At 42.5% G+C, this 72089-nt stretch overlaps 2 protein-coding genes and 1 long non-coding RNA gene across 4 annotated transcripts; all 3 read left to right on the top strand.

Moving 5' to 3' along the window:
* The first annotated feature begins 28480 nt into the window (after positions 1 to 28480).
* Positions 28481 to 34708, top strand: LOC114323730 (GPN-loop GTPase QQT1). Of its 2 annotated transcripts, XM_082885919.1 has the most exons (10): positions 28481 to 29019; positions 29403 to 29477; positions 31169 to 31243; positions 31544 to 31647; positions 31745 to 31901; positions 33430 to 33514; positions 33913 to 33937; positions 34023 to 34110; positions 34506 to 34561; positions 34649 to 34708. In XM_082885919.1, the coding sequence occupies exons 3-10, from the start codon at positions 31183 to 31185 to the stop codon at positions 34661 to 34663; spliced, it is 591 nt and encodes a 196-aa protein (XP_082742045.1). In that variant the 5' UTR covers positions 28481 to 29019; positions 29403 to 29477; positions 31169 to 31182; the 3' UTR covers positions 34664 to 34708. The 2 variants fall into 2 exon arrangements, with proteins under 2 accessions (XP_082742045.1, XP_082742049.1); XM_082885923.1 differs by lacking the exons at positions 28481 to 29019; positions 29403 to 29477 and adding an exon at positions 29612 to 29857.
* On the top strand, positions 34659 to 37991 carry LOC145788824 (uncharacterized). Its single transcript, XM_082885926.1, has 4 exons — positions 34659 to 34708; positions 34832 to 34919; positions 35010 to 35294; positions 36813 to 37991. The coding sequence occupies exons 3-4, from the start codon at positions 35226 to 35228 to the stop codon at positions 37170 to 37172; spliced, it is 429 nt and encodes a 142-aa protein (XP_082742052.1). The 5' UTR covers positions 34659 to 34708; positions 34832 to 34919; positions 35010 to 35225; the 3' UTR covers positions 37173 to 37991.
* A 123-nt stretch (positions 37992 to 38114) lies between these two features.
* LOC145798381 (uncharacterized) lies at positions 38115 to 40415 on the top strand. Its single transcript, XR_014339253.1, has 2 exons — positions 38115 to 40069; positions 40168 to 40415. It is a non-coding gene; the product is annotated as an uncharacterized LOC145798381 (long non-coding RNA).
* Positions 40416 to 72089: the final 31674 nt, after the last annotated feature.

The raw sequence follows: 72089 nt of genomic DNA, 5'->3' as shown, positions 1-72089 counted from the left end.
GAAGATTTCCAGTGGAAAGGTTGAGAAAGGTTTGACGGTGTATTCCGACCTGAGTGTGAGATACCGAGACCGTCCGTTTGTGCCGGAGTCTTGCCGAGAGGAGGTACTCCGAGAGTTTCATCATTCACGCCTTGCGGTGCATCCGGGAGGCACTAAGATGTATCGGGATTTGGGTCGTCAGTTCTGGTGGCGGGGTATGAAGAGAGATGTGGCAGCTTTCGTATCTAAGTGTCTTACTTGTCAGCAAGTGAAGGCCGAACATCAGAGGCCAGCGGGTTTGTTGCAACCCTTGCCTATTGCCGAGTGGAAGTGGGAGCATGTCACTATGGACTTTGTTGTAGGTCTTCCGAGGACTCAGCGGGGTAGTGATGCTATTTGGGTGGTTGTAGACCGGTTGACTAAGTCGGCGCACTTTATTTCTATGCGCGTGAGAGATTCGGTAGATCATCTTGCCGACTTGTATATTCGGGACATAGTGAGATTGCACGGGGTCCCAGTGACGATCGTCTCAGATAGAGATCCTCGTTTTACTGCCAGGTTGTGGCAGAGTTTGCAGAGTGCCTTAGGCACTAAGTTGACCTTTAGCACGGCTTATCATCCTCAGACTGACGGACAGTCCGAGCGTACTATTCAGATACTTGAGGATATGCTTCGGGGTTGTGTTCTAGACTTTAGTGGGTCGTGGGAGAGGCACTTGCCGTTGGTGGAGTTTGCCTACAACAACAGTTTCCAGTCTAGTATCGGTATGGCACCATTTGAGGCCTTGTATGGCCGACCGTGTAGATCTCCTGTGTGTTGGGCCGAGGTGGGTGATGCACCTCTGTTGGGTCCAGAGTTGGTGAGGGAAACTACGGAGAAAGTTGAGCTTATCCGTAAGAGGCTTGTTACAGCACAGAGTCGTCAGAAATCGTATGCCGACCGTAGGAGGAGACCTTTGGTGTTTGAGGTGGGTGATCATGTCTTTCTGAAGATATCACCTAGACGGGGTTTGATGAGGTTTGGGAAGAGTGGGAAGTTGTCCCCTCGATTCATTGGTCCGTTTGAGATCCTTGAGAGGATTGGCGAGGTTGCTTATCGTTTAGCTTTGCCGCCGCAGTTGTCTGGAGTACATGACGTGTTTCATGTGAGTATGCTTCGGAAGTATGAGCCGGATCCATCACATGTGTTGGATTGGACCGATTTAGTGGTTGATGTGGATGTCTCATATGAGGAGAGACCGGTTCGGGTATTGGATAGGCGGGATCAAGTTTTGCGAGGCAAGACCATCCCTTTGGTAAAAGTTTTGTGGAAACATCATGGAGTGGAGGAAGCCACTTGGGAGCGTGAATTGGAAGTCCGCGAAAAATACCCGGACATGTTTATTTAGTTGTAATCTTATATTTAGATTTTGTAATATTGTTGAACTTAAGCGCTTTGTATATGTCTTAGGTTGTAAAATGTTGAGTATGTTTTGGAAAAGGGGTGTATCTTGAAACTTGCTTCATTATAGAAGTTTAGTATAGTATTGCATATGTTGATTACATTGCTTAGTGTGATATGTATATCATGTAATTAAATATGATATGGGATTGTTAGCATTGAAAGGAATAATGCATAATAATGATACAGATTGAAATATATGTTGTGTTATATATTTGGTATGAGATGCCTCTTGATAAAGAGATGAAATGACCAGTTTTGGGTCAAGATGTTTACTAATGAATTGTTTAAAAAAAAAATCTGTTATAAAAAAAAAAAAAAAAACTTATGCTTAATTTCGGGGACGAAATTCTTTGAAGGGGGGGAGGTTATAGCGACCCCGGTCTTTTCCCATTTGATTATTGTATCCGGACTTAGGTTCCGTAGATTCTGTCATTGTATAATGGTTGTTGTTGTTGTTCCTTATTTTCTCTTTTGGAATTATAGGATGTGTTAGGCAGGTTTGTTCAGGTTGGTTGGGTTTAGAAACCAAGTGTTGCTGTCCAGGTTTTTGGTTCTTCGCTCGAGCGAGGAGTTGTTCGCTCGAGCGAGAGGTAGTGTTTGATTTGGACCTGTAGCTGTGCATTCTTGGCTCGAGTGAGCTTTTCTTCGCTCGAGCGAGTTAGTTCATCCTTCGCTCGAGCTATAGTTCCTTCGCTCGAGCGTGTGTCTGGGTTCTGACCTGAGGGTTTGAGTTCTTCGCTCGATCGAGCTTTCTTTCGCTCGAGCGAGCTTTTGGGTTGTTGGCTCGAGCAAGGCTTCCTTGGCTCGAGCGTAGTTTCTCTGTGTCTGGTCGCTCGAGCGACCAAGTCTTCGCTCGAGCGAGCCTGTCCAGTTTATATACACAGCAGCGGGATTTGATCAGACTTTTTCATTTTCTTTTGTTTCCAAACCCTAGGTCCGACTTCTCTCTCTCCCTACTCACCTTCTTTCTTAGATTTGATCCACTTCGGGTGTGTGTCTACCCTAGATCCTTCATTAAAAAGATAGAGTGAGGCAAGGGCTACCATTTAATCTGAGCATTTGGCGATTTGGAGCACTTTGGTATTTGGGCACACATCTCTTTCTTCACCTTTTGGGCTGTTTTCTTTGAGGTAGGGATTTCCTACTCCATTTTATAGGTTTTGTTCTAAGTTTTGGTATTTTAACATGTTGGGGATACTTTGGTAAATTTTGGGAAAAACCCTAGTTGTATTATTGAATAAATTTGTATAAGTAATTCATGGAATTGGGAAAAGAGGGTTAAATTCATGGAATTCATTGATTAAATGGCGTAATTGGGTAATTGGTATCATTTGTCTATTGAATTGTTGACATAGTTATTTTCAGTTTAGAAATAACTGTATTGGGCTATCGGTGGAGGATAGTCGTGATTGTTGTAGACATTGCATGTGGATTAGGAATAACTGAAACTAATCACATTGGTTAAGTCATTAATTTTGACTATGGCATTGATACAGAAAATACGTGTATTGATTGAGCATTGCATTTGCATACATTGTTTTGTGTGTGGGAGGAGATAGGGGATGTACTCCACGGTTTAGGGGAAGATAGGGGATGGACCTCTAAACCGGATTTTGTTTGGGAGGAGATAGGGGATGGACTCCATTAGCATCACTTTTATGTGTGCTTATTTATATAGAAGTGTTTTATTGATACAACACTAAAATGTGTATCAATCTGGAAGTATGAAGTGTTTGATTTGAGCTTGAGTCTCATTTGTTGTTAATATTGGAAGGTTGTGAATATGATATATGTGATTTCACTGTTATAAGTTTGGCCAGGTTCTGAGCCATGTTGATAAAACTGGAAAGTAAAACGTATCTTTGGCAATAATGTCATGAGTCTGTAAATTGAAGTAATTGATTATTTTGGTTAACCATCTGTTGAATGCTATTGCTTTATTCATTGCTTATATGTGGTTTAGTATATTTCTACTGGGCTGTGGCTCACCCTTTATGGGAACATCATTTTCAGGTTCAGGTGATAAACTACCTCCAAGGACTTAGCTTGGGAGGGTTTGGCTTCTGGATTGGAGAGGACTACCTTTAGTTAATTGTCTTTAATTATTATTACATGTAAACATTCAAGCCTAGGGCTTTCCTTGTATTGAGTTAGAACTCATATTTTTGTATCCAAGTGTTGGCTTGGAAAGATGTAAGCCTGTAGGGCGTTTGATTCGATATTACATGTAATGCATTATTTAGTATTACTCTGATGAATGAATTCATAAATTGTCTTCTTTAAATAATGCATGTCAATGTTATATAATGGGTTAATTTTGAGGGCGTGACACAAGTAATCTAACCTTCACCCACAGGCATTCAGGCAATTATATCATATAAGCAGTTAGCCTCATGGCAAGCATGCTGTCAGGTTAACACTCACACTCATGCAAGATGCTAAAGCATAAAAGCTTACCTAGTACTCCGAGCCAAAACAATAGCCAGTTAGTAATCAATGCATGATCCTAGTTCATGTTAAGATGGCTAATGCAACACATACAAAATGTAACTAGAAATAGGCCCGGTTATTCTAAAATGGCATATGAGATGCAACAGTCGATACACGTATTCAAATAGGAATTGAAATACGATGCAATTAGTATGATGCGCTGAGCCTGGTGCATGCAAAACGAATGAATGAATGCAAACATGCGAGCGTAAGTATGCTAATTGAAACGTGCCCTAAAACTAGCCATCAAAAGCTTAGTAAATAAAAGGGAGAAAGACGTGGGGCTGGAGGACATACACACACTCACGCACACTTATTACAAAATTGGCCCTTTCGACGGAGGGTCTGAAAGAATAATACAAATCACCTAATTAACTAACTCGCAAGCTAATTAATTACAAAACCACTTAACTAATTAAATGAATCAATTAAGCTACTAAGGCAGTAAAGAGGCCTCGAGAAGAGGGACAAATGCATGCATGCTCGGCTCTACTCGGAAATCTATTGCCATGCATCTATTGCCTTTGTTTGCAGTACTCTGCACCTTTGAAGACTGCACAAGTCTCAAGGATGCTCCTGAACCACTTCGTGAGCACTGTGGGATGTCATCGGCCGAAAGGCAAGGCCACTGGCCAAGTATAGCTGGTCATCGACCATTTGAGAGGATCTCGGCCAACAATTCATAGCCGGCCGGCACTGAAGATGGCTGACCGACCATCTCTTCCTAGCGAATCCTGTTTTTGCTGCAACAGAGGACAGACAGAGCATGACAATGCATTTTCAAGGCAATGTTTGCACCATCACCCTCTTTATCATGTTTAAGACTCAAAGGAGTATGGTTCTCGACCCTCAGACCATCAATCACGCATTTCAATGCATGATGGCCCAAAGAGGCCAAGTGTGCAATTAATATCAAATGAAATGCACAAAAACATACAAGGGCCCTCAACCTCTATCATAGTTGATCAAGAGGCAAGGGATGCACATACAATGCTATGCAACCTAAACATGCAAGCAAGCATACAAGCAAATCAAGCGTGATGCAAATCCAATGCAACATAAGCATGTTAATGACAATGTCACACAAGGCTAATGGTGACAAGCATGCCAAATGCAATGTAACCTAAACAAGTATGCAAGATGCAACATGAACATTCAAGCATGCAAGGCATGCAAAAGTGGACAAGTATGCAACAACATACAAAATGAGACAAGCATGTGACAACATGATAAAGGGATAAGCATGCAACAAGCATGCAACATACTAGCATGCAACAACATGCAAGGTACTAAATATGCAACAAGCATGCGACAACATGCAAGGCAAGCATGCAACAACATGCAAAGGATGGACTTAAACCAAAATGGACAGCTCTCAAATAGGCCCAAATCAGTGGCCAAAGTGATGCAACAAAGGCATGAAATACTCATACAAGCATGCATGCTAATTAGCCTAAAGACTAAGGCATGAAAGGACAACTCTTAAGCACACTTGAAAGAGACAAATATGGACATGTGACAAACATGTTAAGCTCTGAAATCATATTAGGAAAGGTGCTAAACCAACCAAAGTACACAATCAAAGCATGCAAGAAGGCTTAAAGCTTGAAACTAGCCAAAGGGTTCAAACCATGGCTATACAAAGCAAGCCCCAAAGGGCCAAGAGGACCTAAAACAGTCCTAAAGCAGGTCCAAATGAGCCTAAAACATGCAGGGACCAAAGCCAAAATAAGCTAGAACAAAGGGGCAAAGGCATAAGGCATGCAAGGCTACAAAAAAGGTGTTACACTACACCTATAAAAACCAAACATGGCATGACATAAACCAATAAAAACAGAGTTATGGCATGGTAAAACAAGACCAAAAAAACCACTTAGATGGCATCCAAAAGGCCTAAGCATGGAGGCATACACAATGACCCATTCATGAGGCATAAAACATCAACTCTTTAAAATATTAAAGGAGTGACACATGTAAGTATACAAGCATACTATATGGACTGAAATGACATAATAAGTTATGCCAAATCACTGAAAGGAGCCAAGTAAAGCATGCTGGTGACTTGGACACTCAAAGCTAACAAGCTAAAATGCATGGTGGCTATACAAAACATGGCATACATGGTTGAAACAACTCAAATCAGAGCTCTAGCATGGTAAAATAAGATTAGAAGCTTCATGAAGTTAAGCCAAAATCATGCTAAAATGGCATGTTACAACATGATGCATGTTAGGCCAAATCATGGGATTACAAGACAAGTACATGACGCATGCATGGTATGTCTAAACCAAATCAAAATAGTGCTATATCATGGTAAAATAAAGCCTAATATATACTGAAATGAAGCTAAAACAAGCTAAGCACACATGCTACAAACGTAAGCCATTTATGCTAACATTCAAGACGATAAGGAGAGGGGATGACCCTCTCCTATTTAGGACACCAAAACCACCTTTCCACCACTGAAAATCCTCTAGATTTTAGTGGTAGAAAGGTCATGCAAAGCTAAGAACAAAGGCCAAAATGGATGGTCTAAAACAAGGCCTAACAAGGCCTTGGAGAGGGGAAACGACCCCAAACCTTAAAATGACCTTTAAACAAAGTTCTAAAGCAAGAAAAATCAGAACTTTTATCAGTTATAAGTTAAGCTTAAAACAATAAGCAAGAAGGGCTAAAAGCTTAAGCAAGAAAGGGTATCTAAAGCAAGGAACTCACCCTTGTAGAACCTCTTCAAGAAGGAAGCTCCAGCAGGTTTTCTGAGTTCAAACTAACCTAAGAACACTGAAATCAACCTCCTGGCAGCTCAGCAACCAAGGATGGTGTTCTAGTGTGTGTTTGTGTACAATAGTAAGACAATACTACACTTTTGGGCACAAAACAAGGCTAAACAAAGAAGAATAGATACAATCCTATATCTATCCTCCCAAGAACCAATTTTTCTAAACCTCTGAGGAGGGAGGAGGAACTCCCTCTTTATAGAAGTTCAAACTCTAAAGCTTCCAAGAGAAGCTAAGCAAAGGGCAAATCCCTCCATACACGTGTATGGAGGGGGGCAATTGTGGATGCCAGTTGTGCCAGCTAGCACAAAATATCTGCATAAAGCAGATGAACAGGGTTCGGCCAGCAAAAATGGTTGATCGACCAACACAATGGCCGGCCGACCAAAAACAGTGTCGATCGGCCAACACACTTGGCCGATGGAAAGAAAACAGGGCCGGAGGCCTCAAGCCTTGGCCGGTGGGTTGAGGGCATGGCAGAAAGGCCTCCCTCTTTCCTTAGAAGCAAAAAACACAAGTGTTTGGTTCACAGCCAAGCACAAAACAGACAAGTTGAGAGATCTTGAGGCAAGGCGCGTAGCCGAGACCTCCGAAAACTCAAAACGAATACGAGCATGGGTGATCATAAAGTGTTCAAACGATGACGTCCAAGTCTTGAGGACGGTCAAAAATGGAGTGTCTACAGTTGCCCCTCTTTGACAGAACTCAAAAGTCACAAAGTGACGGGAGTGAATGTCAAAGCCCAGAGACGACTCATTTTTGACAAGGCCGAAGACTCAGACAAGCATTCAAGATAACAAAGATATGCGCCCGTAGGCAGGGACAAGATGCAAATGACATGCAAGATGCCGAGCATAACTTATAATCATGCAAAGACAGCTGTAATGAAGCATTTACACAAAATAAATACAACAATCTAAGCAAGTGAATAAGAAATGACAATCCTACACATTCCAACAGAAAGAAAGTAAGAAAATTATGCAATTCTCGCTGCGTTTCACGCGAAGAAGACTAAAAGCGACTACCGAGGACACCCGGAGTCCCAAATACAACATCTCTCAGCGTAGCACACGCAAGAGAGGAAAGGGAGCATCTCTCGGCGCGGCACACGCATGAGAGGAAAGGACTGTGCAAGAAAGCGAGATGCACATAACAGTGCAGGTATGTCCAAACGCGACACGCGAGTGGAGAAAGGATACGTCCAAACGTGGCACACAAGTGGAGAAAGGATACGTCCAAACGCGGCACGCGAGTGGAGAAAAGGATACGTCCAAATACGGCACGCGAGTGGAGAAAGGGGTCACGTCCAAACGCGGCATATGAGTGGAGAAAGGGGTTACGTCCAAACGCGGCACGCAAGTGGTGAAAGGGTACGTCCAAACGTGGTATGCAAGTGGAGAAAGGGATACGTCCAAACGCGACACGCGAGTGAAGAAACGATACATCCAAACGCAGCACGCGAGTAGAGAAAGGATACGTCCAAACGCGGCATGTGAATGGAGAAAGGGATAAGTCCAAACGCGGCACACGAGTGGAGAAAAGGATATGTCCAAACGCGGCATGCGAGTGGAGAAAGGATACGTCCAAACGCGGCACGCGAGTGGAGAAAGGGATACGTCCAAACGCGGCACGCGAGTGGAGAAAGGGATACGTCCAAACACGGCACGCGAGTGGAGAAAGGGATACGTCCAAACACGGCACGCGAGTGGAGAAAGGAGTTACGTCCAAACGCAGCACGCGAGTGGAGAAAGGGGTTACGTCCAAATGCGGCACGCGAGTGGAGAAAGGGGTTACGTTCAAACGCGGCACGCGAGTGGAGAAAGGATACGTCCAAATGCGGCACGCAAGTGGAGAAAGGGGTTACGTCCAAACGCAGCATGCGAGTGGAGAAAGGGGTTACGTCCAAACGCAGCACGCGAGTGGAGAAAGGGGTTACGTCCAAACACGGCACGCGAGTGGAGAAAGGGGTTACGTCCAAACGCAGCATGCGAGTGGAGAAAGGAATACGTCCAAACGCGGCACGCGAGTGGAGAAAGGGGTAACAGTTGAACTGAACCGGGACTAGTTTTGAATGAACCGTACATACAATATCGTCTGGTTTCATCATTTTCAAATGAACCATACATACAATATCGTGCCTGCAAAAGAAAAAAATTCAACAGGTATAACATAGTAGAAACATATGTTCTGCGTTAAATCAAGAAATCATTTCAATAGGAGATAAACACATGCACATATGATGTGGATAGAAACGTGCATAGCAATGCAAGTGAAAGGTGCGTGACAATGCAACTAAATGTGGGTGCAAAACAATGCAAGAGAGAGCATGCGCGACAACGCAAGCAAGAGATGCATAACAATGCAACCTAAGTGTACGCATTAACAATGCGAGCAGGACGTGCGTGACAACGCAAGTAAAAAGGTGCATGATAATGCAACAAGTGTGCGTGACAACACAAGTAAGGGGTGCATAGCAATGCAACTGAAACAAGCATGATAACGCAAGTAAAACATGCATGACAACGCAAGCAAGGGGTGCATAACAATGCAACCTAAGTGTATGCATAACAATGCAAAAGGTTGAAATGCACGACAATGCAAATGAAAGATTCATGACAATACGGGAGATTGAAATGCATGACAATGCAAATGAAAGATGCATGACAATGCGAAAGATTGAAATGTATGACAATGCAAATGAAAGATGCATGACAATGCGTGATGTTGAAATGCATGACAATGCAAATGAAAGATGCATGACAATGCGAAAGATTGAAATGCATGACAATGCGAATGAAAGATGCATGACAATGCGTGAACTAAAATGCATGACAATGCAAATGAAAGATGCATGACAATGTGTGAACTGAAATGCATGACAATGCATGTGAACTGAAATGCATGATAATGCAAATGAAATATGCATGACAATGCTAATTATTGAAGTGCATGATAATGCAAATGAGACGTGCATGTCAATGCATAAACTGAAATGCATGACAATGCAGATGAAATATGCATGACAATGCGACTGAGACGAAATACATGACAATGCATGTACTGAAATGCATGATAATGCATGAACTAAAATGTATGACAATGAATGTACTGAAATGCATGTAATATGATAAGGTGTATGATGGTGCGAATGAGACACGCGAAACAACGCGGATGAAGGGGGTGCAAGACAATGCGACCTAAGGGGTGTGCATGACAATGCGAGCATAGTGTGCGCGACAATGCATATAGCATGTGCATAACAATGCAAACAGGCGCGCGTTACAGTGCTTATAGAGACGTGCATAACAATGCAAGGGGTGCGCACTACAACACTTAAGAGACGTGCATAATAACGCAAACGTGGTGTGCGCTACAACATAAGACAAAACATTGTAATGCAACGCATTTAAAGAAATTTCTGAATCTCATAAGATATAAAAAGGATACGAAAAAAGATACACCATACGCGTACCGAGCATCGCACACGGAAGGTACGATTTAAGGTTGACACGAAGGCCGGTTTGAGCTTCAACAGTGTATTTTCTTGCACTTTCTTGAGGAATGAAAGTCCCAAACATCATATCTGACCCAAACAATGATGTGGGAGGTGCGTCGACCACAAGGAAAGGCCACCGGCCATCCATCGGGCATAAAGTAAGCTCATCGGCCAAATATTTGGCCGATCGGCTAACAATTTGGTCGACCGACCAAAAATGGCAATTTCGGGTTAGTTTTGTCTTTTGGCCATGAGTCTTTAAATATAGGGCCTCAAACCCTATATTTTCACTTCCTCCTAGCTTGAAAATCCCTCATCTCTCTCTCTAGGTGATTTTCCAACCTTCGATCCTCGTTTTTCCTTGGTTTTCGGGCCCTTTTCGTCATTTGATTCGCGAAACCCTTCCCGTTTCGCACACTTTGAACCGAACAAAACTCGGTTTCGGTGAATTTTCCTTGGTTTCCACCACTTGGGGCTTGTTTTTCCCAAGTTTTCCTCGATCTTCGTGCCTTTTCCCACACTCTGACCTTTTCTTTCATTTTTCACCCTCTCGGGGTTGACTTTTCAGTTGACTTTTGGCATTTTTGCTCGTTTTACACATTTTCGGCCATTTTCGCACTCGTTCTGAGATGGCTGACTGTCACGCCCCAAACCCGCCCCTAAAAGTTTGGGCATGACCACCTCAGAAACGGACATAAAACCTGATGTATATAACGTATGGGGCCCGAACGGAAGCATTTAATATTAAAAAAAACAAGCAGATTAATAGCCATTGAGCTATACTAACATGCCAGGATCACATACACATACACAGCCCCTTTTTCTGAGTGTATGACCAAATGTTGGTAAAGAAAAGGGGTCATATACATACATTTAAACTTTAGATAACAATTAAAGTGCAAAAAGTGCAAGCCGAAATCTTAACAAAACTTCACAGAAATACATGGCTTGGTTTGGGTGCCTGGACACACTGAGGTTGATAACTGAAGGGCGAGCATCAAGGGTTAAGACAGACTTCCAAAGTGATTACCTACAGAACAGACATAACACAAAGTGAGCGAAGCTCAGTGAATAATAGTACATAAACAATTTAATGCCCATCTTGAATTATAATATATATCAGTGCATATATACATAGAGAGGCATATGGTTAATTTGATTCTGCATTAATTCCAGAACGGCCTTAGGCCCAATCTTGAAACATAATGGCTTTAAGCCCTTGAACGGAGTGGCATTAAGCCCTTATACAGAACGGCATAAAGCCCTTATCATGCGTGTATGAATTCAAGAGGTGACTCGTACGGATTCTAGAGGTGACTCGCATTGCAGTACTGAGTTCTGTACATCACTTTGTTTCATACTAACAAATCATACACAATGGCGATAGGCCTCATAACTTTCACAGAATGGCCATAGGCCTCATAACTTTCACCAAATGGCCATAGGCCTCATAACTTTCACATAGGTTTTAAGCCTAGTTCACATATGTATGGACTTAAGAGGTGGCTCGTACGGATTCTAGAGGTGACTCGCTTTGCAGCACTTAGTTCCGTACAACACTTTGCTCCACACCAGAAATTATTAGAATGGACTAGTCCCGAAGCTATACAGAGACATACAGGTTCTTTCATTCATTTACATGAGCCAACATAACTAATTTAGGTAATTGAGTGCTATTGTTATTTACCAATAAAGGTAAGAGCGTATTATAGATTAAACGAGTCCAAAGATACGTAGATACCGTAGTCTCGTAATGCACTTACGTTCCATTTGTTTGTCATGAATCCATACAACTGACTTACAGATAACAGTATGTTAGTATCCATTATCAATAATAAACAGAACGTAGTACCCAATAATGGTCTTAGAGTTTCCCCATGTTTTCTCATAAAGTGACATAATTGTCCCACAATAACAAAACAATAATATTAACGATGAACAGAAGGTAAATGCTCCATTACATTAATAAGAGTGGAACCATTCACATCATAATGTGAGTCACATAATCGTGTTATTGACATTCAATTCTTCCTCCGGCTTGAGTCATTCAGAGGTTAATCTGATACTTAACATAATTTCACAACAGTTATTAACATACAAAACAACCCGTAGTCTTATCCAATTATTCGTTTTGATGATCCACTCTAGGTAGATATCTGTATCATATTTGTGTGTGCCAAATTCTTCAATGTTTACATAAGTTCACACCAATTTTCACTCCACATACATGTTAACTTAATTGACCACGGAGAACAGAATGTTAATAATAATAATTATTAACGGAAATAATGTACATTTATAGTACTATTACTCACAGTGTTGTGGCGGAACGCTACTTCTTCCTGGAGTGTGCCCTACACACACATAGAACTCACAAGTTAGTTCAAATTCTTCCTACATTCGCATTTTAGTCGTTAACTTCCAGTAAATTAAAAAGCATTTTAAGCATTTCAAATATTATTTTCAACTGTCCCAAGGGGTCAAACAGGTCAAAAGAAGCAAACCACTTTTTCCACCTTGGGCCGCACGTGCGGCTGTGAGCCCCACACGTGCGGCAAATCCTCCCGCACGTGCGGCAGTGATGCCCCGCACGTGCTTTTTAGACAGTGTTCAAGTCCAAAATTTGCCCCATTTGCCGCACGTGCGGCAGTGACTCCCGCACGTGCGGCGATTCTGCCAAAAACCTGTCCGAAATTCTCCAAAAATCTAATTCTTTGGTAACTTCAACAAGGTCCAAAATAGATCCTTTAATTCATAAAATATGGTTTAAACATCATGTAATTTAGGAGACACAACATGTGGACACATGATTCCATAGTCAAGATACATCTTATACAAAGTATTACGAACATATATTCATTCTTGTCCCTCGCACTTCATGAGCATAACATAAACATGAAGAATTTTATACCATAAGATCATCCAAGTTTATAATTGAGCATGATCATGCATAGATAAGGGATAGGATGAGATTGAATTTCTAAATCAATCTAACATCAACACACCTTCTCAATTAAATCCATACACATCCCATATCAAAGAAAATTCTACTCATACACCAAAAATTCCCATCCAAGACAAGAGATGGGGTAATTAAACTTTTACATACCTTGAGTTTGAGTCTCCCAAATTCTCAACCTCCTTGGAGAATCTTCTTCACCCTACTTCTCAAACCCCTCTCTAACCCAATCTTTTCTCTCAAGAGATAGTTGCCTCCCAAGTCAAAGTGTTTTAAGGGACATATTACATAGTTATATATATATATATATATATATATATATATAATGTGAATAAGGACAAATATCAATCGTTTAATCATCCAAAATTGAAATTTCACAGAGAATCTCATTATAGCTTAAAAATCATGCAGATTCCAAATGTCAAAACAATTCCGGATTATCATGCCTCTAAGGCTCTCAATTTATGTTCTAAACATTTTAATTGTAGCAGATGCTTTTCTTATCCAACAGATATAAACACAAAATTTTCCATTAAGCATTTCCATGCACAAAATAAGAGACTTAAACATGTCAGAAGCACATGCGAGGGTCGGGTTATTAAGCTTCTAAGACCTTCAATTTCTGATCCAAACATTTTACTTGTAACAGATCTTTTTCTTATGAAACAGATATACATTCATAAACATAGGATTCACTTACTTAACTTAATTTAACATGGAATTTCACAATAAGCATTTAAATGCGCAGGATAAGGGACTGAAAATATCTCAGAAAACATGTACGAGGGTCGGGTTATTACACTGACGACATTCCACAGGGTGGGAGTCCTTCAGAGATGGACGTGGACCCCGAGGTTAAGCTCCTACTTCTTCGTGTCCGACCATTTGATCCGGCGACCTACAGGCCGGCGATACATGTGCTCCCTCCTGATAGCCTCCGCCACTTCCGGAACTATGCACGAGGCGCGCCACTAGAGCTTCTACTGCGTGAGCCAGAGTCACATCTGTCTTACGGTGCCGCTGAGGTATATTCTTCCTCTGTTTCATTTTCTACAATGTAGAACACATAACTGCGATAGCCGATTCTATTCTTTAACTGTTTAATTCAGTCACACTGATACATCACATGCCGTAGTTCACTGTGAGCACACCCACACCCGATATCTGTTCAAATCTAAACTCATGCACACACACTACATTCTCAACTGAACAATTAAAACGTACTGATACATCATATGCTGTAGTTCACTGTGAGCACACCCACACCCAATATTTGTTTAAATCTGAACACATGCACACATCCTGCATTCTCAACTAATCAATTCAAACATACTGATACATCATATGCTGTAGTTCACTGTGAGCACACCCACACCCAATATCTATGTAGACTCGGACACATGCACGCACACTGCATTTTCATCAATTATGAGCGCATTCAACATTGTATTTCTAACACTGCTTCGCAACTGTTTGTTTTGAACACAGGGAGATTCCTATGCCTTCTGGGGGTATGGGAACACTGCCGCCCGAGGTTGGTATATGGAGCTACCCGATGCGGTCCGTCATATTGTCGACCGAGCCGGCTTTGGGACTTTCTGTATGGGACTCTCGCGCCTTACTGCGAGTAGGCCCTTCTTGCTGCTCTGGTGGAGAGGTGATGGGACACCACCGACTCATTTCACCTTTCTGCCACCGGGGAGATGACGATGACTCCCTTTGACTTCTCCATGCTCACAGGCATCGGAGTAGAGGGTGATCCGATCCCCTTTGATACAGATATGAACGAGTGGGACGCCGCTCAGCTATACTTGCTCGGCACTCAGCCACCTCTTGCTCAGGTAGGGTTTGTGAGGTACTCGTGGTTCAAGGATCACTTCCGGATCCAGGCGCCTACTACTCGGGAGGAGGAGGAGCAGTATGCCCGTAGTTTCATTATGTTCCTGCTGGGGACCACAATCTTCGCCGACCGGGGGAACACCGTTGCCCTCTACCTGCTGAGCGCATTAGTGGACGTGACACGGATCTGCTGCTACGATTGGGGTGGCACGGGCTTGGCCACTCTTTATGGATATATGAGCTCATCCTCCCGCCTCAGCGAGCAGTTGCTTGGAGGCTACTGGCGAGCCTGGGAGGTACATGTTCCCTTTTCTATCTTTTCAATTCTGTTTTTTCATTGTCTGTATATCACACACACTGCGCGTACGCAATCTGCTTTACACTAGTTGTACACTGCACACACTACGCGATACACTGCACATACTGCACTCTGCTTTATCTATATATTGTTTTATCTGATAAGCATACTCATATCTGTTCTGTCACACTATACAGTTGTGGGTGTACACCTACTTCCCTAGGCTCGCCCCAGTGCCAGATGAGGATATTCCTTTCGGTGTTCCATTTTCTCACCGCTTCGATGTGAGATGCGAACGGAGGCCACGGGAGTCCTTCATATTCTTCCGCCGCTACTTTGACACCATCACCGCAGCTGAGGTATGTCAAACATTTCAGTTTATTTGAGCTTCGCTTTATTTTGTATTCTCAATATCAGTAGATAACAAACTATGTTTTGTTTGCAGATCACCTGGCAGCCTTGGGCTCCGTTGCCTGACGCAGTTCGGGAGCGGTATGCCGGTGCTCGAGAGACTGCCCGTTTCAGAGTTCTGCTAGAGGGCCCAGTCTGCCGCGCTTGGTACTTGGGTGAGCACTTCTTGCAGCAGACCCTCGGCTTACTGGAGCAGGTAGTCCCGAGGCTGCCTCCCACCCATATAAGGCATACTGAGAGGTATACCTTTGAGGAGATGATGGACTATACGATCGGCTGGGACTCGAAGGGCTTTAGAGATGAGGGCGATTACGCGAAGTACATCTAGGCGTATATCATGCGGCCTTTGACTGGTGCTCGTCGAGTTGAGCGAGAGAGGCCAGCGACGCCAGCAGCGGGAGCGGGGGCACCGAGGGCGCCTCTGGCCCGAGACAGGAGTGGGTCCTGGAGGGGGCAGGGAGCTGGATGGCCAGAGCTGCGTACGACGATCACATGTCGAGGACAGGGTGGAGAGACTTATCAGATTCCCTTCGCTCCTCCTCTGGCTGATTATGAGTTTGTCAGAGTCTATGGCTCGACCCCAATATGTACTACCACGCTTTGCATTATGTACAGTCATTTCAATTCATTTGATATCCCCGCAGAATACTAATGACTTCAACCCTTTTGCAGGCTTCCGTCGAGTACACTCGCCAGTCCCTGGAGTTGACAGCCTCAACGGTGGGGATGCTGCAGCAATGCATCGACTTGTTGACTATCTACAATATCCCGGTAAGTTCTTTCAACCGCAGTCTTGAACTCTGCCTGATCTGTTTCATACATAATCTGATGCATCACACTATGAACACGGCACTTGATACATAGCACTCATGGCACTAATACACTGTAACCCACATACTGCTCACAGGGTTGCTCACGGCATTCATACACTGTACTCATACACTGCATTCTGTATTGATATACTGCTCAAAGCATTCATATACTATTTTGCGTAGCATAACTGATGCATTTACCATTTGTCCTTTTCAGGCTCCATTTCAGATTCCGGTTGCGGGAGGTGCTCCAACTGGACCATCTGTTCTTGCTCGAGGAGGAGTGGAAGCCAGGCGAGGGATGACTATCCACAGCCGAGGCAAACAAAGGCATGCCCGTGTTGAGAGCAGTTCGTGAGAGCCCTCTCCCGATGATTCTGATGAGGAGGCAACGTCGTCCCAGGATGAGGCCGGAGAGAGCTCAGACTCTGACTACGGAGATGGCGGTGGTGATCCTGGACCCTCGTCTAGGAAGAGGACCAGGATCAACTCCCGCACTTGAGACCACTGATGTTGATCTAGACTTTCTGCTGCTTTTTTCTTTTCTTTGCTCTGTTATGACATTTTGTTGTTTTTCTCTTCCCTTTTTGCTTTACTTTTCTTTTTACTGGTAGTTTGAGCACCTTGTACTGCCTCAGACAGGTTTTAGTTTCTCAAAACTATGTACTTCTTGAAAAAGACATGATGAAATGAAACAGTTATTTTGTTCAAAAAGTGTTACATTTGTACATTTTATGCATCGCATCGCATCGCATCACATTACATAACAATGTAAATGAGATCTGAACTTTTGTTTGAAAATTAAGCACTTGCATTGTAATAATCAGGTAGCGAACCGAGTAACGACAAAAACAACTCGATAAGCAACAAAAAAACCTTGACAAGTTTACAACTCGATAAGCAAAGAGCAACAACTTGATAAACAAAATCGTGACAACTTGATAAACAAATGAGCAACAACTCGATAAACGAATGAGCAACAACTTGATAAGCAAAGCATATTCTGTGCAAAATATAACCTATGCATGAGACAAGCAAAAACTTATTCCATGCAGAATTGAAAGCAAGCGCATTTTACGCAATAGACAGGTATATTATATGCAACATTGAAAGCATATTCTATGCAGTAGGGGAGGGGTATCAAACATGTACTTTGGTACCTCCGATTTATCCTTTAAAAGGCTTTGCAACACACTCAGCTCAAAAGGGTACACCCTATTTATATTGGCAAGAGATAACATATGCATGTGAAAACCATAGGTGCTGCTTGGACTGCCATTCTAACTTGAAGCAGGCTTACACTTGGGGTCGAGATACACTCATACTCCAGAGAAAGGTGAGGCCTGACAAGATGTACCTGGAACACAGTCTCGGAATTTGCTGGAATTGAAACACACTAAGATGTTCCAGATTTTCCCTCTTCTCTCATGCTTCGCAGTCTAAAACCCATATAGCTTCAGATAGGTTCTTGTTCGGCTATTCTCACATGACCTAGGTTGAACCCTGCGGTTTATGAAGGAAAGAATCTTGTTTTGCACAAACATGGAGAATGACACAGCACTCTGAGCACAAAACGATTTATTTTTGAAATTGAACTGAGAAAGGGGTCCTCAACCGGGTATTGAGCCTACAACTGACCGTAGTCAAAACGACTCAACAAAGAAAAACAAAAGGTAAACAACCTAAACACATCGGTAACACTCGAAACAACTCAAAACAAGAATCGAGATAAACGACACAACAAACACGACACTCAGACGTATTACAAAGGCGAGAGACCTCTCAGTCGCGAGGAGCTAATTTCTCCAGGTATGGTTTTCCACCCTTTCTAATTTGTGAGTCTCACATCACTCGGCCCTCAGGCTCTGTTTTTTTTCTGAAAAAGCCCTTTTCTCACTTTTTCTCTCAGCGCACATCTCTCTATTCTTCAATCTCTCATTTTTAATCCCTCCCCTGGGTGGTTGATGAATATACAAGAAGTTGTGGGCTCTTGCCCCTAGCATTCTGCTAGATTCTTCCTCTTCTGCTCATAACAATGAACTTTCCCACAGAGGGGTTGTGCTACAATTGGGTGTGTAGCAAATCTGCAATTGACATCGGTTGACAATGCTCTGCTGGGGAGTTTGGATGTGATCAAATCTGTCCAGATTAGGGAATGGAATATCTTGATCCATTCCAATTCGTGCTTCGCACTTAGCTTGATACCTCGCTGATTGGAGGATTAGAAAGCTTTTAGCCTTTTGTTGTTAGCTTCAGTTGTGCCCTTTCTGGCGAATACAGTGCCCTTTCTGGCAAGTTGGTTGACGATGGGGAAAAGACAGAACACCTGACTCAACTGTGCCCTTAGTTCATCATTTTGACCATTTTTTGTTTTGGTTTTCTATTAAAACAATTTTGACCAAAATAAGAGTTTGATTAACATGCTTGTCCAATTTTCTAATTTGAAATCATGCAAGTCAGGTTGTGAGCACTGAAAATTTTCCTTTTTAGGTCCAAGATATGGTCCAATTTTGAAAAAATGGAATAATTTTTGAGAAAATTAGTCAACCTCAATAAAAATTCTCAAAAACTGTTTTTGCAAACAGCCACTACTCAATGAGCACGGAATTTACTCTTGAGATGCACAACCTCAGATCCAGGCACTGTATGGCAATGGAAAATTGCCCTTTGTTTAACCGTAGCACATTGCATGGCAACAGAAAGTTGCCCCTTGTTTGGATAGCGCCGCAGCGTACGGTAATCATTCCTCAAAGTGACGATCACAACCGAATTCTCGGATACAGCGAAGACAAAGATGGTCAGAACCATTACATGGACATAATCGATTTGGAAGTGTTTGTAGCTAGACTTCAAAATAAACTTGCCTACATATCCCAAACATGGGAATCAAGCCTTACGTAGTTCTGGTTAAGGTACACTTGGGTATTAACCTCTCCTTTTACGCTCTAACTTTTGCCAAGGCCGCCCTTCTGGGTTTTCAACCTTGTGAGCTTTGTTCTTCTTTTCTTTTCAATCTTTTCAATTCTTTTCATTTCTTCTTTTTGCATTTTTCTTTTCTCTTTTTTTCTTGCTCTAACTTTTACCTGGGTCGCCCTTTTGGGTTTTCGGCCCAGCGAGCCTTTTAAGGATAAAAGTGTAGCTTTGTCCATGTCAAATGGCTTTGAGATCTCGAAGCCATCTGAATCCAAGAGAGTGGCTGTTGTTCGCTGATGATGTACGAGTCCATCCAATGGGGGCTAAATTTGCCTCTAGTGTTATGGATAGGAACTTGGTTGTTCTTCAGCAATACTTTCTTCTTTCCTCCCTTCTGGGGTTTGGCATTCTTGCCGATCTTCATTAGCTTGAGAAATGTCCCAATTCTAGACCCTTCGAGCACATCTGGCATTTTTGTGCCCCTAGTTCGAGGGGCACTTCTGATCTAGCTTTGCAAGCTTCCTTTTGATGATATATGACTTTCTTGCCCCTAGTCCAAGGGTTGCTTTTGATCTGGCCATACAAGCCTCACATCGTGGTTGACCGTTGAACATTCTGAATCCGAGTTCAAGGTTTGAAAGCAAGAGGTTGAGTGTCGAGGCTGAGAGCAATCATAAGCTGCACAATCTCAAGAGCGATTCCACACAGGTCTTCGCAAGATCACGCAAAACATTTTTTTGAATCTTTTAAGGAAGCGACAAATTGCTCGCGCTGAAGACAGTGTAGAACCAATCTGGATCAAGCCAGGATCCTTCTCAGTACTCACATTAACAAACATGATTTCATTCACTAAGGGCTTAGCATGCCTCTATTTCTCTCAATTGATCAATTTTTTACAAATCCTGAGGAATTCCTTCCCCTTCGTTTTCATCACAATTGTTCAAAAAGTTTTGAAAAACTTAGATCAATGCAATGATTTCAAGGCACAGAAGAGCAGGTGAAGAGCACTGCCGTTTCATTCAAGTTTGCTGGCATAACAGGTTCAAGATTGAAACAAACACAAAAGCATGAAAACCATCGCTGTTTCATTCAGATCTTCTGGCGTAACTGGCTCCAAGGCAGAAACAGATACAAAAGAAAGAGTGTAAAAGACAAACACAAAACGAGAAAGGGATGTCTGAGGTAACACCCCCGAAATCATCTGACTCTTAACAAAATAGGACTGACTCGATACAACAAGATAGACCCAACCGACATAGTAAGAAAAGACTAACTATATACAAGACAACAAAACCGACTGAATACCCAAGTCAGAAAACACAAAAACTGGCATTCGCAAATGCTCAAAATAGTGCATGCCATACGCTACATCCGGAGTAAACTGAGTGACGCCCGCAGGTGGTTCAACCCTTGATCACATACTTATATTGTCCTTGAAGTCCACCAACCCGGTGATGACAGACTTTGCCGAGCTTGGTGGGAGGATGACCCTGTCATCAAACAGATCCTGTACTTCGTGGCAGAGCCGGAAGCAGTTGTCGATGGTTTGACCAGTCTGTTGATGGTACGCACAGTACTAGGTAGCATCATATGAGAGAGGGAGATTACTCAGGAGAGGCCGAGGCTCAAGAGGTTTGAGATGACCTTTTTCAGTGAGGATTCGAAGAGCCTTGGACAAAGGCATGTAGAGGGCATGAAAGACCCTGCGACCTCGGGGCAAATACTTTGAAGTCTGTGGACCTTTTCCGGACGCACTAGCAAAAGGATCGCCAGGTGCTGCCTTGGCTTTCTGATCTTTTCTAGGTGTAGGGTTAGGATTGGAAGGAACTGTTCTGGTACGACGGTCCCTATCCTGATTTTCCCTTTGGCTTAAACTGCTCTCGGTCTGAGTAGGGAAAATGTCATCCACAGTCTTAGTCACAACTGCGAGTACTTGTTACTTATTCATCCCCCCGACTTTCAGAGTCTCAACAGCTTGCTGGAGTTGTTCGTAGGGATCAGTGTCTGCCTTCATCTTGTTCTTTCCATTAGCCTCAGCTTGGTGGAAGGTTTGGGTTTCTATTTCAGTGTGAAGCCCCGTTGTCGTTGACATGTCATCGCCGAAGCTTGAGATAACTTCAGGTTGGCTGAGCTCAATTACAATTAGCCCCAGTAGCGGGGGCTCCTGCGGCATGAAATTCCCGGCATATGATATGGTTGGTGGAGGGGCCGACATTCCATAGGCCAGATCAGTCACAGATCTCTGGAGGTCGCCAACCATTCCCATTAACTCAAGTGTGGTTGGCTCACGAGCTTGAAACAACTGGGGTTCCCAGACCGGGTGTGCGGCAAGTGACCTGGGTGGGTGCGGCACTTCAACGTCAATCTCGCCCTGTATTGTGATTCCTCGGTTTAGTGTCGCTGCCATGACCACAATTTCCTCCAAATTCTGTGTCATCGCGGGTCTGTTTAACTGAACAGAGGGGACGTGACTGTGGTTGATGGATCTGATGAACCGGTAGACATCAACTGCCCCTTTTTTGCCTTGCCTTAGTGAAGGAGAACACTGGTTGCTCTGAACCGAATCTCTGAACTCCCCTCCTGAAAGAGAAAACAGGCAGCATCTCAGCCCAATTTCACCAGAACAGACATAAGTACAGCTAAATAACTGTATTCGACCACTGATCACAGTTCGCTAAATTTTTGCCTGAAAACTAAATCTGATACCCGCGGATATAACTGATTCTTAAAACACTGATGCCCGCAGGCCTAATACCCAGTCTTGCAAACTGATACATACATTCCTATAGAGGCCAACTCCCTAAAAGCACATAACAAGCAAGTGAAAGCCAAAACACCCCTATTTTGGGGCAGGATTTCCCTGTCCTACTTTGTCAGGAGCTAGGGTTTCACTACGCATACAGCGGTTTCAAACAACCTGTAATCGGGTAAGCAACCTGTCCTAGTTTGGAATGGTCACTACGGATTCCAAATATGCACTAGGTCAAATGGTTAAAAAAAAGGGTGCCCCGGTAAAAACCGGGGTTTGTGTTCCCATCGTGGCAGAGCACGTAACCGGTCAGCCTTATGGCACGCTTCCCAAAGCGAGCCTCCAACAAACTGTTCAGGAATAGCAGATGGCAAACACGATGTTCTAGGTGCACCAATGCAAATGCAATGCAAAGAAACACATAAGTGTAATCAAAACAAGATATCATGAGTTCGAGTCAAGTTCTCTAACTCTGCAGCAAAGTCGCCAGAAACTGTAGACGCGCCCTCGAGGGCCTTACTTTTGTAGTTCGGACTCAAATGTCACGGTTCTTAATCTGATCTCATAATGTGCGATGTGAGCTTGATAAATCACCAAAGAGTCCAAATCCGGTAAATCGTTTTGAAAAATTGATTTTTAAGAAAGAAGTGCCAAACATGGACTGCTTTGCCAGATACAGAGTCGCCACCTAAATATTTTATTTTGAGGGAATTTAGAAAACCCTGACTCGTGCCTAAGGTCACGTGTCCGTCATCACCAAAGTTGCCTCGGCTCGGGAACTTTGGTACGAGAGGAGAAGGTCATCTATGAGCACCCCCACTCGCCCGATCAAAGATCGGCATGTACTAAGTATGATATCTTGTTTTTGAAAACACATATGTTCTTATTCCGGTTTATTAGCCTAGAATTACTATGTGATGTGCACAACACACAAGTATAGACTGGATCGTCTAAATTGGAACAAAATATTTCATGTTTATTTGTTTGAAAATGGTTTGAAGGTGTTACTCGCAAGTAGGCTAAGACGTGGATTTTGCCACCCTCGAGTGGGCTTAGAAAACATGATTTTGCCACAATCAAGTGGGCTTAAAACTTGCATTTCAATGAATTGTTCCAATTCAAGTAATCTAACCTTCACCTACAGGCATTCAGGCAATTATATCATATAAGCAGTTAGCCTCATGGCAAGCATGCTGTCAGGTTAACACTCACACTCATGCAAGATGCTAAAGCATAAAAGCTTACCTAGTACTCTGAGCCAAAACAATAGCCAATTAGTAATCAATGCATGATCCTAGTTCATGTTAAGATGGCTAATGCAACACATACAAAATGCAACTAGAAATAGGCTCGGCTATTCTAAAATGGCATATGAGATGCAGCAGTCGATACGCGTATTCAAATAGGAATTGAAATACGATGCAATTAGTATGATGCGCTGAGCCCGGTGCATGCAAGACGAATGAATGAATGCAAACATGCGAGCGTAAGTATGCTAATTGAAACATGCCCTAAAACTAGCCATCAAAAGCTTAGTAAATAAAAGGGAAAAAGACGTGGGGTTGGAAGACATACACACACTCACGCACACTTATTACAAAATTGGCCCTCTCGACGGAGGGTCCGAAAGAATAATACAAATCACCTAATTAACTAACTCGCAAGCTAATTAATTACAAAACCACTTAACTAATTAAATGAATCAATCAAGCTACTAAGGCAGTAAAGAGGCCTCGGGAAGAGGGACAAATGCATGCATGCTTGGCTCTGCTCGGAAATCTATCGCCATGCATCTGTTGCCTCTGTTTGCACTACTCTACACGTCTGAAGACTGCACAAGTCTCAAGGATGCTCTTGAACCACTTCCTGAGCACTGTGGGATGTCACCAGCCGAAAGGCAAGGCCACCGACCAAGTGGAACTGGTCATCGACCATTTGTGGGGATCTCGGCCAACAATTCATAGCCGGCCGGCACTGAAGATGGCCGACCGACCATCTCTTCCTGCAGAATCCTGTTTTTGCTGCAACAGAGGACAAATAGAGCATGGCAATGCATTTTCAAGGCAATGTTTACACCATCACCCTCCTTATCATGTTTAAGACGCAAAGGAGTATGGTTCTCGACCCTCGGACCATCAATCACGCATTTCAATGCATGATGGCCCAAAGAGGCCAAGTGTGCAATTAATATCAAATGAAATGCACAAAAACATACAAGGGCCCTCAACCTCTATCATAGTTAATCAAGAGGCAAGGGATGCACATACAATGCTATGCAACCTAAACATGCAAGCAAGCATACAAGCAAATCAAGCGTGATGCAAATCCAATGCAACATAAGCATGTTAATGACAATGCCACACAAGGCTAATGGTGACAAGCATGCCAAATGCAATGTAACCTAAACAAGTATACAAGATGCAACATGAACATTCAAGCATGCAAGGCATGCAAAGGTGGACAAGCATGCAACAACATACAAAATGAGACAAGCATGTGACAACATGATAAAGGGATAAGCATGCAACAAGCATGCAACATACTAGCATGCAACAACATGCAAGGTACTAAATATGCAACAAGCATGCAACAACATGCAAGGCAAGCATGCAACAACATGTAAAGGATAGACTTAAACCAAAATGGACAGCTCTCAAATAGGCCCAAATCAGTGGCCAAAGTGATGCAACAAAGGCATGAAATACTCATACAAACATGCATGCTAATTAGCCTAAAGACTAAGGCATGAAAGGGAAACTCTTAAGCACACTTGAAAGAGACAAATATGGACATGTGACAAACATGTTAAGCTCAGAAATCATGTTAGGAAAGGTACTAAACCAACCAAAGTACACAATCAAAGCATGCAAAAAGGCTTAAAGCTTGAAACTGGCCAAACGGTTCAAACCATGGCTATACAAAGCAAGTCCCAAAGGGCCAAGAGGACCTAAAATAGTCCTAAAGCAGGTCCAAATGAGCCTAAAACATGCAAGGACCAAAGCCAAAATAGGCTAGAACAAATGGGCAAGGGCATGAGGCATGCAAGGCTACAAAAGAGGTGTTACACTACACCTATCAAAACCAAACATGGCATGACATAAACCAATAAAAACAGAGTTATGGCATGGTAAAACAAGACCAAAAAAACCACTTAGATGGCATCCAAAAGGCCTAAGCATGGAGGCATACACAATGACCCATTCATGAGGCATAAAACATCAACTCTTTAAAACATTAAAGGAGTGACACATGTAAGTATACGAGCATACTATATGGACTGAAATGACATAACAAGTGATGCCAAATCACTGAAATGAGCCAAGTAAAGCATGCTAGTGACTTGGACACTCAAACCTAACAAGCCAAAATGCATGGTGGCTATACAAAACATAGCATACATGGTTGAAACAACTCAAATTAGAGCTCTATCATGGTAAAATAAGATTAGAAACTTCATGAAGTTAAGCCAAAATCATGCTAAAATGGCATGTTACAACATGATGCATGTTAGGCCAAATCATGGGATTACAAGACAAGTACATGAAGCATGCTTGGTATGTCTAAACCAAATCAAGACAGTGCTATATTATGGCTAAATAAAGCCTAATATATACTGAAATGAAGCTAAAACAGGCTAAGCACATATGCTACAAACGTAAGCCATTTATGCTAACATTCAAGACGATAAGGAGAGGGGATGACCCTCTGCTATTTAGGACACCAAAACCATCTTTCCACTACTGAAAATCCTCTAGATTTCAGTGGTAGAAAGTTCATGCAAAACTAAGAACAAAGGCCAAAATGGATGGTCTAAAACAAGGCCTAACAAGGCCTTGGAGAGGGGAAACGACCCCAAACCTCAAAATGACCTTAAACAAATTTCTAAAGAAAGAAAAATCAGAACTTTTATCAGTTATAAGTTAAGCTTAAAACAATAAGAAAGAATGGTTAAAAGCTTAAGCAAGAAAGGGGTATCTAAAGCAAAGAACTCACCCTTGTAGAACCCTTTCAAGAAGGAAGCTCCAGCAGGTTTTCTGAGTTCAAACTAACCCAAGAACACTGAAATCAACCTCCTAGCACCTCAGCAACCTAGGATGGTGTTCTAGTGAGTGTTTGTGTACAATAGTAAGACAATACTACACTTTTGGGCACAAAACAAGGCTAAACAAAGAAGAATAGAGACAATCCTATATCTATCCTCCCAAGAACCAATTTTTTTGAACCTCTGAGGAGGGAGGAGAAACTCCCTCTTTATAGAAGTTCAAACTCTAAAGCTTCCAAGAGAAGCTAAGCAAAAGGCAAATCCCTCCATACACTAAGCAAAGGGCAAATCCCTCTATACACGTGTATGGAGGGGGGCAATTGTGGATGCCAACTATGCCAGCTGGCACAAAATATCTGCATAAAGCAGATGAACAAGGTACGGCCAGTAAAAATGGTCGATCGACTAACACAATGGCCGGCCGACCAAAAACAGTGTCGATCGGCCAACACACTTGGCCGATGGAAAGAAAACAGGGTCGGTGGCCTCAAGCCTTGGCCAGTGTGTTGAGGGCATGGCAGAAAGGCCTCCCTCTTTCCTTAGAAGCAAAAAACACAAGTGTTTGGATCACAACCAAGCATAAAATAGACGAGTTGAGAGATCTTGAGGCAAGGCGCGTAGCCGAGACCTCCAAGAACTCAAAACGAACACGAGCATGTGTGATCATCGAGTGTTCAAACGATGACGTCCAAGTCTTGAGGACGGTCAAAAATGTGGTGTCTACAGCTGTTCTTGAAGGGAGCTTCAAGGAACAAAACCCTCTCAATCCTGTAAGTATACATAACACTGAGTCTTAGCTTAAAGCTCAGCTATGGAGGTTGAGGTAGTTTGGTTATTTTACTGAGATTTCTGTGATTTCTCCCTTTCTCTCTCTCTCTCAACCCTTACACACACACATTTCTCCATCGAAGCTCTATCTGCACCGGCGATTTCGAAGATTCAGAGTGATTTCGAAGCGATTTCGAAGATTTAGATAGATTTCAAGATTCAAAGCGATTCCAAAGCTCCATCCCCACCACCATCTGTACCGGCGAGGTAGCGAGCTCCATCGTCTCTCTCTCTCTCTAGATCTCTATCTCTCTTTAGATTTATGAAATCAATGTTTTAAGGCATTCTTACTTGATCCTCATTTGCAGAGATTCAAAGATGTAGTGATTCAGAGATTTAGTGACTTCAGAGCGATTTTGATTTCAAAGCTCCATCCCCACCACCATCTGCACCGGTGATTTCGATTTCACTAAGGTGAGCAAATGTCGTTAAATAACATACTTGTATTGGCATGTCAGCTAGGCCCAAGGTGTTGTCTGATACTTTTATGGTTGGAATTCCAAACTGTTGGATATGTGGGTGAGGGGTGTACCTCAGTGTGAATGCTAGTGGGAACCAGATTCTGGCAGGCTGTGATCACAGTGGTAGTAGTAGGTTTGTCAAAGGTCATGGAAGTTGATGATCAAGGGCATGTTGGATGTAATCAAACTGCATAGTTTCTAGTTTTCACATTGTTATGGAGCAATTCTCCATCAATTGGTATTGGGGAATACATATTGATTGGTCAGATGACTCATGTCTAAGTTTAAAGAATTGGGCAAGTAAGTAAATATTATTGAACAAAATAGAATATTGAATAGGAACAACAAATGAGATTAATGTGTAGTGTGATAAATGTATTGTTGATGGACTTTGGTAGTGTATGTTTCTCTTTCCTTTTTTACTAAGCAACAGATTAATACAATTAAATTTTTTGTTCTATATACTTCTATAGTGGATATCTAATTTAGTTAGTTATCTACTCTTTTACTCTTATGTTGACTCTAAGCAACAAATGAGTTAGCCTTGGTTTATTTAATGTTAAATGCCCTAGAATCCTAGTACCATCATGTTTATTCCTCGTATTTTTTTAATTTATTTTAAAAATTTTTAATTTTTTAATACTAGAAATTAGAGATAGCATGGATAAAGAAAACTAAATTGTTTTTTAAGGTTGCTGGTTGGATTCATACCCCACTTGTTACATTGGACATTTGTAGTGAAGAAAAACAAATCAACCTGGACATTTGTTATGGCTTAACATAAAATTTTTAAATTTTAACAAGTATATATATAAATTACCGAGATTGGTGAGTGAGTTTGAAACTTCCAAATCTGAAGACTTAACATTAGGTGGCTCAGCAATGGCCTAACTCAACTGTTTGACAACACTGTCACACGCTCACACTGAAAACTAGCCGGAAAATACAATAAATACCTCCAAACCTTCAACCCAAGGCTGGCCCCCATAAAAGGAGCCTCACAGTAAATCTGATGCAAAATTTCTCGTTATGCAATGCAGGGTGGCTTCAAGATTTCACCGCAGACTATGGAGTTCCTTTCATGGTCGTGGCTTGGACAACACTGTCTTTTAGTGTGCCAAGTTAGTTCTAATTGTAATGTCCTAAAGTTTTCATGTTATGTCCAGTTAGTCCGATAGATAATAATGTCCTGAAATCAAAGGGGGCAGGATAATCTATTTACTCTTCTCAAAGTGATTGAGTAGTTGGAAACAAAAATGCATAAAATGAAAATTTATTGAGAACATGGAAACAAAAATGCATAAAATGAAAATTTATTGTCTTAGAACTTTTAATTGTTTTTGTTTCTAAGAACATGAAAAACAAAAATGCATAAGATCAAAAATGATACCAAGCAGCCCAATTTCTATTCTCTGCTTTGCTAGGTTTATGACTTTTGAACATTTGGAATCTATCGCCGTCAATCCTCAGGATGAATAATGAACAGAGGGCGGCTATTGCAGATTATTTCCGCATATATAAGGTTGTTTATTTCTGTTCCTGAATTCATATGATTGTTGGAAAATTGTTCGTATCATGAAGTGTAAGTGTAATGAAAATTATCATACTTTTGGTTCAGGGCAATGAGAATAGTCATAAAACTGTTTCTTTGTATCTATCATTTGTGATATAGGAATAACTAGCATATTTGAAAGTTTCACTTGCTATAGTATAAAATTCTTGAGAATAGCAAAAAAGTGAATGTTTGTTGCAAGATAAGAATTTGAATTGCATTTTGTGAGAAAAAACTTCATGAATGCTTGTTCTTTAGTGTCACTTGTACTTGGTATACTTGTTTAGCCATAGGGTTCTTAGTATTAGCATAATGCTTCTTTCTTGTTATTAATTTCCTCAACTATTTTCCAGGTCATATATGTGTTCCAATTGATCCACATCATTTGTGAAGAATTCAATCCTACAACCGTACCAACCCTTTTCGAGGTAATTCACTTTGTATAGTACATTACTTACACTATTGTCCTTTTACACCTTTCTAATGCAATCCTTGTATAATAACTTCTATTTATGTATTTTAAAAAATCTTAGTAAATTTATATATAAACAATTGTTGTAGGTACTCAGTGACTCGATGTTGTCCACTTCCTTCTCCTTTCGTTATCTTTTCACTCCATCATTACATGTACCATCTTTAGAGTTGAAGGGATCTAAGCTGAGGATCTGAATTGCTATTGGATTTTCACTATTAATCAATGTGCAGTCTCCTTAGTATCTTATTTTGAAAAGGGAGTTGAGCAGAGTAATAGTAGTCCTTTTTCGACTATGGGTTTTGTCTTATGCAAAATCGTTTCTATTCATTTGAGGTATAACTTCACCAATAAAGCTTGATAGTCTGGTGTGTATGGCTCTATTTCCCCAAAAAAACTGTTGTCTGAGCCCTCTTATTTCCCAAAAATTATAAATCATTTACCCCTGGTTGAATACTTCCCTTTACATTGTCCCTGTAAAGCAATTTTGCCTAACGTCTTTATTTCCTTTCTTTTTTTTTAATAAGATAATTAGTCCCTTCTTGCTTACTAATTATCTGATGGATTCTTAATTATTTCATGCTAGTGCAGCTTTAGGCTATTCCCATGTCTGTCCATTCTCTTCTGTCCTCATTTCTTGTTGTATCCTTAAATGATGCACTTTAAGTTCACTATCTGCATAATCTAGGTGCAGTATGCTGAAAAGAGTTGTTTTGGCCTACTAATTGTTATTTTGTTTTAAAAGTGCTTTCATTACTTCTAATTCGAACTTTATTGTTAATCCGACATAATCTCGTATTCAATACCACAAACTCATAGTGTAGCTTAGGTCTTCTTCTCCATCTACTTTATGTTATACATCTGTGCTAAGAGCTGCTAAGATCTGAGGTCATCCTATCATTTTGCAGCCTCATAACTAATCCCATTACTGGATGATTTCCAAAATTTGCCTGGTTTATTATTTCAAATATTTTTTTGTTGGAGCACATAATGTTATTGTCGACCTTTTCACTTGTCTCCATGTGAAAAGGTGATGATGGAGGATGAATATCACTGGGTACTGGCGTGGTCTCAAATCAATTCTTTTGTTATTAATCGGTATATGAATTTATCAAATCTGTAGCTTTTGGGTGAACTTAACATGCGAGGTTTGAGAGCAGATGGTGATGACAGTATGTCAACTGAAATTTCAGTAAACTTGGAACATGTTTATTTCCAACATTTTCTCCTTCATAAAATCCATGGTGGTGATGACAAAATATTTGATTTGCACAAAGAATCTTTATGTAGATGCCAGGGCAAGACTTTATGTGGATTCCAAATTACTTAATTTTTTATGTTTAATGTGTTTCATATATTGTGATATCTCTTTTTATTTTAAGGTGTCACTTGAGAATTTTACTTTAATAGTTTAATTCTAGTATCATGTGCATCCTAAAGAAAGAGAAAAAGAATATGATTGGCTGATTTGTGCAACAGTTTGAGATATAGTAATAAATTGAGAAAGGTTATAAACTTGATCATATGTGTTGCCTTTTATTCTCCGAGAAATCTCTGATGTTTGAAAATATTAGTGACTTAAATTCGAACAAAGAATTTCCAGCTAGATGTCCTCACAGCTAATTCTTTTCTACTATGTTCAACTAGGTCTTGTGTATTGTATGGATTACTTAGAGAAAAACGTTGACTGGTTGGAGTCCAAATTAAAGCCTCTTCTCAAAGGTTAGTATTCAAGGCCTACATTGGCATTGACTTGTAACTTTTTGTTTTGTGGAAGTGATTATCAACCATCCTAGATTCTTGGTTCTTGTCATGCTTTCATATTTATCAGGTTCAGAATAAATATTGAATCGTTTTATTATCATTTGCATCTTTCTGTAGGGTGCTGCTCATTATGGTGATGATCTATACTTTGTACCAAATAGGATTTCTATTGTTTCAATCTGATGAATCTATAAATTTTGTGATCATCGAGATTAATTGTTCAGTAGATACTAAATGTGGCAGTATTGTTCCATGCAGATCATTATCTTCTCTTTGACTTCCCTGGCCAAGTAGAATTATTTTTCCTCCATTCAAATGCCAAGAAGGTCATCGACGCACTTATAAAGAATTTGGATCTTAGGGTACGTGATGCTTCTTCGTTTTAACATGCCCAGTTACTCTAACCTAATACCTTGGGCCCATTTTTATTGGAATTCAGATGGGCCTCATTTTATGCAGCTGACGGCTGTGCATTTAGTAGATGCACACCTTTGCAGTGATCCAGGAAAGTATGTGAGTGCATTGATTCTCTCTCTATCAACAATGTTACATCTGGAACTTCCCTACATCAATGTTTTGTCTAAAATTGATCTCATTGAGAGCTATGGAAAACTAGGTACAAATGAGCTACTATTAAATCATATCTAACATAGATACAACTCAATTCGTTATCCTTTTCTGTTTAATATACAATGGTTGAAGTGAGGTCACTTGATCAATGGAATGCAGAACATTAACTATGACATATTTATGAATAATACGCAATGATTTTCCCTTTTATTTTATCAATTTTTTACTAGTTATAAGGTAGTGTTTTTTTTGTTTGTTTGTTTGTTTGTTTTTTTTTCCAGTTTTGTTTTGGCAAATATGTAGTTTTGTTTTGTTTTTGTTTGTGTTTTTTTTTATTAGCATTTGGTTCAATATATTTGTTATTCATTATAGTGTGTTTTGTTTTTTCAACGCGGTTGAACTTCAGAATAGTTCTTCAGCTTTTTTTATTCTTGTTTCAATTACTTCACACTACAGGAAAAAGGAGATATGGTGGCGTTTTTTTAATGACGTTTTTTTAAACGTCACTATTACTAGTATTTAATGGCATTTTATAACGCCGCATATTCTATTAAACAAAACAACACCGTTTTATGATGGGAGGCGTTTAAAAATGCCTCCAAATGCGGTAGCCACACACGCCTCCTTTTGTGAAACCTTATTTTGAATCAGAACCCTCTATAAGCGTATTATACAAAACGATTTCGATCGAAGATTCAGAACTCTCTCTCTCTCTCTCTCTCAACCCTTAATACGCACACATCTCTGTCTCCCTCTCAACCCTCTCTAAGCTCTATAGAAGATTCAGATCGAAGCTCCATCAAAGCGATTTCGAAGCTCCATCAAAGATTTAGATCGAAGCTCCATCGAAGCGATTTCGAAGCTCCATCGAAGATCCATATCTAAGCTCCATCGAAGCGATTTCGAAGCTGCATCGGCGATGTAGCAAGCTCCACCGTCTCATTTGCAAAGATTCAGAGATTCAGTGATTTCCAGAAGCTCAGATCTAAACTCTGACCCCTCGATTACTCGCATTTCAAGCTCCGATGGCGACGAATAGTCTACTTTGCTTCTGAACTTTAATCGGTACTCTCTCTCTCTCTCTCTCTTCTCGGTTTGTTCATGTAGACAAATTGTCCTTTCGTTTGACTGCATTTGTACATGCTATAAGTTGGCTGTAGTTTCTCTCTAGCTCGAAACTGGTGTTTGATTTGGATGTCCTGTGGAGTTGAATATGTACATTTTGAGTTTCTAGGGCTTCTTGAGCTTGTTGAGTTGTGCAGTCTTTTCTCTCTCTGCACTGTTTTGAGAGGGAAAAAGAAAGAGAGAAAAATGGCGGCACCTGAAGCTCCTATTTGTTATGTCGGAATCACGAGAAAGTCCGCCGCTTTTCGTCTCATGAAACAAATGCTTAGTTCTCTCTCTCTCTTTCTTTCTCTCTCTTTCTCTCTCTATATATATAGTCAGTATAAGATTACCAAAAAAAATTTGAAAATTCAGGACACAGTTGCTTCAGCTCAGGTTTGAATCTATATGTATGTGTAATGTGTGTGTTCGATGAATTTTGATGGTGCGGAGATGGAATTGTGTTGTAGGGGTGGGAAGAAGACGAAGGGCTTGGGAAAGAGAAGCAAGGGATCAAAGGATATGTCAGGGTAAAGGACAAACAGGACACTGCAGGTTCTTTTTTTGCTCTGATTTTTGTTTATTTATCAAATTCATCCTCTATTTTGTTGCCTAAAATAGAGAGTTCTTTTATTTTTATTTTTTTTTAATTGTCTTATGAATCAAAGGAGCTAATAAGGTTAAACTTGTTGTGGGATGAGTTTTTTATTTATTAGAAGAGTAAGAACAGTTCAAGACATATAGACCACATTGACAGTTTAAAAATTACAACAGGTATTGGTGTAGATGAACACAAAAATAATTGGGCGTCTGATACATCACAGTTTGACAACATCCTAAAGAGATTGAAAGTGGTAATTCTCACATTTATCTTTGAATTAGATTTAATAAGCTTTAAAAAAAAATTGTTCTTATGATTTTCTGTCTGTAAATCTTTCTTTTTATTTTTGCAGCAAGCAGCAGAAATCAAGGATGAAGGTACATCAAGATGAAAATGAATTTAGATTACACTTAATAATATCATGATAGTTTGATGTGGATCCTTTTTGTATGCATCTTGCAGCTGTTGAAAAGGATGATGTTCAAGATGTTGATACTGATGCCACCACAGAGACTAATACAGTTGTCAAGTCTACTCGGCCCCAAGGAAGGTCAATATGGTTGCCCACATCAATGCTAGATCTTTCTTTTTTTTTTTGAAATTTATTTACTTGTTTATTTTTGTTTCCTTCTTTAATAATCACCAGATAGAAAGAAATTGGCTAAAAAATCTGAATATTTGGTGAAACTGGCAAAAGTTCATATTTGAAATTCAGGAAATGAATGGCTTTCTTATATTGTTTATTCATTCAGGAAATTAATGGTTCTATGTTAAAATTGAGTATTAAATCTCACCAAGTAATGTTCGTTTAAGTTTCTCTACAAGAGTAGATTTAGTTGATGTTTAAAAAAAATTAAAAAAACTAAACTTCATGTAATTTCCAGAAATTAGAATTCGAGGTTGAGAGAAAAATGTTTTCATTGACTCACTTTCTATTTGTTCCAGGTCATGGATTTCACAAATCATGTTTGGACAGAGTGCATGTCACCTGCTCTAGGAAGGTAAATATTTTATTCACGCAGCTGTTGCTATTTGTTATGTTCTATATGTGTATCCACAAATTCTTATGGTGGGTTCAAATTTCATAGATGGATGCATCTTGATCCTTGTGAAGGAATATACGACAATCCTTTGCTATATAAGAAAGGGTACTTTCACCTACACATCATCTATATAGTTTTGGAATTTTTTTTTTCATGCTGATGCTTCATAGTTGAATTAACTTTTTGACTTTCATCTATGTTGTTTGCAAATGTTTTTTTTCTTTGAAGGTGGAAAAAGAATTTGAATTATGTAATTGCTTTTGCAAAAGATGAAGTGTATGACGTCACTAAACGTTACACCAGAAAGTGGCGTGAGGTAGTCTTATAAATATTTAAAGGATCACTTCACATTAAAAAATATGTGATTATGTGAGTTTTACTGTGCAATAATATTTTCATGTTAAAGGTTCTGTCTCGGAGAAACATTACTACGGAGCCCATCCTGTCTATTATTCTCTCGAACATAAAAAGAGAATGTCGACAGAATTTAACATCTCAAGTGATTTCTGCCCTACAGAAACAAGACAGGAATGAAGCTGAAGCACTTAAGAGAGAGTTGCACTCTAAAGATGATGCTTCAATCTCGTTACCTGCAAGACAAAGTGGTGACAAGGAATGGCGCATGTCAAGATCAGAATTTGGTTCTGACGAGATTTGCTCTCCAAGTTCTTCTCGTTACCTGCAAGACAAAGTGAGTATTAAATCTTGTTCTAAATCTAGAGCTATTGAAGTCCTTTTATTTTTTAAACAAATTTTAATCAATCTCAAGAATTCCCATTTTAGAACGAGAACTTCTATAAACCCTGTTTCAATTGTTTGATGCCCTTTCCTTGAAAAGTGGGCTAGATGCCGGTGGGAGGGTTAACATTTATTTGGTTGCTGATCCTGTTAGAACCTCCATAGTATTACCTTCTTAAAAGTGTCCATACTTCTTAGATCTATATATGTGTTTGTTCAAATTGTTTTGTTTGGATTCTGAGAAAGTTTGGAATTTGTTTGGGATGTGCAGGATAGCAAGGGTAAGGAGGTTGATCTCAGCACATACAAAGGAAAGGTTCTTGTTGTCAACGTTGCTTCCAAATGGTCTCTTCCCTTCTATTTATGACATAATAGACACCAATATTTTAGTATCAAAAGCTAAAATTGAATGGTAAAAAGTATATACTAAATTGGTTTTGGTTTGAATATTCAATAGAGAGAATATTCAATAAAGTTTTCTCTTTTGTGATTAGAAAAAAAAAAAAGAAATAGTTTATCTTTGTAATCATTTTGCTTATGTATGTTTTTCTAAGGTCTCTGGGTTATATTTTCAAATTGGAAAAATAATATTAATAATATTGTAGACCTTAGTTTATAAAATATTCATATACATGAGTGTATAAATTTTTTTGATTGCACATACATTAGTATGTGTATATATTTAAATTACATATACATTCATCCATAAATTTAGAGTGAAAATTTCAATTTGCCCCCATGGTTCAACTAAAGCTTCATGAACTTTAATGGCTAACAATAAAACCAATGCACAGAATGCTGCACTAGCATATGGTTAGCTCACAGATTGGTTCACTACAAGAAAAGTTGCCTACGATGGCGCTTGAATCAAAGACGTTTTATAAACGGTGTGGTATATTTCAATAGTCAACACGATTTTCAATGCGTGATGCCTGTTGATGGTCTCAATGTGCCAAGTCTATTTTACTTAACAGACACTTAACCCCATTCCAATTACCAAAAATAACACAATCTCTCATGAGCTGCTTTTCTCTCTCGCGATTAATATCGATCTCTCTCACTATAGCTGTTCTTCATTGGACTCGAATCTGATCTTTCTCACTCTAGTTGTTCTTCATCTCTCTCTCTCTCTCTCAAATCGCAGATCCGAAATCGAACAAGATAGTCGATCTAATCTGATTGAAATCCAAACTCGATCTAATCTGATCTGATCTGATCTAATCTCTCTTGCATTTTGTTAGATCCGTTCTTGCTCTAGCTTTTCTTCATCGAACTTGAACTCGGTCTCTCTCACAGATTGTAGATCCGAAATTGAACAAGAAAGTCAATCTAATCTGATCAAAATCCGAACTTGATCTGATCTGATCTCTCTCGCATTTTGTTAAATCTGTTGATTAACAAGGTTTCAAGTAAGTTGTTTTTATTTTTGTTTTCATTAACAAGTGCTAATCAGTGTTTGATTTCTTTGTAGGTGGCGATGAAGTGTAGAGATTGGTTACATGAACTTGTAAAGGAAGAGATAAAGAAGAAGGATTCGAGTACAGAGGAGTGGAACATCGCGATAGAGAGAAGCTTCAATAGCATGGACAATGGGGTGATTGCATGGAACGATAGATTCATTTTTTGTTATGTCCTGATTTTTTTATTTTCTTCATCTTCTTCTTTGTTCTGTCCAGATTCATCTTCCTCTTTGATTCATTTTTTTTTTTTGCAAATTTTTTTTGAAATATTTTTCTTCTGTTTCTTCGCAACAAATGAAGAAAGAAGACACATCATTTTTCATTTTTTTCCAGATTTCTGTTATGTCCAGATTTTTTTTTGTTCTATCTAGATTTTTGTTTCCACTTTTTTCATTTTTTTTTCCAGATTTTTGTACTCCTCCTTGGCAGCAAACGAAGAACAAATTGATCTTGTCCAGATTTTATTTTTCTTTCCAGATTTCTGTTGTCCAGATTTCTTCTTCCTTTTTCTTGAACTCCATTTTTTTTGTTGATATATATTTTATTTTTTATATTTTATTCCCCACAGCCACTAGAATTTCATGCAACTTGCATCTAAAGCCTTATCTATAATCATCTTAAAAAAAAGAAAAAGGTAATGTAAAATGAACCCTCTATTATTTAACTTTGCACTCTTTCACTGTTGTAGACTGTAGTAGAAACATAAAAATAATATATTTTAAGAAGAAACATAAAATAAAAAAACTGATATATTTTTATATTTCTTGTGTTTAGTGAACATTTGTTAGGTTTTTTCATAAATATTTTCATTGTGTGACTATGGCTGCATGGTTAGCCAAGGCTGCAGCCATGGTACTTGCTCAGCACCCAGTTGTGAATACTACATGTAAAGATGGAAAGAGTTTTACTTATAATAGCAGTATAAATATTGCAGTTGTCGTGGCAATTGATGGTGGGTGATAACCCTTGTTCTTCCAGATGCTGATAGGTCAATGATTTGTGAATTTACTATTTAGTTTGGTGTGTGATTGATTTTCTATTGCTATTTTGTTCATAGTAGTATGAATTTATTATTAATGGGTAATCTCTCTATGCTGGTGTAGTTGGATCTTTATCTGTTGTCTCAAAAATGGAAGGAGTTGGTAGAAAAAGCCCGGGCCAAGCAACTTTAGCCCCATGAGTACAATTCAGGTTTTTAATATTTTGTTTTTGTAAACTTGAATGTGGAGTTCTGGATTTGTAAACTTCTTTCAACAGAAAATGTAATTGAGTTATGTTGTTTGTGCATGTAGGGACTTTCACTCTTTCCAATTTGGGCATGTTTGGAGTAGATAGGTTTGATGCTATTCTTCCTCTAGGCCAGGTTAGTAATGAGGGCGAGGCCTTTCACCTCCAATAACTTATGAAGTTCTTTACGCACAAATATATTTTGCTGTTTGATTTAACATTAATCATGTCCAGGGGGCTATAACGGCTGCTAGAGCATCAAAGCCTACTGCTATGATAGGTGAGGTGAATATAAATTGATTGTGAATTGGCCAGACCCAAGTTTTACATTCATTCTTAGATTCAGTAAATGCTTATATACAGAGAATTCATCATGGTTCAGTAGTTGTCTGCAGCATCTCTGTTTCTGAAGTTTGACTTTCTTCACTCTTCTGCTGCTGTTTGCTATATAGAAGTAGGAAACCCCTTTCTCTACTTGAAATATATTTTTCTGTGTAACCCAGATGAAATATATATATATATATATATATATATATATATATGTGCATTTATGTGATGTTTGTTGTTTGAACCTATTCAGAACGAAGTAACAATTTTTACTAATATTCATTCATATTTATAATGTGTGTCTGAGCTTGGTTTTGGCTGTAGATGATGTTGCTAGATTTGTTTCTTCAAGTTTTATTTTATTTTTTCTAAAAAAACAAACAGTGGAATTTTTGTTTATGTAATAGTAATCTTGATTGTGAAATATTTCATCAAGCTTCTTTGATCTGGCATAAACCCTTTTTCACTTTGATTTTCCTTTTTACCATTCTACATATAGTTTGTTCCTAATCTTTAAAAAATTGCTCCATTTCAAATTTGTCATTGATTTATAGAACTTACGAATCGCTTTTACTAGACATTCAAAACTGGTTATGAACATTTTAATAGGGTTCTTTTCTTCGGCACATGGACTTTGTGTTTTTTTGCTCATTGATGCTTGATCTGTATAAAATGTCATCCAAGTACATTTGGTGCCAATCTATTGGAAATTCATAGCTTTCTTATAAATTAACAGTTAATGATTGTTTTATGGAGTAGTTGTTTATATAGGGTTGTTAGATTGAAAATTATAGCCCTCTAATTGTTTGTTCTAAAGCCTGAATAAAGATAACTTGGTACAAAAGATGTATTGATGTCTTTGGTTCATCAACACATCTTGATGGTCTCTGAATAACGAATTTTCTGGATTCAAACATTAGGATTCAAATTGTTTACAAGCTCTGTCAAATCATATGGTTTGGACCATGAATTGGAAAACACGTGTCCATGTTCCACATATTTTTCTAGCAGATGTGTTTGATAATTGAGGAATACTAGTTTCTTTTCGGTTTTTAGATCCTTTTAGATTTTAGACTATTACAAAGATGTTTCTCATTGTTTCTACCAACAACTAATGAGTAAAGCTAAAGTTTGTTTTGTTTACTAGTCACTTGGTATCTAAGCCATGTCCTTTGGACAAGAGCTTGAACTGTCCTAAACTACTCTCTTTATAAAGCTGTCTTTCTTTTGCAACTTTTCAAATTTGTGTAGCTCATTCAAATCATATAATAACCATTTTAGTGCAAATTCAGTCCAATCAACCGAGTTGGATCTTTTTCAAAGAGGTCCCAAGGGTAGTATCAGCTCTTGCTCAAAGAACTGATACTTACTGATATGGCATTAGCAAGGTTTTGCAAGGACTGGCTTGAGACGGTCTGGAGGTGCCATTGGTAATTATAGATTTTCTTGCCCCGATTGATGAAAGGAATCATGAGTATTTATGCTTTAACCTTCTTGCTCAACTAGAATCAGATTTGTCATTCTTTATTGGAATATGAATTCATTTCAATAGGTGGTTGTCCATTAGTATATATATATATATAGAGAGAGAGAGAGAGAGAAGCATTTATTATAAACTTATTACTATCTAATAGAAGCATGTTAAAATATTTTTTTCTGCCTTTTTCTGCAGTTTCAAAGCCTCAAAAATGACTGATTTATTTAATTCTTCCAGGTACAAAATCTTCTTCAACAGCTGGTGAGTGGTAATAACACTTCTACTGTTATTGATTTATGCATTTTACCTAATTTGGCTTTCATGTTTTGATGTAGGCATCCAGACTAGTGAAAATTACAGAGTCTATGCTATATCAACTAAGTTCAGTGAATTTAGTAATAAGGACAAGACATTAAATTAAGTCAAAATTCATGGGGTTTGTCTTGATGTTTTTCTTATTATTTTTTGGCGAATGTTAAAACATGATTTGTGGATATGTTATTTTGTAGTTAATGGTGATTGTATATTAAATTCAATGGAAAAGTAAATTAATGCTGTATTTGCTTTTCATATAATTAGCTTATCTTTTGACTTTTGACAAATGTTCATTTGAATGGGAATGGGAGTTATTGGTTCATATTAGTACTATTTTTCAATTTTATTATAGGTATTTTTTTTGTTCAACCACCTAAAATTAGCAAATTTCAAAAAAAAAAAAAAAAGAGAGAGAAGATATAATGGCCTTTTTGAAAGCCCCACTATACAGCCAATGGTTATATTTTTAAAATTCAAAAAAAGCTATGACGACGTTTTTGAAACGTCGCTAAAAATTGTCATGACGTCAGTTTAGCGTTATGTATTACATTTAGCCGCGTTTTAAAAAATGCCGCCTATAACCATTTAACGACGTTTTAAAAGCGCCACAATGCTATAACGACGGCCGCATTCTCGGCGCTTAGTGCTAAGCGTCGCAAAAAGAATTAATGACGTTTTTGGAACCTACGCCAAAAGTTGAATTTCCTACAGTGACATTACATCCAACTACAAAAAAATCTAATCATTTTTTCAAACACAAAAATTTTAGCCTACTAAAATAACAAAAAAACTAAAATAGTCAACTAAAATAGCAATTTTCCAAACACCCAAGTTGTCTTAATTTTTAATTTTCCAAAACAACATAACCAAAAAATATTAAATCAATTATAATCTGATATAAGAAATCAATAAAATTAACAAATCCCTTAAATCACTTCTCATAAGATATAACAAATAGATAATTAATAATTTTAAAAAGAAATAATTGAATAGTTTTTAATTCTTAAAGTAATCCATAGCTATCTATCTATCTAGATACACTATCAAATAAAAGATTAAAAAATATTCCCGTAAAAGGGAAATTATAGCGATCCCGGTTGTCCCTTTACTGTTCTGTTATATTCCGGACTCAGTTCCGTGGAGTTGGTAGTTGTATCTATCTTATTGTCGTCCTTTAATTCCATTTGTTTGAGTTTTAGGATGTGTTGGGCATGTTTCGAACAGGTGGGTTGAACCTTGGTCTAAAATCTTGTTGCCAAGTTTTTGGTCGTTCCGCTCGAGCGGGCCTTGTTGCCCTCAAGCGGAGATTGCACACTCCCAGTATTTCGTATCCCTGCAAAACTTCTGCAGGTATGATTTTTGCGTTCGAGCGGGTTTCTTTACGCTCGAGCGGTAGCGCTCAAGCGGGTACTTGTAACAAGCCCGCGGGGGACCTCGCTACAGCTCGGACTCGATTTGTAGTCACGGTTCTAAGTCTGAACTAAAGAGTCCAAATCCGGCAAATCGTTTTTGAGAAAACAGATTTTTGAAAGAAGTGCCAAACATGGACTGCTTTGCCAGATACAGAGTCGCCACCTAAATATTTTATTTTGGGAAATTTAGGAAACCCTGACTCGGTGCCAAAGGCCACGTGTCCGTCATCACCAAAGTTGCCTCGGCTCGAGAACTTGGGTACGATTGGGGAAGGTCACTTCGTGAGCACCCCCGCTCGCCCGGTCATAGACCGGCCTCTACTAACCATGATATCTATTTTTGAAAACATTGTATGTTCTTATTCCGGTTATTAGCCTAGGTTACTATGTGATACGCACAGCATACAAGTATAGACTGAGTCGCCTGAATTGGAACAAAACATTTCATGCTTGTTTATTTGAAAGATGGTTTGCTACTCGCAAGTAGGCTTAAAATGCAGATTTTGCCACCCACAGATGGGCTTAGAAAAGATGGTTTTGCCACTATCTAGTGGGCTTAAAACAAATATTTGATGAATTGTCCCAATCCAAGTAACTCAACCTTCACCCACAGGCATTCAGGCAGTTATATCACATAAGCATTTATCCTCATGGTAAGCATGCTATTCATGGCAGTCACTCACACGCATGCAAGGATGCTAAAGCATAAAACTTACCGAGTACTCCAAGCCAAAAACAGAAACTACATTAGAAATCATGCATGAATCCTAAGTATACAGAAATGCCTAATGCAACACATGTAAAATGCAACTATAGCAGGCTCGGCTATTCTAAACATAGCATATGAGATGCTACAACTATCATGTATTCAATTTAGAATTGAAAAATACAATGCAGTTAGTATGATGCGCCGAGCCCGGTGCATGCAATACAGATGAATGATGCAAACATGCTGTCATACTGTATGCTAATTTAAACATGCCCTAATCTAACCATCATAAGCGGATAAATAAAAGGGAGAAAGACGTAGGGTTGGAAGACATACATCACACTCACGCACACTTATTACAGTTGTGCCCTCGCGCAGAGGGTCCGAATAGATATACAGTCCCGAATAAAAGAATATTACAGTCCAAATAATGTACAAATTCCTAATTAATTAACAAATTAACTAAGAAAATAAATAAAGCTGGCGTGCAAGCCAGGGACTGCCTTGCTCCTGATGAATGATGCATGTCTGGGCTGCCTTGCGCGGAAATCCACCGGGATGCCCCAATCAGCCTCTGTTTAGCAGTTATTCTTGGAAAGCGTGCCAAACTCCGGAAGTTTGCTGATTCTTCATTTTGCTGCAACAGAGAGCAGGAAAGGGGCATAGCAATGTATTTTCACAGATATATGCATGCATCGATCCTCGTGCCACCAATCACGCATACCGAGGCATGATGGCCGAGGAGTCGAATTGCACAACTCAATATAGAATGAATGCACATGAAAACACAACAAGACCTAACTCCATCATGGATAATCCGGAGTGTCGGTGACTAGGGAATTGAGATACATTCCGTCACTCGGAGTACGGAATGCACCTCGTTTCCCGTGCCCGGGCTAACTCCTATTCCGAACATGATGCAATATGCATGACATGCATGAATTGCAACTAAGATACAATTCTAACATACACAATGTTATGAAATGAGATGCCTCGAAATGCGTGCACGCGGGCACGCAAATCGAGAAAATGACAGAATGCGATCTAAGATACAACCTAGTATGCACTATGCTGTAAAAATGAGATGCCTCGAAATGCGTGCACACGGGCACGCAAACTAAGAAAATGACGTACGCAATGCAAATGACATGGAAATGTGATATGGGCTTACACTAACATGAGAGAGCCTCAGCCACACTCACATAAGAGGCCGATAGATGAAAATGAAGTGCCTCGAAGTGCGTGCATACGGGCACGCAAACCGAGGCAATGGCATATGCAATGCAATGGCATGAAAATGGCATATAGAAGGCAACATGGACTTATACTAACATGAGAGAGCCTCAGCCACACTCACATAGGATGCCGATGGATGAAAATGAAGTGCCTCGAAATGCGTGCACACGGGCACGCAAACCGAGGCAATGGCATATGCAATGCAAATGACATGAAAATGACATATGGGCTTATACCAACATGAGAGAGCCTCAGCCACACTCACATAGGATGTCGATGGATGAAAATGAAGTGCCTCGAAATGCGTACATACGGGCACGCAAACCGAGGCAATGGCATATGCAATGCAAATGACATAGAAATGGAAAGAAATCATTCTAATGGAATTTCAGCACTAAAATATGGGGGAAAGCAGTCCCGAAATGAGGCGAAATAACACCAAATGCATGGAATAGTCCCGAAATGCGAATTTAGGCACCCGAAATGGCCTATAGCTATGCCAAACATGCACGATATGGACATGTGATGCAAAGACAGAAGCTAGACAGTCCCAAAAAAGGCACTTTCACAGTTATAAACATGGCCAAACAGCAAGCATAGGTAGGGAAAAAATGGCATGCAAGAATAGGGGCCAAGAGAGGGGTAATGAAGCAAGCGATATAAGAAAAATCCAAACTGAACAATTTCCTTCTACAACATTGAAGAGGGACCAAAAATATGAATGTTTACCGTATATGGAAGGCCTCAAATCAATATACAAACATGCTAAAAAAATGGCACAAGATTGAGGCTCAAAAGGTGCTATAACATGAAGTATACAAAATAATCACCAAACAGAAAAAAAATGTTAATGAAACATGAAGTATAGGCCAAAATAAGGCCACTTTCAGTTCTGTGAAAAAGCCAAAAACAGAAGCAAGGGGGGCTGCCAATTTATGCAAAAAAGGGGGCCAAATAAGGGATATAACTACAAGTGGCACATGGAGGCATCAAATGGTGAGGGGCCCTTCAACAATGTTGAAGAAGGGCCCAAAATAAGCACATTCACAGATTACATCATGCTCAAAAACAGATTACTCATAGGCTAAAAATATCATGCAAGAAAATGACATATAAGAGGATCAATGAAGCAAGTACATCATGGAGGGCTCAAACAAAGTTGAGTCCTTAATGAAAAGTGAAAATGAGCTCAAAATAAGGCCACTTTCAGTTAGGGCCGGAGCTTGAAACAATAAGCATATAGGGCTTACAAATAGATCAAGAAAAAGGGTCAAAAGAGGAGAAATGTCACTCACCCTTGAAGACCAAAGCTTTTGTTGCTTCTTGGACCAATTTGCAGCTCCTTTAGCCTTTGAGAAGCCCTCCTTGTTGCTGGAAATGAAGTGGTAATGGTAGAGCTTGGTGGTGATGAAGAAAACAAGGTGTAGGACTTAGGGATTTTTAGGAAAATGAGAGGGATGAAGGAAGATTTGTGTCTTGAGGCTTGAAGAACAAATTTTCTAACCCCTAAATGTGATATGGCTTGCTGGTTATAAGGATCAAAAAGGGGGTGTAAAGGTGGGGGAAAAGGAGGCCAACTTTCCCCCACAAAATATCCCCCGGATATTGATATTTTCTGGGGGATAAAGCCATACAGCTGTAAAGTGAACAGTGTGAGGATCTCGGCCGGCCAGTTATTTTGGTTGCAGGTGGCCGGCCGGCCACACCCCCTAGCCGGCCGGCTAGGGGTCAAAAGGGTCAAGCTGATTTAGTGGTCGGCCACCACATGATGGTGTCCTCCCATGTGTGTACAACACAAATATGTGGTTCAAAGTTCAAGAAAATGGGCCCAAGGTGTTCAACATTAGCTCGGAAGGAGGGGTTCAAAAGGGTCAAGTGGAATTACTGGCCGGCCACCAACTTTTAGGGTCCTCCCATGTGTGTACATCACAAATATGTGGTTCAAAGTTCAAGAAAATGGGCCCAAGGTGTTCAACATTAGCCCGGAATTAGGGGTTCAAAAGGGTCAGGTGGAATTACTGGCCGGCCACCAACTTTTAGGGTCCTCCCATGTGTGTACATCACAAATATGTGGTTCAAAGTTCAAGAAAATGGGCCCAAGGTGTTCAACATTAGCCCGAAAGTGTGAAAAACGGGCGTCGGAGGGCGTCGGAGGATGTATAACTGGTTGCTGCAACAATTACTGGCCTCCCACCCTTCAGTGACCTTCCCGGCGATAAAACAGAGGTACCTGCCAAAAATGAACGAAAACCGTTGCCAAACGAATGTTCGGGGGCCAAAACACGCAGTTCGGGGCCCCGGAAACTTCCCGTTAAACACCGAAAGTGGCATTCGGCCACGAAGTGGGTTTCTCAAACCCCAGTGTCCCTCAAAAGGGATTGAATAGGAAGTATGCCAAAAATCAGAACAAATGGAGATGGTTAGGCGGTCCCGAACCGAGGCACACGGCCAACGATCCCGAAAACCGGGAACCGGACTCCGAAATGGGCAAAATGGCCTGCGGCCACAAAATGTAGCCTACGGACATTGAGAGATGGTCTACGGGTCCTCTCCCTTCCCTCAGGAAAAGAAACAGAGAAAATCGAGCCTGGTTCGCAAACCGAGGCAAGGTACAAAAGAGGGTTCGGAAGTCCGGAGGCAGGGCTCACGGCCGCAACTCTGAAACTTCTGAACGAGCACATTATGCAACATCACCAAGCGCTCAATCAGTGACGTCTGAGTCTTAAGGTCGGTCAAAAATGGGGTGTCTACAGTTGCCCCTCTTTGACAGAACTCGAAAGTCACAAGTGACGGGAGTGAATGTCAAAGCCCAGAGACGACCCATTTTTGACAAGGCCGAAGACTTAGACAAACGTACAAAGTAAGCAGAGATGTGCCTGCAGGCATGCCCACAGGCAGGGGCAAAATGCAAATGATATGCAAGAAGCCGAACATAACTCAATGATCATGCAAATGCAGCAAGCTGTGATGAGGCAAATATTCGCAAATAAATGCAACAGTTTTAAGCAAGAATGCAAAGCAACAACTACATTTCATGCAGTTAAGAATGCGGAGGATTATTCAATCCCCGCCACGTCTCACTCGGAGAAGATACGATACCTGCGCGATTCGTCTGGTCGCACCAGCCTCAATTGAACCGTACATACAATATCGTGCCTGCAAAAGAGAGAAATGCAACAAGCACAATATGCTAATAACATATATTTAATGTGATTCCGAAAGTTTGACACACGCAGTGCCGGTGAGTGAATGCATCACAATGCAAGAGTGGAACATGCGTGACAACGCATGCTCAAGCATAGAGGTATGCCAATATCAAGAAATGTGCATAAAAATGAGAGTATGCTCATGAGAATGCAAGTTATGTGCATGATAGTGCAAAGTGAGCATAAATCAACGTGCCCGTTTGTTAAGAAACGACGAGCAATGGGGACGCGTGTTTCGGCGAAGGCAACTCGATCACGGCCTTCGATCCACTTCCCGGAATGGCTACAACACATTCAAAAAGGATATACTTCGATTTCGATGAATGATGATGAGACATATGTCAGAACTTGAAGCTGAAGTCCCGGCGGATCATTTTCGCGACCGGAAAGTGCACTTTTCTTGAATTTTTTCGGGTCCTGGGAATTCCAATCTTCCTCAAAATTTGCAGAGAGCTAGGTGGGCATGTGGGGGACACCACCGGCCGTTTATCTTCCCAAGGGGAGGCCACCAGCCACTTTTGCAAAAAGGAATTAGCTGGCCGGCCGGTTTTCCAAAAAGCAAATGGCTGGCCGGCTAGAAAAGGTGGCCGGCCGGCCATATGCCCAAATCCGAGGGCATTTTGGTATTTTCACCTCCTTTCTTCATGCTCTCTCACCCCAAGACTTGGAGCCTATATAATGCAGCCGAGGTCTTCTCCTCTCTTGCCTCCTACAACATTTTCTTCTCCAGATCTGAGTTTCATACGCGTTTTCCAACGCCCCACGCAAGTTGTTTTCGCAAAAATATTCAGTTTCAAGCACTTTGAAACGATTAAATTTCGGTTTCGGAGCTTCTTTTCTCATTTTCGCCACTTGAGGTAAGTTTGTCTCAATATTTGGAAGATTTTCTCGGGAGTTGACTTTTGTTGACTTTTTCCAATTTTGGCTCATTTTCGCTCATTTTTGCTCCTTTTGCAGATTCTTTGAAAATGGCGGGTAATTCTCCCCACGGCGGAGGCTTTCCAAGTGCCGGAGACGATTTTGATCCCATGACTCTACCCCCGAGGGTCCGCCCTTTTATTCCCGGGAGGTACAATCCGCCAGCACATGTCCTCCCTCGTGCCGTCTTCCGTCACTTCACTAGCTTTGACGAGCGAGCACCTGGGGATCTGCTTCTCCGAGAGCCAGAGCATTACCTCTCTCATGAGGCCCGAGAGGTATTTACTTCGTTTTCTGCATTTTTTGTACGTTTCGCACCTTTGCCATGCTTGAACACGCAGTTTAGCTTATGACATAGTACTTTGCTTGCATCCTGAACACGTAGTTTAAACACCTGAATTTCTGAACACTTGGCTCATTAATTAATTGCGAACACACAGTACACATTAGTTAAGAGGTGAACACATGGCTCAAACACTGATTTGTCGAACACACAGCCCGAATTCGAAAGTGAACACACGGCCCACACTTTAAATTTTCTGAACACGCAGCCCAGATTAGAATAGTGAACACACAGCCCACACTAATAGAAAGTTGAACATGCAGCCCAAACTTTAAATTTTCTGAACACGCAGCCCAGATTAAATAGTGAACACGCAGCCCACACTGATAGAAAGTTGAACACGCAGCCCAAACTTTAAATTTTTCTGAACACGCAGCCCAGATTAAATAGTGAACACGCAGCCCACACTGATAGAAAGTTGAACACGCAGCCCAAACTTTAAATTTTTCTGAACACGCAGCCCAGATTAAATAGTGAACACGCAGCCCACACTGATAGAAAGTTGAACACGCAGCCCAAACTTTAAATTTTTCTGAACACGCAGCCCAGATTAAATAGTGAACACGCAGCCCACACTGATAGAAAGTTGAACACGCAGCCCAAACTTTAAATTTTCTGAACACGCAACCCAGATTAAATAGTGAACACGCAGCCCACACTGATAGAAAGTTGAACATGCAGCCCAAACTTTAAATTTTCTGAACACGCAGCCCAGATTAGAATAGTGAACACGCAGCCCACACTGATAGAAAGTTGAACACGCAGCCCAAACTTTAAATTTTCTGAACACGCAGCCCAGATTAAATAGTGAACATGCAGCCCACACTGATAGAAAGTTGAACACGCAGCCCAAACTTTAAATTTTCTGAACACGCAGCCCAGATTAGAATAGTGAACACGCAGCCCACACTGATAGAAAGTTGAACACGCAGCCCAAACTTTAATTTTTCTGAACACGCAGCCCAGATTAAATAGTGAACACGCAGCCCACACTGATAGAAAGTTGAACACGCAGCCCAAACTTTAAATTTTTCTGAACAAGCAGCCCAGATTAAATAGTGAACACGTAGCCCACACTGATAGAAAGTTGAACACGCAGCCCAAACTTTAAATTTTTCTGAACACGCAGCCCAGATTAAATAGTGAACACGCAGCCCACACTGATAGAAAGTTGAACACGCAGCCCAAACTTTAAATTTTTCTGAACACGCAGCCCAGATTAAATAGTGAACACGCAGCCCACACTGATAGAAAGTTGAACACGCAGCCCAAACTTTAAATTTTTCTGAACACGCAGTTCGTACACTTCACTTCTGAACACACGGCTACTTCATTTTATTTGTATGCAGCTTATTTCACTTCATCGGCACACAGCCCATTTCATTCCATCGGCACGCAGCCCAGTTCATTCCATCGGCACGCAGCCCAGTTCATTTCATTGGCACGCAGCCCATTTCATCTCATTGGCACACAGCCCATTCATTTCATTATTGGCACATGTATTCATTCTGAATGCAGGTTGGTTCTCGCAGTGTACGGGGATATGGTTCCACCGCCGCGCGGGACTGGAACGCTGAGCTCCCGGAGGGTGTCCGAGATTTAGTAGACTTGGCAGGATTCGGGGCTTTCTGCATTGGGTTGTCACGTTGTTCTGCCAGGAGGACTTTGATGGCAGCCTTGGTAGAGAGATGGTGGGACACCACCAACTCCTTTCATTTCTCTGCCACCGGAGACATGACCATGACGCCTCTAGACTTCGCTGTGTTGACTGGCTTGGACATAGGAGGTTGGCCCATCCCCTATGATGAGGATATGGGCGAGTGGGAGGCCGCTTGGATGTATCTATTGGGGGCTCGCCCGCCTTTTGACAGGGTTTCTGGGAGAGTCCGATACACTTGGTTCTCCTCCCACTTCCGACGGGCAGAGATGGTGCCCGAGACTCCTGAGGAGACGGAGCAGTACGCCCGTGGTTTCCTTATGTTCCTCTTCGGGACTACTCTGTTCGCCGATAGAGGGAACACCGTCGGGCTATACCTGCTGAGTGCTCTGGTTGACCTATCACAGGTCCGTCGATATGACTGGGGTGGTGCCGGCCTGGCTACCCTTTACTTTTATATGAGCGCGACCTCCCGCGGGCGGGGAGATTTACTTGGCGGCTACTGGAGAGCTTGGGAGGTACTTTTCTGTCCCCTTGATTTACATTTCTGCTCTTCATTACTTGTACATTGCACACACAGCGCACTTTTACAGTCTGTATTTTGCTCTCAGCATTTCGCACTTACATTCTGCACTGCTTTTCTCAGCTATGGGTCTTTGTATACTTCCCAACATTAGCCCCAGAGTTGGAGGTGGCAGGGCTTCCCATGACCCCATACTCACTAGTGTTCGAGGGCCCGCACCGGCCGAGACCCCGAGAGACCCTCATTTACTTGCGACAGTATTTTGACACTGTGCGGCATTCGGAGGTACTTCAGAACTTTCAGTTCCTTTCATTTTCATCTTTGATTTGCTCTGTATATTCCCGATTTCTGATTGGTTTATGCATTTATCATCCGCAGATCTCATGGCAGCCTTGGGCGCCCCTGGGTGATGGTCTCCGACTTCAGTATACCGGAGGGTCGGACACCTCCCAGTATAGGGTCCTGCTCAAAGGGCCGGTTGGCAGGGCATGGTTCCTGGGGGAACGCTTTCTGCGTCAGGTATGGGGGTATCTTTCTCAGGATCCTCCCGCAGTACCCCCAGTCAGTATGCGGACTGCTGACAGGCTCTCTTTCTCGGAGGCAGTCGGCGCTATGCTGGGTAGCGATGCTTTACTATATCTTGAGGAGGGGGACTATGCCACTTACCGTCACATATATTTGATGCCTCCATTGACGGGAGCTCGCACCCCGATGACGAGGCCTGCTGGTGTGTCATCCTCGGGCCAGGCCCGGGCTCGGGCTGCAGACGCCCCTTCTACTAGTAGGGCTGGTACATCTAGAGGTGGGGGTAGACCGGTTCCTCCGATTCCGTCGACTTATTCTCATCCTAGATGGCCAGATATGCCAACTGAGTTGATGGCGTGGCAGTATGGGGCTGTCTCTCCGACTCCGATCCCGCTAGAGCCTCCGATGCCCAGTGATCGATACGCCATTGATCCTGATTCACCGCTGGTATGCTCCACTATTTTTCATTCGTCATTCAGATGTTTAGACATTCTTTTGTTCACTGATGATTATGAGCTCATATTTGCAGCCATCGCGAGGGTACATGGAGGAGGTGGTTGGACTGGTGGCCACACTCGAGGGCATGGTCCTGCGTAGGGAGACACAGTTGTCTGTCGCGGGCATTCAGGTACCTTTCAGTTTTCTGGCATTTATCATACTTCTGATGACATGCTGATTTCTACTGCATCGATAGATTACTTGTGTAGAGCACATCTGACACACACCCCACTTGTACACTGTATTTACATGCACCCACTTCACGTAGCCTTTGCTTGTATCTGTATCTGATGTATATATTTGGACTGATATATTTGAATTGAACTCTTTGTTTTCAGATGCCTTCATGGTCCGGTCAGCCGCAGGCCAGGCCACCTGGGCCTCCTTGGGGAGCTGGGCCATCTGGGCCTTTTCAGGGGCTGGGCCATCCCGACCTTTCCGAGGAGCCGGGCCATCTAGGCCTTTTCGAGGAGATCGAGGAGGGCCTGTCCGCAGACGCAGGGCTCATGTTGTAGAGGCGGAGCCTGATGAGGAGGAGGTGGAGGAGGATGATGAGGAGGAGGAGGAGGCTACCGACCGTCAGTCAGAGACATCTGCTGAGGAGGGGGGCTCCGGTCTTGGTTCGGGGAACAGAGGCGAGGCTGAGGGGGATCCTGAGGATGACAGCTCCGACCCAGATGATGATGATGGTGCAGAGGTTGTCCCGCAGAAGAGGATGAGGAGTGCTTCTCATTCCCGCTCCTGAGGACATTGATGCTGCTGTTTCCTGCTTTATTTTTCTTTTTGCTAGTAGTTTGTAGCACTTTGCACATTGTTAGGCAGTTTTATTTTTTGTAAAACTTGTACCTTTGTTTGTTGTAAAGCATGATGGAATGAAACAGCTTTTGAAAAGGTGTTTGTATTTTAAACTTTTAGCATCGTATCGCATCATTTTATTTTGCACAAAAATGAAATCGAATGGGAATGCGCATTGTGTAATCACCAAGCCAGGTAGTGAACCGACGCAACAAACTAAGCAACTCAACTTACTAAGATATAACAGAACCTTTAGCAAGTTTACAACTCGATAAACAAAATGCAATAACGCAAATAAACAAGACTTAAACAAAGATTGCTTAAACAGAGCACAATGACTCAAAAACACGAAACACGTCCGCTCGACAAACAACTCGATAAGCAAAACAACAACTCGATAATCAAAACAACAACTCGATAAACAAAACTTGGCAACAACAGAGTGTACTTCGGACGATCTGGGCACCGGAACGCATCCGAAACAGAGGGAAATGAAGGCCTTTGACTCTCCCGTTGTATGGAAATGCTTGAAACTTTCCCTCGAAGGGTAAAACAGGGCCAAGGGGATACACTGCAGCATTGCCGGCCACCTTTGGGAGCCGGCCGACCAATTTTGTGGCGAGAGGGAGCTGGCCGGCCACTTATGTAAAAAGTAAATGGCTGGCCAGCCAGAAAAGGTGGCCGGCCGGCCACTTATTCCTGCAGCCAGCTGGTTTTTGACACGTGTCCCTGTGAATAGTGTTTTTCCCTCTATAAAAGCCTCAACTTCGGGAACATTCATTTCATCTTAGTTTTACACAAAGATGGAGGCGTTTCTCGCGGAAAATCTCATATCTTGGATCTCTTCTCTAGATGGCTCGGAAAAGCTGAACTTCCGGGGTTTCGGTTTGAATGCACTATTCACGCTGAGCCGTACTCCACTGCATCTGCCTTTTCTCCATGCCGCGGCAAGGTTTTGGAACCCAGTGACGCACGTTTTTAGCTTCGGCGGCCAAGAGGTATGTCCCACTTTCGAAGATTTTCAGGTTTTGATGGAGTCTGAATGCTCTGAAGTGATCTTGCCCTAGCTCCGTTTTGGCCATGCTCAGGCTTTAGGGCGGATGTGTGGGCTCACGGCGCATGACGCCCGATCTCTGATCTGCAGTGGGGAACTGGACATCCTCGGCTTGATCCATCGTTTTTCCGACGCCGGTGACCGCAGCAACCATTATTGGCAGGGTTTCCGACAACACGCCCTCTGCTTATGTTTGTTGTCTCACTTTCTGCTTTCCTCAGGCTTCGGCGGAGCTAGCATTCGCCTGATTGAAGTTGCCCAAGGCTTGAGAGAAGGAAAGAGCTGTATTGCCATGACCTTGGCCGAGACACTGATGGGCTTAGATTCTGTCTATCGCCGGGAGGCGACTAGGTTTGCTGGGAGTCCACTGCTGCGGCAGGTAATGTTTCCCACCCAACCTTACATATATATTTGCTCACATCACTCGACCCTCAGGCTCGGTTTTTTTTTTTTTTCTCACAAAACCCTTGTCTTACTTTTCCCTCATCGTACATCTCTCTGTTCTTTATTCTCTCATTTTCCATCCCTCCCCCAGGTATGGTTAATGGACAAGTTGCAGGTTGTGGACTCTTGCCCGGCCTATTCAGCTCGAGGCTACTTCTTCCGGCAGCGCCTAGTCAATGCTCTTGACGAAAGGTGGTGGTTCGATTGGATGTGCAATTTGTCCGCAGACGGCATTGCTTGGCGTTGTCCTTGGCTCAACCTCCCGGCAATGAGCTATAGTATGTCCCGGCTGATTGGGATCCAATTGATTGGTCTAACCCACTGCGTATTCTATTTTCCGTTCCAGTTCCTGCGTCAGTTTGGTCATGATCAGACCTGCCCACCGGAGGGGATTGAGTACCCAGCCGCTTTCCCGGTCCGGGGTGCACAGCTTGCCCGATATGCCACAGCATGGAGGACTAGAGAGCTCCTGGCCCCTGCTTCTACTTTCAGTTGCACTTTGTCCGATAAGTGCTTGGATTGGCTTAATGAGGAGGCACAGGTTGGGCCTAGCTTGGCATCAGATGCTTCGTCCAGCTCTGGGAGGGGACGCAGAGATACTTGATTGAACTATGCCCCAAATTTATTGCTTATTTAGCATTTTCAAGTTTTCTTTATGAATGTACTAAAAAAGCAACCTCGATTGTAATGCAAGAGCAGGAGAACTTTATTTTGAAATCAATGAAATTGAAGGTTATGGTACTGAAAATTTTTCGCTTTGGTCCAAAAATGGTCTTAGTCGTAAAAAGATTACTTTGAACAAAGTCAACTTTTATTAAAACTTTTCAAAACTATTTTCGATGTGGATCAGAACTGGACACGCCTCCCTGCAACTGGAAAGTTGCCCCTAGTCTGAAGAACAATGCGGCACTTCATAGCAACGGAAAGTTGCCCCTAGTCTGAGTAACTTTGCACCGTCGTGGCAACAAAAAGTTGCCCCTAGTCTGAACAGCACTGTACCGGAGATCGCGATAAATGCTGATGGATAAAGATGCCTGAGATGATCGAAATGGACAGAGTTGATCGGGGAAAAGTTTATGGCTGAACTTCAAGGTGAAGTTGCCTACGTATCCCAAAGATGGGAATCAAGACTTACGTAGTTTAGGCCGAGGTTCACTCGAGTATTTTCACTCTCCTTTTGCGCTCTAACTTTTGCCAAGGCCGCCCTTTGCGGGTTTTCAACCTTGCGAGCTCAGTTTTTATATTTTCTAATTTTTTTGTGCTCTGACTTTTGCCTAGGTCGCCCTTTCGGGTTTTCGACCTAACGAGCCTCTCAAGGATAGTATTTCTTCAACTTGTCCATATTGATCGGTTGTGAGAATTCCAAGCCATCTAGATCCATCAGAACCACAGCTCCACCTGACCAGATAGCTTTGATGATGTAAGGACCAGTCCAATTGGGTTTGAACTTGCCCCTTGGGTCGTGGATGGGAGCTCGGTTGTCTTTGAGCACCAAATCTCCTTCTTTCAGATTCCTGGACTTAACTTTCTTGTTGAAAGCCCGGGCAATTCTGCGTTGATAGCCTTGGATGTGGTACAGTGCTTTCAGTCTTCTTTCATCAAAGAGCATGAGTTCTTCGAATCTGCTTTGCTGCCAATCTGCTTCGGCTATTTGGCACTCAGCCAATACTCGTAACGACAGAACCTCAATCTCAATGGGTAGAACAGCCTCCATTCCATAGACCAATGAATATGGAGTTGCTCCGGTAGAAGTTCTGATTGAAGTCCTGTAGCCCCACAGAGCAAATGGCAGCTTGTCTGGCCAATCCCGATAGGTTCCCACCATCTTCTGCAGTATATGCTTGATATTCTTGTTGGCGGCCTCAACCGCTCCGTTGGTCTGCGGCCGGTATGTAGATGACTTATGGAAAGCCACATTGTATTTTTCCAACAAGTCTATCACTTCTTTCTTGAAGTGGGAACCATTATCTGAAATTATCTCGTTTGGCACCCCGTAGCGACAGATGATGTTGTTTCTGATGAACTTTGCGACGTGCGACGCCTTCAACACCGCGTATGATTGGGCCTCGACCCACTTTGTAAAATAATCTATCGCTACTAGGATAAACTCATGCCCGTTTGACCCTTTCGGGGTAACAGCTCCGATCACATCAATTCCCCAAACCGAAAAAGGCCATGGTGAAGTCATGTTGTACAGCTTTGACGGCGGGATGTTCATGTGGTTTGCATGAATTTGAAACTTGTGGCATCGCCGAACAAAACTAATACAATCCTCCTCCATGGTTGACCAGTAGTAGCCCTGTCTGAGGATCTTTCTAGCCAGCATTACTCCATTCATGTGTGCGCCGCACTCCCCCCCATGGATGGCCTCCATCAGGCGTTTCGACTCTTCGGCTTCTACACAGAGCTTATGCATTCCCAGATGACCCCTTTTGTACAGCTTTCCCCCGCAGATAATGAACTGAGCGGCCATTCTTCTGATGGCCCTCTTATCCTTGGCATTTGCCCCTAGTGGATACATCTCCTTTTCCAAGAAGTTCCAGATGTCGTAATACCAGGGGTTGCCGTCTTGAACTTTATCTATGGCGGAAATCAACTCGTATGCTGGCACAAACTTCTGATCAATAATGACTGGACGCATCGACGGGATGTCTATCATAGAAGATAGAGTTGCTAATGAATCTGCGAACCTGTTGTTCTCTCTTACGAGGTGGGTGAAATTTAGCTTCTCAAACCGAGGAATTAACAAATCCAAGGTTTGGTGGTAAATTATCATCCTTTCCTCCTTGACTTTCCAATCTCCTTTTGCTTGAGACACAACAAGGTTCGAGTCCCCAATGACGTCCAACCGTCTTGCCCCTAGTTCTAGGGCTGCTTCCAAGCCAGCAATACATGCCTCATACTCTGCCTCATTATTCGAGACTTTGAACTGGAGCTTGAATGCTAAAGGGATACGAGAATCGTTAGGCGCTATCAGCAACACCCCTATCCCATACCCATACTGGTTTGACGCTCCGTCAAAATACATCGTCCAAGTTTCACCTTCGACGTGCAGAATGGCTTCATCTGGGAATAGATACTCAACCGCTTCATCCCCCTCAACCGGGTGGTCGGCAAGGAACTCCGCTACCGCTCTCCCTTTTACCGACTTGCGCGTTACATACTTTAAATCAAATTCGGAGAGCAACAGCAGCCAACGGGCTAGCCTACCCGTAAGGGCTGGTTTCTCGAAGAGATATTTGATGGGATCCAAACGCGAAACCAACATTACAGAGTGAGCTAACAGGTAGTGCCGCAGCTTCCTGGTTGCCCATACCAAGGCCAAACAAGCCTTCTCCAGCGGTGTATAGCGGGTCTCGTAATCCAGCATCTTTTTGCTCAGATAGTAAATGGCTCTTTCCACTTTGTCTTCTGATTCCTGCGCGAGCATGCAGCCCATGGTAGTCTCAGTTACCGAAAGGTACAATATCAACGGTCTCCCCGGCTCTGGTGGTAACAACACGGGCGGGTTCTGTAGATACTCTTTGATCTGCTCAAAAGCTTCTTGACATCGGCCGTCCCATTGGAATTTCTTTCCTTTCTTCAGGAGACCAAAAAGTGGTTCACAAGTCAAGGTTAATTTAGAAATAAACCGTCTTATGAATTGCACTTTACCCAGAAAGCCTCGCACCTCCTTTTTAGTCCTTGGTGGTGGCATTTCTAAGATGGCCTTGATTTTGGAAGGGTCGACCTCGATGCCCCTTTGTGTAATCAGAAACCCTAGCATCTTCCCTGCTGTAACACCAAACGTGCATTTCTGGGGATTCAGTCGCAGCTGAAACTCTTTGATCCTTTGAAAGAATTTTTGTAAGGCGGTGTAGTGGTCCTCTCTTTCTTTGGACTTGACAATCATGTCGTCCACATACACCTCGACCTCTTTATGGATCATATCATGCAATATTGTAGTTGCTGCCCGTTGATACGTAGCTCCAGCATTTTTCAACCCGAATGGCATCACTCTATAACAATATGTACCCCATGGGGTAGTGAATGCAGTCTTCTCTCGGTCTTCGGGTGCCATTACTATCTGATTATAGCCTGAGAAACCATCCATAAACGAAAGCAAGGCGTGTCCTGCCGTGAAATCCACCAATTCATCAATATGTGGCAAGGGAAAGTCGTCCTTCGGACTGGCCCTATTCAAATCTCTGAAGTCTACACAGACCCGAATTCTGCCGTCCTTCTTTGGCACCGGAACAATGTTGGCCAACCAAGTTGGGTATTCAGATACCAGCAGGAACCCTGCGTCAATTTGCTTGGTGACCTCTTCCTTAATTTTGAGAGCCCAGTCCGGGCGGATCCTTCTGAGTTTTTGTTTGACAGGGCGGGCCTCGGGATCAAGAGGGATCCGGTGCTGTACAATCTCAGGATCGATTCCAGGCATGTCTTCGTAGGACCACGCGAAAACATCTTTGAAATCTTTTAATAAAGCGACTAAGCGCTCGCGTTCCTCAGAAGACAACGTGGACCCGATTTGGACCAGCCGCAGGTCCTTCTCAGTACCAACATTCACAGTAGTGATTTCATCCATTAAAGGTTTAACAAATCTTTCCTGCTCTTGATCAATTAATCGTTGTAAAACTGGGGGAATTTCTCCCTCGTTGTTTTCATCAAAATTTTGAAAATCCTGATTTAAGCAATAAATCAAAGGCACAGAAAAATACTCAGAAACCACATCCACATCATTCTCATTAAATATTTCCAAGCCGTCAGATTCCTCTGTTACAACAGACTCAAAAGAAAATGAAAATGACGACCTAGACAGGACTGTGGCATCCGGGTTATCACCCCCAGGAATACCGGACTCAGACTCAGTCGAGCTGGAATCTGATTCCGACGCACAAGATTCGGTGGAATCAGATTCCGGCTCACTACCTGACCCGGAACTGCTAGATAAAAAGCCTTCTTCATATTGCCAGATGAGAGAAGGTGCGATAGATGCATCCAAGATCGGCGCTGGAAAGCCCGCAGCTATTTCATTTCCAATCATAGAAACCGAAGAGTTATCCCCCAAGCACTCTTGGTCGATCGGAGGATCTGATAGTAGACTCGCCAGTGCTACCCCCATTTCAAGCTCTGTGCTCTCAGGATCCACTGCTCTACACTGCTCAACCTCAGTTGGTGGGTCTGTCTGCACTTCGGCAACGTCATCCCCAGATAATTGTATGTCGAAGAAGATTTCAAAACTAGGCACGTGCTTCTTCTCCGCGTTCAGCCATGGCTCTGGGAAGCCGCAGAATGGAAAATCTTCCCCCTCCCGGACGAAGCGTCCATTTAGGGTACCCCAGATGGGCCTATGCATTAACTCAAATGGCTTCCCAGCCTTCTTTGCCCTGGCCCTTCCGGCCATTTCTTTCCCTTTCCTCACCCAGTCCTCTTTGGTGGGCAGATAACCCAGTCCAAAGGTGTGAGGGTTGTGTGGCACTTCGGCCAACACTGAGACGCCCTTCCGGCCGCTTTTCCCTAATCCCATCCCGGGGGTATGTTTTAGCTTGTTCATGAGGTAGATAGATTGAGCACTAACGTACATACCCTCATTCACAGCCATGACATTCTGCACCACTTGAGCCTCGGCCAAAGTGAACCCTGACAAAAACACATCCTCCGTGCCGTGCTCAATCTCCAAGACAGGTGTGGACACTTCCGGCGGTGGATGGATTGATGAATTCCCAAAAACGATCGCTACTCCTTTCCCGTGAGGGTACTTTAGCATTTGATGTAGAGTGGAAGAGACTGCTTTGACCTGGTGCAACCACGGTCGCCCCAAAAGTAGGTTAAAGGTTGCAGGAACGTCCAAGATATGAAATTCAATGCTGTGCTGTCCTGGACCAACCTTGGTTTGAATTTTAACAGTCCCCATCACTTCTCTGCTGGTATTGTCGTATGCTCTGATCACTTGGGTAGTTGGGACGAAGTCCACGGGCTTTAACCCGATTGCATATGCCATTCTGGTCGGGCAGACATTAATCGCAGACCCGGTATCAACAAGTACCACCGGTATCCACTTATCTCTACACTCCACAGAAATATAGAGAGGTTTGTTATGATTTGTGCCCTCAGGCGGTAGTTCCTTGTCCGAAAAGGTTAATGCCGGGGAACCTCCTCCCGGAAAAACCAGCCCAACCAGCTGTTCAGGCGTGGTGTCTATGAAGAGTTTGGACTTGTCCATGGCAGATAGGACAGCTTCCCTATGTACTCGTGATGCCATTAGCAGTCCCCAGATGGAGATGTCTGCTTGTATCTTTTTTAACTGTTTCAGCACAGCTTCATCTTCAATCTGCTTCTCCTTCTGTTTCTCCGCTTCTCTATCCTTCCCGGATGCCTCGGGTTGGTCCAGGTGTGGGGGTTTGAAGTACCGCCCACTTCTCGTCATATGGTCAACCTCATCGAGGTACCAAGTGTCATCCGGTTGATTATTTCCCCAGTCTTCATCCGTGTGGGCAAGACATAAGTCATCGTCTTCCCACCACATTCCGTCGGCAGCCAACAGACACCTGTCTGGCTCCGGTTTAGTTGCACTCGCAGTATTCCCTGTCCACATGCTCGCAGCATTCTCCATCTTCGTGCACACAGCACTTTCAGTCCCCTCAGGGCCTTTAGCTTTCCTAATTCTCTCAGCCTCCTCAAACTTTTCTCGTTCCAGCTGCATCAGTACAGCTGTTTGTTCAACAATTCCCGTATCCATAATGCCCACGTCTCGAGCGGAATTCTTAGCACCGGCGCTCTCTGGCGATACAACTTGACTTTCGGCCATTCCGGCCACAGCTGATACCTCTGCCCCTGCCGGGCTCTGTTCTGGTTGGGCTTCCCCCACTCCATCTGGTTGATCCTCGAGCCATCCAGTGGCCTCTGCCGATTCCTCATGGTCAAACCAGTTGATTGACGCATCCCCCGGTTCCTGGTCATCAAAAAATTGCAGGTTGGCAAAGTCCTCCTCTACGGCTGTCAGATCATCTGCCCATAGCCCAGATCCATCCCCTCGGATCATGCATAGCTCTCCTGTCTCTGGCAATTCTATACCTAGCCCAATTCGGCTCGTTGATAGGATGTACTCGCTTGGATCATAGGCTCCCCCAGCAAAACTCTGTCCAGTCCCAGATTCAACAATCTCACTCTCTCCCAAAATCTGCCCTGCCCTATCTTCGACGGTCACCACTATCGGTTCTGGTTGGGTTTTGGAGATGTCCACCATGCACAAGAAGTCAGTGCAATCAGGGAGGAGTACCTCCGGCTTGGGTAGGTGGGTGGGCGTAATATAGATACTGGGATCGTAAGATGCGACCCCAGTTTGGATAAAATTAATTCTGTTGGGAAGGGGAGGTTGATTATGTGGTGGGAGAGGGTTGGTTGTGACATTGGGTTTATCAGGAGACGCGATCACCTGCTTGTCAATAAGATCCTGGATCTCATGACGCAATCTGTAACAACGGTCGGTGTCGTGACCGTGTTGTTGGTGATACGCACAGTATTTTGCTGGGTCATAAGAGGGGGGGAGTGGACTCGGTAGTGGCTTGGGCTCCAAGGGTTTCAAATGCTTTTTCCTAATCAATATTCCCAAAACTTTGGTCAGGGGCATATATAGTGGGGTAAAGGTTCTTTGGCCTCGCGGTTGGAATCTGTTGGTTTGTGTGTTGCTTCCGAACGCGCCGGAGAAGGGTGTGGCAGCCATGGGCCTTGGAGGGGGAGGGGGAGTGGTGGTGACCATACTGACTTCCGAGGCTCTTGTATTTGCAGCGCCACTCGGGCCCGCATTGTTGTTACGGTTGAAAGTCCTCCTCGGTTGCTCCCTATCGTGGTCAAACAGACCTTGTTTCATTGCGTCTTCGATTTGCACCCCCATCTCGTGTAAATCTGCGAAAGTAGGGAAGGGGACTACAATCATTCTCTGCATCAACTTTGGGTGGAGATTGCGCACAATCATCCGGATTTGATCTTTGTCAGTGGGCCTTAAAGTCATCATTGACGCCTTTTCCCTCCATCGGATTACAAAGTCCGAGAAAGTTTCCTTGGGCTCTTGCCTTGTCGTTTCGAGATCACGGGTTGTGATCTTGATCTGAGTGTTGTATGAATATTGCGCGACAAAGGCCTCGGTCATTTCATCCCAATTCCTTTTCACTTCATCTTGTAACTTTGCGTACCAGTGGGCGGCCACACCCGACAGGGTTCGGCCGAATAGTGAAAGCTTCTGTGGTCGTGTTAGGCCCATTGGCCGCAAGATGTCTGCAAACAGTCGGAGATGGACCATGGGGTCGCCGGACCCGTCAAAGCGGTCGATTTGTGGCATTTTGAACCTATCGGTGAGTGTTACGGCCTCCTCGGTATATCCGTCTTCGATATCCGGCATAGCCTTGACCCCTTGGGATTTCTTAAAGAGCTTCTCCAGTTTGCTCAATTTCAGAGCTGTATGATCAACCTCGAACTCGAAGGGAGAGTTGGGGCGATTGGGTGCATGGACCTTGGACAGTTGTGGTGGAAGCGGGGGCGGAGCTGGCCCCGTTGGAAGATTCGTGTCCTCTTGTAAGTTTTAGACATTCGGCAGGGTATTCTGGGCATTTGGTGGGGCGTTCTGAACAGTAGGTGCCTGCTCAGGTAATGGAGCCCCTGCCGGAGGAGGAATTTGGTGTGAAGCAGATGCAGCATTCTGCTGTTGCAATCGGGTAATTAGCTCAGCCTGCTGGGTCATAATCTCGGCCTGCTGCTTGGCGAGTTCATCTCGGCGAACGGCATCCTGCTGCATGGCCCGCATGGTTTCTTGCATTTGGCGCACCATCTCCTCAACTCCTGTTGGCGTTGCCATACTGTTTTGATCTATCTGAACTACTGGCAAATCTGTCTCAATGGGGATCTCAATCCGACTGTCCACTGACGGGGGAAACCACTGTTCTGGTGATCTCTGTTCAGATACACTGCGCTTTTTCTGCTTTCTTCTGGTAACAGGGGGTAGAGAATGGAACACTGGCTGTCCGTCGATTAGATCTTCAGATCGATTGAGTCGACGACCTCGTGTCCAAAGTGCTTGGGGAATGCCTGCTGGGTTGGAAGCAATTGTGCTAGAACTGACCTAGCAAAAGATAAATAAAGCGAAAAGGAAATAAATAAACAGATAAACGGACAGCATAACAGCTTAAAATAAAATGCATGACACACAGCCGGGCATAACAACACACGGTTGATAAGCTGAATGCACACTGTCCTCAAACACTGATCATTATCCCTGTATCACTGTCCCTTAAAACAGAATCTGATACCCGTAGATAGCTGATTCTCAAATACTAGCTGATGCCCGTAGGCCTGATACCCATAATATTGAACTGATGCCCGCAGGCCTGATACTGACAATACTGAACTGATGCCCGCAGGCCTGATACCCAAACTCATATACTGAACTGATGCCCGCAGGCCTGATACCCAAACTCATATACTGATACATGCATTCCTGTAGAGACGCACTCCTAAGCACATAACAGATAAGTGAGAGCCAAAACACCCCTATGTTGGGGTAGGGTTTCCCTGTCCTATTTTGTCAGGAACTAGGGTTTCACTACGCACAGAGCGGTTTCAAACAACCTATAAACGGGTAAGCAACCTGTCCTAATTTGGAATGGTCACTATGGATCCGAATATGTACTAGGTCGAAAGGTCAAAAGAGGGTGCCCCGGTAAAACCGGGGTTTGTGTTCCCATACTGGCAGAGCCCACAATCGGTCAGCCTTATGGTCATGCCTTGACAAGACAAGCCTCCGGCAAACCGTTCAGGAATAGCAGATGGCAAACACGGTGTCCTAGGCGCACCAATGCAAATGCAATGCAAAGAATCACACAAGTGTAGTCAAGTTCTCTAAATCCCCAGCAGAGTCGCCAGAAACTGTAACAAGCCCGCGGGGGACCTCGCTACAGCTCGGACTCGATTTGTAGTCACGGTTCTAAGTCTGAACCAAAGAGTCCAAATCCGGCAAATCGTTTTTGAGAAAACAGATTTTTGAAAGAAGTGCCAAACATGGACTGCTTTGCCAGATACAGAGTCGCCACCTAAATATTTTATTTTGGGAAATTTAGGAAACCCTGACTCGGTGCCAAAGGCCACGTGTCCGTCATCACCAAAGTTGCCTCGGCTCGGGAACTTGGGTACGATTGGGGAAGGTCACTTCGTGAGCACCCCCGCTCGCCTGGTCATAGACCGGCCTCTACTAACCATGATATCTATTTTTGAAAACATTGTATGTTCTTATTCCGGTTATTAGCCTAGGTTACTATGTGATGCGCACAGCATACAAGTATAGACTGAGTCGCCTGAATTGGAACAAAACATTTCATGCTTGTTTATTTGAAAGATGGTTTGCTACTCGCAAGTAGGCTTAAAATGCAGATTTTGCCACCCGCAGATGGGCTTAGAAAAGATGGTTTTGCCACTATCTAGTGGGCTTAAAACAAATATTTGATGAATTGTCCCAATCCAAGTAACTCAACCTTCACCCACAGGCATTCAGGCAGTTATATCACATAAGCATTTATCCTCATGGTAAGCATGCTATTCATGGCAGTCACTCACACGCATGCAAGGATGCTAAAGCATAAAACTTACCGAGTACTCCAAGCCAAAAACAGAAACTACATTAGAAATCATGCATGAATCCTAAGTATACAGAAATGCCTAATGCAACACATGTAAAATGCAACTATAGCAGGCTCGGCTATTCTAAACATGGCATATGAGATGCTACAACTATCATGTATTCAATTTAGAATTGAAAAATACAATGCAGTTAGTATGATGCGCCGAGCCCGGTGCATGCAATACAGATGAATGATGCAAACATGCTGTCATACTGTATGCTAATTTAAACATGCCCTAATCTAACCATCATAAGCGGATAAATAAAAGGGAGAAAGACGTAGGGTTGGAAGACATACATCACACTCACGCACACTTATTACAGTTGTGCCCTCGCGCAGAGGGTCCGAATAGATATACAGTCCCGAATAAAAGAATATTACAGTCCAAATAATGTACAAATTCCTAATTAATTAACAAATTAACTAAGAAAATAAATAAAACTGGCGTGCAAGCCAGGGACTGCCTTGCTCCTGATGAATGATGCATGTCTGGGCTGCCTTGCGCGGAAATCCACCGGGATGCCCCAATCAGCCTCTGTTTAGCAGTTATTCTTGGAAAGCGTGCCAAACTCCGGAAGTTTGCTGATTCTTCATTTTGCTGCAACAGAGAGCAAGAAAGGGGCATAGCAATGTATTTTCACAGATATATGCATGCATCGATCCTCGTGCCACCAATCACGCATACCGAGGCATGATGGCCGAGGAGTCGAATTGCACAACTCAATATAGAATGAATGCACATGAAAACACAACAAGACCTAACTCCATCATGGATAATTCGGAGTGTCGATGACTAGGGAATTGAGATACATTCCGTCACTCGGAGTACGGAATGCACCTCGTTTCCCGTGCCCGGGCTAACTCCTATTCTGAACATGATGCAATATGCATGACATGTATGAAATGCAACTAAGATACAATTCTAACATACACAATGTTATGAAATGAGATGCCTCGAAATGCGTGTACGTGGGCACGCAAATCGAGAAAATGATAGAATGCGATCTAAGATACAACCTAGTATGCACTATGCTGTAAAAATGAGATGCCTCGAAATGCGTGCACACGGGCACGCAAACCGAAAAAATGACGTACGCAATGCAAATGACATGGAAATGTGATATGGGCTTACACTAACATGAGGGAGCCTCAGCCACACTCACATAAGAGGCCGATAGATAAAAATGAAGTGCCTCGAAGTACGTGCACACGGGCACGCAAACCGAGGCAAGGGCATACGCAATGCAAATGACATGAGAACATGATATGGGCTTATACCAACATGAGAGAGCCTCAGCCACACTCACATAGGATGCCGGTAGATGAAAATGAAGTGCCTCGAAGTGCGTGCACGCGGGCACGCAAACCGAGGCAAGGGCATATGCAATGCAATGGCATGAGAACATGATATGGGCTTATACCAACATGAGAGAGCCTCAGCCACACTCACATAGGATGCCGGTAGATGAAAATGAAGTGCCTCGAAATGCGTGCACACGGGCACGCAAACCGAGGCAATGGTAGAATGCGATGCAAATGACATGAAAATGACATATGGGCTTATACCAACATGAGAGAGCCTCAGCCACACTCACATAGGATGCCGATGGATGAAAATGAAGTGCCTCGAAATGCGTGCATACGGGCACGCAAACCGAGGCAATGGCATATGCAATGCAATGGCATGAAAATGGCATATAGAAGGCAACATGGACTTATACTAACATGAGAGAGCCTCAGCCACACTCACATAGGATGCCGATGGATGAAAATGAAGTGCCTCGAAATGCGTGCACACGGGCACGCAAACCGAGGCAATGGCATATGCAATGCAAATGACATGAAAATGACATATGGGCTTATACCAACATGAGAGAGCCTCAGCCACACTCACATAGGATGCCGATGGATGAAAATGAAGTGCCTCGAAATGCGTGCATACGGGCACGCAAACCGAGGCAATGGCATATGCAATGCAAATGACATAGAAATGGAAAGCAATCATTCTAATGGAATTTCATCACTAAAATATGGGGGAAAACAGTCCCGAAATGAGGCGAAATAACACCAAATGCATGGAATAGTCCCGAAATGCGAATTTAGGCACCCGAAATGGCCTATAGCTATGCCAAACATGCACGATATGGACATGTGATGCAAAGACAGAAGCTAAGCAGTCCCAAAAAAGGCACTTTCACAGTTATAAATATGGCCAAACAGCAAGCATAGGTAGGGCAAAAATGGCATGCAAGAATAGGGGCCAAGAGAGGGGTAATGAAGCAAGTGATATAATAAAAATCCAAACTGAACAATTTCCTTCTACAACATTGAAGAGGGACCAAAAATATGAATGTTTACAGTATATGTCAGGCCTCAAATCAATATAAAAACATGCTAAAAAAACGGCACAAGATTGAGGCTCAAAAGGTGCTATAACATGAAGTATACAAAATAATCACCAAACAGAAAAAAAATGTTAATGAAACATGAATTATAGGCCAAAATAAGGCCACTTTCAGTTCTGTGAAAAAGCCAAAAACAGAAGCAAGGGGGGCTGCCAATTTATGCAAAAAAGGGGGCCAAATAAGGGATATAACTACAAGTGGCACATGGAGGCATCAAATGGTGAGGGGCCCTTCAACAATGTTGAAGAAGGGCCCAAAATAAGCACATTCACAGATTACTCATAGGCTAAAAATATCATGCAAGAAAATGACATATAAGAGGATCAATGAAGCAAGTACATCATGGAGGGCTCAAACAAGGTTGAGTCCTTAATGAAAAGTGAAAATGAGCTCAAAATAAGGCCACTTTCAGTTAGGGCCGGAGCTTGAAACAATAAGCATATAGGGCTTACAAATGGATCAAGAAAAAGGGTCAAAAGAGGAGAAATGTCACTCACCCTTGAAGACCAAAGCTTTTGTTGCTTCTTGGACCAATTTGCAGCTCCTTTAGCCTTTGAGAAGCCCACCTTGTTTCTGGAAATGAAGTGGTAATGGTAGAGCTTGGTGGTGATGAATAAAACAAGGTGTAGGACTTAGGGATTTTTAGGAAAATGAGAGGGATGAAGGAAGATTTGTGTCTTGAGGCTTGAAGAACAAATTTTCTAACCCCTAAATGTGATATGGCTTGCTGGTTATAAGGATCAAAAAGGGGGTGTAAAGGTGGGGAAAAAGGAGGCCAACTTTCCCCCACAAAATATCCCCCGGATATTGATATTTTCTGGGGGATAAAGCCATACAGCTGTAAAGTGAACAGTGTGAGGATCTCGGCCGGCCAGTTATTTTGGTTGCAGGTGGCCGGCTGGCTAGGGGTCAAAAGGGTCAAGCTGATTTAGTGGCCGGCCACCACATGATGGTGTCCTCCCATGTGTGTACAACACAAGTATGTGGTTCAAAGTTCAAGAAAATGGGCCCAAGGTGTTCAACATTAGCTCGGAAGGAGGGGTTCAAAAGGGTCAAGTGGAATTACTGGCCGGCCACCAACTTTTAGGGTCCTCCCATGTGTGTACATCACAAATATGTGGTTCAAAGTTCAAGAAAATGGGCCCAAGGTGTTCAACATTAGCCCGGAAGTAGGGGTTCAAAAGGGTCCGGTGGAATTACTGGCCGGCCACCAACTTTTAGGGTCCTCCCATGTGTGTACATCACAAATATGTGGTTCAAAGTTCAAGAAAATGGGCCCAAGGTGTTCAACATTAGCCCGGAAGTGTGAAAAACGGGCGTCGGAGGGCGTCGGAGGATGTATAACTGGTTGCTGCAACAATTACTGGCCTCCCACCCTTCAGTGACCTTCCCGGTGATAAAACAGAGGTACCTGCCAAAAATGAACGAAAACCGTTGCAAAACGAATGTTCGGGGGCCAAAACACGCAGTTCGGGGCCCCGGAAACTGCCCGTTAAACACCGAAAGTGGCATTCGGCCACGAAATGGGTTTCTCAGACCCCAGTGTCCCTCAAAATGGAGTAAATAGGAAGTATGCCAAAAATCAGAACAAATGGAGATGGTTAGGCGGTCCCGAACCGAGGCACACGGCCAACGATCCCGAAAACCGGGAACCGGACTCCGAAATGGGCAAAATGGCCTGCGGCCACAAAATGTAGCCTACGGACATTGAGAGATGGTCTATGGGACCTCTCCCTTCCCTCAGGAAAAGAAACAGAGAAAATCGAGCCTGGTTCGCAAACCGAGGCAAGGTACAAAAGAGGGTTCGGAAGTCCGGAGGCAGGGCTCACGGCCGCAACTCTGAAACTTCTGAACGAGCACATTATGCAACATCACCAAGCGCTCAATCAGTGACGTCTGAGTCTTAAGGTCGGTCAAAAATGGGGTGTCTACAGTACTCTGGCGCTCGAGCGGGTAGTACTTTTTGGTGTAAGTTCTGGGAGGGGGAAATCTACGCTCGAGTGGACTGGTTTTCGCGCTCGAGCGGATGTACTTTATTCTTGTGTCTTGGCGCTCAAGTGGGCCTTATTGCGCTCAAGCGTACCTAGTTTTTTGTTCTTGACGCTCGAGCGTTGCGTTCTCTGTTCGAGCGGGAATGTCGTATATCAGTTGGTAGCTGGGCATTTTAAAATCATTTTTTACATTCTCTCTCTCTCTTACTTTCTAAAAAGATATTTTGAGAGCTCCTCTCTCTAGAAACTCCCTTCTCTCTAGGGTTTGATCTAGTTAGAGTGTCTCACTATCCTCCGGCCTTTGTAAAAAGTGTGTGGATCGTCGAGGGCTCCATTTTGATCCGTGGATCTTTGAGTTTGGAGCATTTTTGGTTTTCTTCAACTTCCTCGTTTGAGCTCTAACTTCGAGGTAGGGATATCCTACTCCTTCTCATGTGTTTTGTCTTTGAGTTTTAGTATTTTGATGAGTTGGGGGTTATTGGGTAACTTTGAGAATGTTTGGGCCTTTGTGTAATTTTACAAAAGGTGGGGTTTTGTTTATATAAACTTATATGCATGTTTGGCATAGAGAAATGAGATTAATATGGGATTATTGGTGAAAATGAAACCTTAGGGTTGTGATGTTAATTATGAGAAATACTCTAATTACATTGATAAATTAATTGGTATAATTAATTTGAAGAAAAGAGGAATTAAGTTGAAAATGTTGGAATTGGATGTGTATGGGATTAAAGGGTGTAGTAGATTCGTTCATCGCTCACCTAGTTGAAATGCTGATTATATATCCATTTGGTGCATTTATTTCAGTATAGAAATAACTGCTTTGGGCTATCAGTGGAGGATAGTCTTGATTGTTGTAGACACTGCATGATGATTAGGCCAACTAAAACTAATCGATTGAGTATGCTATTGAATATAGCGACTGGAATAATACATTAACTCTATGTATTGATTGATTGTATATGACCTATGTTTATATACATGTGTTGTGTGGGAGGAGATAGGGGATGTACTCCACGGTTTAGGGGAAGATATGGGATGGACCTCTAAATCGGATTTTGTGTGACATTGATACAGCACTACAATGTGTATCAAGTGTTGATTATGGAAGTGTTTGAATTGATTTGATATAGCACTAAAATGTATATCGTTATCAATTGTAAAGTATAGAAGTGATTTTATGTTATGTTGATACAGCACCGAAATGTGTATCTTTCGCAAAGTGTGGAAATGGTTTATGTGTTATTGATACAACATTAAAATGTGTATCCTTCATGAATTTTGAAAGTGTTTTAAAGATGAGTCTAAACCTCATTAAGTTATTTGGATAAGTGTTGAGCCTTGTTTTCAAACTCAAAGTTGGAAAAGACATGGGAAATGAAATGTAACATGGACTTAATGTCATGAAATCGAAATGTGATATAAGTGGATGTATCTGTGTTGACCATCTATCAATTGCTAATCTTTTAGTCATTGTTCATAGCTGGTTTAGTATATTTCTACTAGGCTGTGGCTCACCCTTTATGGGACATCATTTTCAGGTACAAGTAGCATGCCACATCCAAGGACATAGCTTGGGAGGCTAGAGGCAGACAGCCTGCTTTGTTATTTGTTTTCTTTTGATGTATTACATGTAAATTCAAGCCAAGGGCTTAATATGTATTGAGTAAGTACTCTTCCTTTTTGTAACCAAGTGTTAACTTAGAAAGCTGTAAGCCCGTAGGGCATTTACTTTTGTTGTTAACATGTAATACTTTTGTAAAGAACTACTCTGATAAATAGAAGAATATTTATCTTTTATACCAATGCATGTCTAGTTGATGAGTTTCAATGTTATTATTTTGAGGGCGTTACAACTTGGTATCAGAGCGTACCGGGTTCGAATACTTTGGGTACGTGGGAAGTGATTGGTATCACAATGGGTTTGTCTCGCTTGTTAGAGACTTATGTGTGACATTATGTGTTTATTTGATAACATGTTTATGTGACTACTTGGGTATGGGATTTAGTTTCTAGGATGTTGATTGGATCCTTGGGTTTCTGTGAGTCTTGTTAGAAAAGTACTTGATCAATGCTATTTCTAAGCGGAACTCTAGTAACGCCTCGGGACTATCATTATCCAGAAATGAAATTCGTAAGTGCTTATGTGTTTATGTGCTTACGTGGAGTGAATTATAGTTGTCCATGTATTAGGACGCGAGTGTTTAGTTTTGGCACATTTATGAATGTGCTAATGTTCTTCGTTACCTTTATTAGGATGTCAGGACGAGGACTTGGTAGACGTGGCAGATGTGGCAGGCAGGAGATGCCTTTACCGGATGATATTCCGGCACAGCAGGAGGGGGTTGGCCAGGCCAATATGGCCGAGCCAACAGGTTAGGAGGCTATGGGCGCTTTAGCCCGAGGGATAGCCGATGCTTTAAGGGAGTCTTTGGGTATTTTCAGAGCTGAGAATCCAGTTCAGGCTCCAGTGCAGGCCCAGGTTGTTGAGGCAGGGCCTTCCTTCTTGAAAAGGGAGTTCTTCCGGTCTAACCCGGACGAGTTTATTAGGGATCCGAATGAGCCATTGAAGGCTGACGAGTGGTTAGAGCAAATGAGTAAGACATTCGAGATGCTTGGCATCGAGGACGGAGCGTTGAAAGTGACCTTGGCATCCTTCCAGCTTAAAGGGGGTGCGGGTCAGTGGTGGAAATACATGACGAGCCGTATTGTTGGCACGTGGGAGGCTTTTGTGGAGGCTTTTCAGGAGAAGTATTTATCTCCAGCAATCGGGGAGAAGCTAAGAGACCAGTTCTGTCAGCTTTTGCAGTTGAGTTCTTCAGTAGCCGAGTATGAGACTGCTTTCACTAGCTTGTCCAGGTTCGCACCTGAACTTGTGGCGTCCGAGGAACGCTGTTGTATTGAATTTGAGAAGAGGTTGAGGCGCGGCCTCAAGATGAGAGTTGGAGGTTCGATGATCCGAGATTATGGGCGCTTGGTTGATGCTGCAGCCCATATGGAGATCATGATGCAGGAAGAGGAGGGACAGAAAGGCTCCAAGAGGAGCCAAGATGGTTAGGGTGATGGCAGGAGACAGAGGGGTGTTAACCCTCAGCAGTCTCAGGGTGGTGGTGTTAGGTCGACCTTTCCAGTGCCAAATGCAGGCTCGGGGAGAGGTAATCTGGGGGAGTTCACTTGTTACGAGTGTGGTCAGTTGGGCCACAAGGCTTCAGTTTGCCTACAGAGGGGAGGAGGTCAAAGAACTGCTTCATCTTCAGCTAGACCGCAGAGCCAGAGTCAGGGCAGGGGTCAACCCTTGTCTTGTTATCAATGTGGTCAGCCTGGACACCTGAAGAGGTTTTGCCCACAGTTGAGTGCCACTTCGGGTGCGTCTGGTTCTAGGCAGACGCAGGGTTTTCAGCCAGCTCAGTCTGTGCAGGCCTCGAGGGCCAATCCGAGAGCTTCGTCGTCCCAGTCAGTGCAGCAGTCGTTTGCTCCGAGGGGTGAGCAGTTGGATCAGGGGCCTACAGGGCCCCTGTATGCTGTTACCGTGCAGGATCTAGTACCGGCTCCATCAGTAGTGAGAGGTACCTTT

This window comes from Camellia sinensis, chromosome 1, assembly GCF_055761805.1.
Source record: "Camellia sinensis isolate YWXY chromosome 1, ASM5576180v1, whole genome shotgun sequence".
Classification (NCBI taxonomy): domain Eukaryota; kingdom Viridiplantae; phylum Streptophyta; class Magnoliopsida; order Ericales; family Theaceae; genus Camellia; species Camellia sinensis.
The sequence above is the reverse complement of the archived record's forward strand: the minus strand, read 5'-3'. Positions and strand labels throughout refer to the sequence as shown.

Excerpts from the sequence above, each read along its gene's own strand:
- LOC114323730 (XM_082885919.1), top strand. The coding sequence starts at position 31,183 with ATGGATTACTTAGAGAAAAACGTTGACTGGTTGGAGTCCAAATTAAAG. Across the intron at positions 31,648-31,744 it reads TAAAGAATTTGGATCTTAGG|CTGACGGCTGTGCATTTAGT; the intron begins GTACGTGATGCT and ends CATTTTATGCAG. Across the intron at positions 34,111-34,505 it reads TCTACTCGGCCCCAAGGAAG|GTCATGGATTTCACAAATCA; the intron begins GTCAATATGGTT and ends TATTTGTTCCAG.
- LOC145788824 (XM_082885926.1), top strand. The coding sequence starts at position 35,226 with ATGTCAAGATCAGAATTTGGTTCTGACGAGATTTGCTCTCCAAGTTCT. Across the intron at positions 35,295-36,812 it reads CTCGTTACCTGCAAGACAAA|GTGGCGATGAAGTGTAGAGA; the intron begins GTGAGTATTAAA and ends ATTTCTTTGTAG.